General features: G+C 34.6%; 4 protein-coding genes and 1 long non-coding RNA gene across 37 annotated transcripts; 3 read left to right on the top strand and 2 right to left on the bottom strand.

Annotated features, from left to right (window-relative positions):
• The first annotated feature begins 14,755 nt into the window (after positions 1–14,755).
• On the top strand, positions 14,756–21,352 carry LOC112284778 (phosphatidylinositol 4-phosphate 5-kinase 9). 3 transcript variants are annotated; one of them, XM_024525002.3, is made up of 9 exons: positions 14,756–15,454; positions 15,982–17,485; positions 17,824–17,991; positions 18,166–18,331; positions 18,505–18,615; positions 19,051–19,238; positions 19,579–19,751; positions 20,151–20,313; positions 20,444–21,352. In XM_024525002.3, the coding sequence occupies exons 1-9, from the start codon at positions 15,445–15,447 to the stop codon at positions 20,733–20,735; spliced, it is 2,775 nt and encodes a 924-aa protein (XP_024380770.1). In that variant the 5' UTR covers positions 14,756–15,444; the 3' UTR covers positions 20,736–21,352. The 3 variants fall into 3 exon arrangements, with proteins under 3 accessions (XP_024380770.1, XP_024380771.1, XP_090107863.1); XM_024525003.3 differs by having other exon boundaries at positions 20,447–21,352; XM_090251737.1 differs by lacking the exon at positions 14,756–15,454 and adding an exon at positions 15,649–15,879.
• Positions 21,353–22,370: 1,018 nt separating this feature from the next.
• Positions 22,371–26,910, top strand: LOC112284780 (DEAD-box ATP-dependent RNA helicase 15). Of its 2 annotated transcripts, XM_024525006.3 has the most exons (11): positions 22,371–22,691; positions 23,157–23,257; positions 23,706–23,878; positions 23,987–24,218; positions 24,440–24,558; positions 25,322–25,378; positions 25,474–25,658; positions 25,810–25,954; positions 26,118–26,201; positions 26,310–26,373; positions 26,492–26,910. In XM_024525006.3, the coding sequence occupies exons 1-11, from the start codon at positions 22,585–22,587 to the stop codon at positions 26,500–26,502; spliced, it is 1,278 nt and encodes a 425-aa protein (XP_024380774.1). In that variant the 5' UTR covers positions 22,371–22,584; the 3' UTR covers positions 26,503–26,910. The 2 variants fall into 2 exon arrangements, with proteins under 2 accessions (XP_024380774.1, XP_024380775.1); XM_024525007.3 differs by lacking the exon at positions 22,371–22,691 and having other exon boundaries at positions 23,582–23,878.
• A 3,762-nt stretch (positions 26,911–30,672) lies between these two features.
• On the bottom strand, positions 30,673–35,463 carry LOC112284839 (putative protein phosphatase 2C 58). 16 transcript variants are annotated; one of them, XM_073535254.2, is made up of 8 exons: positions 34,984–35,463; positions 33,782–33,845; positions 33,484–33,595; positions 33,031–33,066; positions 32,019–32,234; positions 31,576–31,858; positions 31,280–31,434; positions 30,673–31,045 (listed from the first exon to the last, which is right to left on the bottom strand). In XM_073535254.2, exons 3-8 carry the CDS (start codon positions 33,529–33,531, stop codon positions 30,908–30,910), a joined length of 876 nt encoding a protein of 291 aa, XP_073391355.1. In that variant the 5' UTR covers positions 33,532–33,595; positions 33,782–33,845; positions 34,984–35,463; the 3' UTR covers positions 30,673–30,907. The 16 variants fall into 16 exon arrangements, with proteins under 16 accessions (XP_073391355.1, XP_090107866.1, XP_024380907.1 ...); XM_090251740.1 differs by having other exon boundaries at positions 33,016–33,066; XM_024525139.3 differs by lacking the exon at positions 33,782–33,845.
• A 1,475-nt stretch (positions 35,464–36,938) lies between these two features.
• On the top strand, positions 36,939–40,503 carry LOC141045597 (uncharacterized). Of its 7 annotated transcripts, none has more exons than XR_016504101.1 (3): positions 36,939–37,041; positions 37,476–38,835; positions 39,104–40,503. It is a non-coding gene; the product is annotated as an uncharacterized LOC141045597 (long non-coding RNA). The 7 variants fall into 7 exon arrangements; XR_016504100.1 differs by lacking the exon at positions 36,939–37,041 and adding an exon at positions 37,070–37,285; XR_016504102.1 differs by lacking the exon at positions 36,939–37,041 and having other exon boundaries at positions 37,071–37,620; positions 37,890–38,835.
• LOC112285137 (histone-lysine N-methyltransferase ATXR3) lies at positions 40,411–55,972 on the bottom strand. Of its 9 annotated transcripts, none has more exons than XM_090251746.1 (25): positions 55,711–55,972; positions 55,481–55,618; positions 55,012–55,175; positions 52,256–54,355; positions 51,715–51,774; positions 49,822–51,300; positions 49,160–49,653; positions 48,081–48,803; positions 47,548–47,708; positions 46,889–47,353; positions 46,451–46,679; positions 45,857–46,096; positions 45,244–45,441; positions 45,038–45,109; positions 44,603–44,713; positions 44,385–44,485; positions 44,040–44,139; positions 43,786–43,881; positions 43,340–43,507; positions 42,933–43,040; positions 42,719–42,772; positions 42,121–42,368; positions 41,908–42,016; positions 41,462–41,755; positions 40,411–41,224 (listed from the first exon to the last, which is right to left on the bottom strand). In XM_090251746.1, the coding sequence occupies exons 3-25, from the start codon at positions 55,043–55,045 to the stop codon at positions 41,036–41,038; spliced, it is 7,833 nt and encodes a 2,610-aa protein (XP_090107872.1). In that variant the 5' UTR covers positions 55,046–55,175; positions 55,481–55,618; positions 55,711–55,972; the 3' UTR covers positions 40,411–41,035. The 9 variants fall into 9 exon arrangements, with proteins under 9 accessions (XP_090107872.1, XP_090107875.1, XP_024381472.1 ...); XM_090251749.1 differs by having other exon boundaries at positions 52,256–54,359; XM_024525704.3 differs by having other exon boundaries at positions 52,256–54,408.
• Positions 55,973–72,089: the final 16,117 nt, after the last annotated feature.

The raw sequence follows: 72,089 nt of genomic DNA on the forward strand, positions 1-72,089 counted from the left end.
AGCTTAAGGTGGAGGTGAGGGCAAAAATTGGCAGACAAACTGCATGTGTGATCTCCATCAACTGCACCTTTAAGACTCTAAATACTCTTCTAGACCACAGGAATCAAATGACTAAGCCGAGGCGAGCTGAATTTTGATTGGTCTTCGTTGCCGTTACGTCAAATTGCCAGGTGTTCCTAGCAGTCTCAGTTGCAACCTCGTGTGGTTAAGTCTGTTCCAACTTCAGGCCAAGCCGTTGTTTAAAGCAGTCATTTCAAGAACCCATTTTCCTGCACGTTTTGGCATTTTGGGCTGTCCTCGACTAGGTATGAAAGAGGATCGATGTAGCACATTTCTTTTAGCTCATTTAATTGCGTCTCACACCACAAATTTGCATTCATCGATTGTGTCTTCTTCACATGTTTGTGTCGGCTTCCGCTTTCCACAGCTCTGCCGACGTCATTCGTCCGGGGTGCAGCCTTCTTGTAGGTTGCAGTTAGTAGGAATCCCCACAGGATAGAACTTGTTTTTCCCTTCCGCGACCAGCTTCGTGGCATTCTTGTGCAATCTCAGACTTGCATTTGTATTGAGGCTGATTATCAAGCAATTCCAAAGTGAAACTGGGAGGTTGCAGGCTTCATTGACAAGAAATCGCACTGTTGGTCCTGTGTCACTGCTGCTAATAATGTGAAACACTTCAATCATCTTGTACTTTCAAAGCAGTGTTCAGTATGCAAGATTGGGCGTATGATCTCCTCCAAGATCTTCCGTTGCTTGAAAAATACTCTGAAAACTGTGGATTACTTGAAAGTGAAGCATTTCCCTATTACAGATTACCATATCAATGTTTTGGACTTTGTGAGTAAAAACTCATTGTGGAAGAGCGGACAAAACTACGCCTGTGACAATGCGAACGACACGTTAAATTTTCAGATTGTGCCGCGAATGACGCAGTCGTTAAAACGTGTGTCGCGGACGACTTCAATTTGTCTCTCCATGTGGAATGGCATTTCCGAGGGATTTCCCAAACAAGCACCACTTTTTTGTCTGACAGGCAGAACAGCTAAGAAACGTGATCGGCTCGGGATGGAAAAGTAGCTTGTGAAGCAACCACGCCACGGTCAACCTGGCGAAAAGGAAATTCCTGAGTAAGGCTCATCGAGACAAGCAAATCCCAAGACCGAGGCTACTGTTCTTATCGCACAGCCTAAGAACTTTGGAGAATCTGTGAAACTTTCGGTCCACAGCAACAGTGATGTGCGTCAAATCAGCAGGGGATGGTTGCATGCCTGGTCCACCCTGCCCCTTATCCATGTCTCACCCCTGTTCCGAGACGACGATGTGCCGGAACCTAGCACCAGACCACTGGCAGTGTGGAAACGGCTCTAAAACGGCAACAATTGTTTTTACTGAAGTGACGTAGCCATCGCTGCTCCTTCCCAAAACAAAGACTCTCAAGAGCATCATTAGTCGCTCAGACCGACAGATTCAACGGTAGTTTTGCTTCGTGTGGGACCACCGAAACAAATTGGCTTCCAAACAACTCATAATCGTGTGGACCCTTGATGGCATCGGCCGGAGCAGGCAATGGAACTATACTTCTCCTTACGGTGGAGATTTAGTCTTCATCCGACTGCTTCACGTCGCTGCTCCACACAAACTTCGTATGCACTTCTGCTGACATGGATTTCTGCGCTGGGAACATTAGGCTTCTCCTTCGGTCGTGGATTAAGCGGCTTCCGTGCGCGCGAGATCATCGGTGGCACAATCTTCGAGAAGGTGGTGGGTGCGAATCTCCTGGTTGGAAAGGAATGCGTGATTTGTGTGCAGAAATCCCACCCCATCGTCATGCTTTCATCTTCGGGTGTTGCGACGAAGCTGCACGGGCTTCGATAACCAAACTCTCTTCGAACCTTGTGCCTCGGTGACCTAACCATCTAGGAATCATGTAGTTCGGTGACCGACCCCGTGTTTCGTGTCCGGGCCACGTGGTGCTTCATCTCCCTGCCACCGAGAGTACATGAATATCGCTTTCTACTTTGTCATGTTCTATGATCCAAACTTTTATATGTGTGTATGTGTGTATCTTTATTTATTTATTGTGTGTATAAATATATATATATATATATTTTGATGGTCAAATATGAAAGATGATTTTGTACTAAGTAGAAATAATATTGTAAATATTGTGTGGGACTTGTGAAAAGTTTTTTTTTTTTTTTTTTTTTTTTTTTTTTTACTACTCTCGATTTTATTAATAGGTTTTTATTTTATTTTAATTTCTCTCTCTAATTATTATATAATATAGCTTGGATATAAGATAAAGAGACAGAGAAGCATTTTAATTAGTCATGAAGAGAGAAATTTAAGGAATTTGAAGAATATAAAGTAGTTGGGACCTTAAGTACTTCTAAGAATCAAGTTGTTGGGACCTTAAGTACTTCTAAGAATCAAGTTGTTGGGACTTTGAAGATATCCAATAATTACTTCTTTGCTTATTAGACAAATTATGGTTCACAAACTATAGTGTTGTGCTCACATCTTTTTGCATCAATCATTCACTCTTTTCAACTCAACATTGAGTTGTAAAGCATACATATAAATTGTTGTAAAATACTTTTGATTGGACTCTAGAAGAAAAAATGGTTCACTTAGTCAAAGGTTGGATAGCTAAGTGTGACCTAATCATTGATGTAATTTCAAAAAGTTGTTTGATGGTATTACTTTGAGAGAGGTTTTGAAGAGGTGTGTAATAAAATAATGCCAACTAGATAATAGGATGAAGTGACATGTTTTTGTATCAAATTAATTGTTTTGATATATTGATTGTTTATGTTCTTCAAAATAAAAGCTAAATAGAGATGCATTAGCAATAGTTTAGGAATTTATGAAGCCATACATAAATATATATAGTTTGTAGAAAATATTATTATTGTTAATTTTTCAAGTTAGATTGAGTGAGATGGATCTCTATGATTTATGGAAAAACATGCAAGTTTTGGTATTTCTTCTAAGTAGTTAGCAAATGAAAAAGCATTAAGAATTACACCTATATAAAAAATATGATAAAAAGATGATACAATGATGGTTTCACAAACATAAATATTTATCTTAATTTTTACTTATATAATTAAGTAGAAATAAATAAAAATAAATTTATTTCATAATATTTTTTTGAAAAAACTTTCTACAAGCTTTATAGACACTACTTTGACTTTACATGTGTTTGTACTTGATTGGTAGGTTAGAAACTTAATCAACAAGCTAACCATGTGTTGATAGATTACAGAACAAGCTAACTATGTGGTATACATATAGAAAACTTGCCTTGCAAGTTAAAATATGTGTCTTACAAAGTCAACATGTTTTGGAGGTCTTACAAGACATTGCCACATAGCTCCTAGTTAAGAGTATATATGGAGGCAAGAATGAAGCCTTCTTCATTCTTATCGATGTTCTTTTAGTTCTTAGTCTTGTTTCAAGTCTTCCTTGTTTTCTTATTTTTGGCAATATCCATTCTAGTTCAATACTATATTATCTTTGAGTAATATTGGATATTTCTTTGTTTGAGATTCATGTCCTTCATAATTTGACAAGAGTACTAATTTACTATTTCTAGCTTATTTTACAAGTGAGTGGATTATTCCACTTCTATTGTTGTAATTTAAAGGTTGCAGACTATCTATCTATAAACAAACAATCTTGTTTTATAACATTGATTTTTTTCTTAAAGAAGGTAGATTATTCTTCTTAATAGAAACTTTCATTTGATATTTGAGGTTGTGGATTACTCACTTCTAATTTAACTTTTTGAATTTATTTGAATTATTTATAGAAGGTCTTTGAATGTCTATGAAAGTCTTTGAATGAAAAACTATGTTTTAAATGAAATATGTGCATTTTAAATATAATGTCATGCCTTTTGACCTCAATAATGAACCAACTACTTTTCAACATATAATAAATGATGTCTTTTTGAGTTTCTTGATGATTTTATTATTTTTTATTTGAACGATATCTTAATCTATTTTAAGAATATAGAAGAGTATGAAGTTCATGTTTGTCATGTGTTACACAAACTTAGAGATACATGATGATATGCTAAGTTAGAAAAGTGTGTATTTTATACTATTCAAGTTGACTTCCTAGGATACATCAATTCCAACGAAGAACTAATGATGGATCTGAAAAAGGTCCATATTATCATAGATTGGAAGATTTCAAGAACAATAAGAGATGTGCAATGCTTTTTGGACTTTGCCAATTATTATCAAATCATCATTAAGAATTGTTTTCAAGTTGCAACTCTACTTATACATTTGACTTCTAATAACAAACTTGACTGGAATTAAGAAATAGAAGCATTCTTGATATTTTAAAAAAGGAGTTTATTTTTGCATTAATTTTATATAATGTTGACTATTCTAAGGCCTATTTTATGGAAATAGGTACATCAAACTTTGCCTTTTATGTAATATTATTATAAATAGGAGCACATGACAAACTCCATCCAGTAGCTTTCTATTCCAAAAAAACTTCAACAACAGAGATTAATTATGAGAATCACAATAAAAAGTTCTTTCCAATTATAGATTCATTTCAAGAATGGCGTCAATATCTATAAGATGCCTTAAGTTCAGTTACTATGTATATAAATCATAAGAACCACAAGTACTTGTTACCACATATTTTGAATTATCGTCAAACTTGTTTGAGTATGTCTTTATCATGATTTGATTTCAAGATCATTTATTGATTTAAAAAACAACAAGATTTGTTGGTCGCCCTTTTTAGATGTTCTTATCTTATACCAAAAGAAGAGATGCAACTTTTGAATAAGTAAGAACAATTCTCTTGAAGTCAAAATATTTTTATCTTTGAGTAATAAAATCAATACTGATTATGAATTCAATTTTTTCAAGCAAATTCAATCAAATATATCTTTTGATCCACTTGTCCATCATATCAAGAATAATTCTTTTAAGTCTTATGATACTTTCAAGTACAAGTTCAAGAACAACCTATTCTATTTTGAAGGACAATTATACATTCCAAAAGGTATCAAGGACACAAACTGGAAGAAGATACATAAACTCGTGGAATCTATGTCAAAAGAAAAGTGTCAAAATTGAAGAAAGTATGTATACCCAAAGAAAAACTGGAATGGCTATTGTCAAAGACTGAAAAACATAAGATTCTTCAAATTAGGCTAAAAACAAGAAAAGAATTGACAAGAAAAAAGAAGGCCTCACTCTTATCTCTATATATACTACTTAACTAAAAACTATGTGGCGACATGCTAAAAAACCTCTAATACATGTCCAACTTACACGACACATGTTTAATTTGTAAGGCAAGTTTCTTAGGTGTATGCCATATGTTCAACTTATACTACCAGTAGTCAACATATCAACAAGTGGCCTTTTTATTGGCTAAGATTTCAACCTACCAATCACTTATAGACATATATAAAGACAAAGTAGCATCTATGAAGCTTATAGGCAGCATTTCACAAGATATTATCATATTTATCTACTTTGACTTACTTCTAAGTATACTTATTATCTAGAAAATTATTAGGATAAATATGTATGTCTATGACAGAAGATGGGACTCGATTACATATTCTTCAAACTCATCATGACTTTTTTGTAGCTAGACATTTTGGATACAATAAGACTTTGGAGTTAGTATGTAGAGATTTTTGATGGCCTCAAATATAGAAGGTAGTCAAAGATTTTTTATAATCATATTATATTTATCAAGATTCAAAATTCCTTGCAATCAACCTTATGGACTTCTTCAACTATTACTTATTCCATAACAACCATGGTCTTCTATTTCTATAGATTTTATGATAGATCTTTCAATCTCAAGTTTGTATCATTCTATATTTGTATTAGTAGATTTTTTTGCCAAGTTGGCACATTTTGTACTATGTACAAAATCTATCACATGTGAAGAAATGATTAAATTTTTTCTTAATATCTATTGATATGACGGATTGCTTAAATATATTATACCAAATAAAACAACTCAATTTATATTTAAATTTTAGAAAATCCTTCTCAAGATATAAAAGATAGATATAAAGCTCTCTTCAACTTTTTATCTTCAAATTAATGGGCAAATAGAATGGATGAATCAAGTTATAGAGTAATACTTGAGGTGTACTATCGACTATCATCAAGATGATTAAAAAACTCTTTTACCATTAGCAAAGTTTATATATAATATTTCAATATATTTTTTTACTCAACAAACATCTTTTTTTGCGAATTATGGTTATCAACTATGACTTGATACTTTTGACTTTTTAAAAGTTCATAATCTTATAACAAAAGATTTGGCAAATCATATATTAGAGCTACATGTAATAACAAAGGCACAATTAAAAGGATCTCATGAATGACAAAAGATTAATGCAGATGTGTATCACAAGAAATAACCACAATTCAATGTAGGTGATAAGTTATGATTACTTTGTTGTAATATCAAGACTACTCATCTTTGTAACAAGTTAAACTATTGTAGGCTTGGACTTTTTCATATTACTGAACAAGTCAATATTGTTGCTTATAGATTATATCTATCAGAGACTATGAAGATCCACTTTATATTTCATATGTCTCTTTTTGACTATATAAGACAATGAATATCTCGAGAAGAAGACAAATATTATCTCTTTTTATAGAAATAAATAATAATTAAGATTTTGAGATAGAAGAAGTCTTATATTCAAAGGGGTACCAAAATAGGTTAGAATATCTTATTTATTGGTGGAAATATAATATTAAAGAATTTATATGGGAGCCAACAAAGAATCTTGCAAATGCAATAAAGAGAATTGAAGCTTTTCATTGATGACATCCATCAAAACTAAGATGAATAATAGACAATTCTTTATTATAAAAGAAACAAGATCTATTGAAGATAGCATTTTACTTCCTACTCTTGTTTGAAACATTTGTGTATTTGTAATGCTAAGGAGATGAAGAATTAGTAATGAGTAGATTCAACTAAAGAGCTTTTGCTTATTGACTTACTAGATGAAACATTGCAATTATTACAACCTTCAAGATGACATTATTGAGATGAAGAACCTTAAGAATGACATGTCTTTCTTCAAATGAATGGCAAGATACAACATGTTTGATATCATGACTTTAGAATAGACTGCCAATATTTGTTGATTTTATTAGTGGTAAGAATGACTCTTGACAATGTTTCAAATATTTTATTTGAAGAAAGTTATAAAGGCCTCAACAATGACCAAATAACAAAGTAATCTTTTTGCCTTAGTATGAGTACAATTGATGGCTGAAAAGACCTATCAACTATCTTCAAAAAAAAATAAAGATGTGAATATGTGGCAAACACAATTTGTCGCATCCTCGATTTTTTCAATATATGATAACTACTCTTCATGGAATTTGTTCTTAAAAGAAAGGATAATATCATAGATATACATATTTATTCTAATTATTACCTATATGATTAAATAGAAGTACATAAAAATAAATTTATTTCATAATATTTTTTAGAGAAGCTTCCTATAAGCTTCATAGATACTACTTTGACTTTATATGTGTTTGTAGTTGATTGGTAAGTTAGAAACTTGATCAACAAGCTAAACATGTGTTGATAGCTTACAAAGTATGCTAACTATGTGGCATATATATAGAAAACTTGTCTAGTAAGTTAAAATATGTATTTTGCAAAGTCAACATGTTTTGAAGGTCTTATAAGACATCTTCACATAATTCCTAGTTAAGAGTATATATGGAGGCAAGAATGAAATCTTCTTCACTGTAATCAATTTCTTTCTATTTCTTAATTTTATTTTAAAACTTTTTATTCTTCTTATTTTTGGCAATAGCCATTTTAATTCAAATTATATCATCTTTGAATAATATTAAGGATTTTTTTTTTTAAGATTCATGTCCTTGACAGATGGTTGCTATGGCATATATGCTATTACTTATGAAAATGATAATGTTCATGCACCATTTTTTCATATATGAATTTACTACTTTAAAATCATAGATGAAAAAAATATTGAACAAGTTTTAGTAGAAGTTCAAGTATTATCAATCTTACTTCATCAAATTGAATATCAAAAGACACATCAACCATCTCTATTGTATTGTGAAGATGCACTTACAAATAAGACAAATCATTAAAGGCCTAAGGTTTTGTACCTCTGACAAGGAGAGAATGCTACAAAAATCATATATATATATACTTATTAGTGAGGTTGTAATGACTTCTTTTTAAAAAGAGCTCTTCAAATTTTAAATAACTTATACAAAAATCTTTGATATAGATTGAAATATATAAAAATGATTTCTTAAATTAATACAAAGAAATCAAACTATAATAGATGTTTATTTTTAAAAAATAAAAATAAAAAAAATAAAAATACAAAATTACATTTTGAAGATGTTGAAAATGGACAAGGCCTTTAAAATTACAACTTATAAGGATTATATTACAAAATATGCTCAAGAATACACACATCAAATATTCAAGTTGTAGTTCTACAACTGCAACAATAATCAAAGAAGTTGCACATATTCAAGATCTTTAATACTTTAGCCATAAATTTGAATTACAAACAATAACTTATAGTGGATTTCAAAAAAATCATGAGATGAGAAGTCTACTTCAAAAAGTCTACATACTTATGGAAGAAAAGATACTTATTCTATGGCCGTTCATTTACTTAGATTGTAGTTGTATCAAAGATATGAATCATAAAAAACCAAATTATCAATTAAATTAGAATGGCTATTACTAAAGATAAGAAAATTAGAGACTTCTTAAAACAAGACTAAAGATTAAAAGACGTTGACCAAAGTGAAGAAAGCGTCACTCTTATCTCTACATAAATTATCTTGTTATAAGTTATGTGGTGATTTTCTTAAAAACCTTTGGCATATGTCTAACTTGTAACATTCATGTCAAACTTGTAAAAACAATTTCCTACATATGAATAATATGACCAACTTGTATTAAATGCCAACATATACTAAACGTTTCCAACATGTGTGATATGTAGCCAATTTATTGGAAAAATTTTTAACCTACCAATCACCAACAAACTCACATGAAGTCAAATCTGCATTCATGAAGCTTCTTCATAATATATAATAAAGTCTATTTATATTAACCTTCTACCTAATACTTCTTATCTAAGTAATTATAGATATTTTTGATAGGTAGTTGCAAATAAATTGAATTACAAAATATATTATTTTTTTTAATTATTACATATAATGTATGTATTTTATATATTTTTTATTTATTAAAAAATATATTATAAGTAATACAATCTTAAATAATGTCTTATATTGTGACCTCAATTTATTGAATGAATTCAACAATATTTGCACATTAAGGATTTAAATGCCTGTCTTATCTAACTTCCAAAATTTATGTAATTTCATTTCAAAGATTTTAAATTTATAATTTCACAAAAAGATGTATATTAAAGATAAAAAATGTGTATTTTTTTATTCTTTTATTGTTATGGATTTTGTTACATACAAATAACTTGACAATGAGCCACATATATTAAGCTTGAAGAAAATTAAAAAAAAAAAAAAAAAAAAAACTCAATGGAAGATTTTATTATTTTAAACTTTGTTAGATATTATTTGAATTTATGTCTTTTATTTTATTTTTTAAATCCAACTCAATGCTAATGGACTTCAATTTTTTTTTTATATATGAGCCATATATCACTTATTTTTATTTTATTTTTTTAATTATAATAAAATTCAATTATTTACTATATATATATAATAATAATAATAATAATAAGGATTATAAGTTGTCAAAGATGCTTGTCTATTGAAATAATAATCCATCGCAATCCATGGCAACATCAAGTCCTAATCACGATGGTTGCTATGAAATAATCCAAACTTTTGTAAATCTCGTTTAATAGTTTGAACAATCGACTTAATTAGGCCATCTGCTTCATGATGATTTCTAAATGTAGTATAATGATTTATCAAAGCTCTATTATATAATGCTTTAAAACTTCTAGAAAAATTTCTATCTTAATTTATTAAAATTTTAATAGATGCTCCAAAACGTGTGAGTATTCAATCAAGAAAAACCATAGTTGCTAATTTTGAAGAATTTTGTAGTAAAACCACAAATTCAATCCACTTCTTAAAATATTCTACTATCACCAATATATATATTTAGCTCCACATGAGGTAACAATAAGTCGTTCAATAAAGTCCAAAGACTAACAATAACAAAAATCCATGATATGTAACAACTTTAATTGAGGCAATAAGGTGCTAAAGCTTGATTTAACTAAAATATACACTTTACACTAAGAAACATATGTGATCACTTGTTGATATACACCACTCTACTAATATTTATTATACAACATAGAATGTGTCTTATATATCTTAAAATGTCTAAGTTCTTTATATACTTGTTATATCAAGGAGGCTCTTTGATCTAACCTTAGAACTATGTGTCTGATTCTATCAAGCCACATATAAAATAACAAATTTTTCTCTCAATAAAATCTTATTATTTGATGACTAATCCTATGTCTTTCTGTGTTAGAAATAGTTCGATGAAATGTTCTTTATTGAAGCTTGTGCAAGATTGTAAGATCTTTGTATATATTGCTAATTTCTTAATTCTTGTCCAATTTCTCATTTGAATTGTGGTCAAGAACAATAGTTGTAAAATTTAATCTTAAAGTCAAGTATGTGGCTACATGCCATCCAAAGAATGCCTCTTGATTACAATTTCTATACCATCAAGTTTCAATTAAGTTTTCTTTTGAATATCATAAATTACGAGAAAGTCCATTAGGATCCAAACTAGTAATACATGCCTGATGCATAATCTCAAAGTTGTATTCTTAAAGCAACAAAGTCTATCTTGCAAGCTTAACACTAATCTTCTCTAATTCCATAAGCCACTTTAAAGATTGATGGTCAATTATCAATATAAAATATTAACTATACAATTAAGATCAAAAGTTAGCAATGATTAAAATTATTGTCAAAGCTTCTCCTTCATAAAATGAGTAATTTGAATTTTTATTATTATTATTATTTCTAAAAGAAAATGTAATAACATATTCTCATCTTATATCATCTTTTTGTGTGAAGATTGCTTCTAATTCTACTACACTCCAATCTATATATAATTGGAAAGATCTGTTGGCATTTGAACATCAAAGCAATAGATTTGACGTCAACTTTTATTTCAATGTCTCAAATGCATGTTGTTGCTCATGACTTCAAGTCCATGGTTAATCTTTATCCATAAGAATAGTTAAAAGCTTGGAAATAATGCTAAAGTTTTTAACGAATGCTTGGTAGTAATTTGTTAGCTCTAAAAAAATCCAAAGTCATAAAACATCACTTGGTGTTGGAATTTTTTGTGAAGCATCTATCTTTGCTTGTTGTATGCTAAGACCTTCTGAGATAATCTTGTGATCCAAATATGGTAATCATTTGTAGAAGAATTTATACTTTCTATAATACAAAAAAAAATTCTATTATTGTAATTACTCAAACACTACTTAAAAATATTTTATATGATCTTATGAGGTGTTATTAAAAATAATAATATCATCAATGTAATATCTAGCAAACGACAAGCCAGATAAAACTTGATGTGAATTGATATAAATCCTCTTAGATGGGATGGTTTAAATTTCTCTTATAAATTAATTAAATTAAAAAAATTAAATTGAATGATAAATAACTATGTTTTTTTTTTTTTTTTTTTCTTTTTTAAGTCTAAACATCTAATTGATTTGTTTCTAAAATGATAAAATAACATTAAAAGTTAAAATTTAATAATTAAGATAAGAATAAAATTTAAAGTTTAAATTAAATATGTAGTCACATAAGGATTAAAAGTTGAAGGTAAAAAATAAAATTGAAGTTAAAAGTTAAATTAAAATGAAATAACATAAAGATTAAAAGTTGAAGATAAAAATAAAATATAAGTAAAAAATTAAGTTAAAAATGAAATAATATAAAGGTTAAAAATTTAAAATAAAAAAAAATACATTTAAAGTTAAAAGTAAAGTAAAAATTGAAATAACATAAGATTAAAAATTGAGGGTAGAAAGGTAATTGAAAGTTAAAATTTAAAAAATAATTATTAAGACAAGATAAAAGGTTCAATTAATGTAGTAATAAGATGAGTGACGAATTAATCCAATAATCCATGAACTAAAAAATGCAATTAGGAGGTGATTAGGAAAGAAAAACTTATCTTCATCATGAATTGAGGTAACAACCCCTTACAAATTAAGAATCCATTAAAATCTTCTTTAGTTCCTACTTGTGTGAGTTTTTTTTTTTTTTTTTTTTTTTTTTTTGTGTGCTAAACCTTCACTTGGATGAGCTCCTATCTCCCAGTTTTTGCAATATTCCAGTATACAATGGTTAAGATGTGGCTTTTCAATGTTGGACTCTCAACTGTGCATCTTCTTATACAGTTAGGACAGTTGATCTCCTTATACTTAAAAATATTCATAAAAACTTTAAAAATTCTAATTTAAAATTTTCTTAGAACTAAACTTCAAGACACCTTTGTTGTAATAATTTTCACTAAAATATCTTTAACAAGCACTACACTATGAAATTCTAAGCTAATTCTATTGTACTGCCCTTATACTATCTTATAGTAGATCCCTTCTTACTCAAAAATTCACTAAAAATTCATAAAAGCTTCAAAAATTCTAATTTAAATTTTCATAGAAACTAGACTTTAAATTACAATAAAAAAATTAAAAAAAAAAAAAAAAAAAAAAAAATTGGGAAGCAAGATAGAGATCACCAAGCAATAATTTTTTTGAAGTTAGCAATTTCTCATGGCTAAGGCACTGCACCTTTCTTCATTTTAAAATTTGCCAAAAATTCATTAGAGCTCCAAATAATATGTGCTTGGTATTCTTAGAAAGCTAATAACTAGAGGAAGGTGGTTAGAAAATATTTCAAAAGATATAAAAATAAAATAATTGAACCAACTAAAAGGTGGAAATCCAAGCAATTATATAACGGAAGGAGTTTTCATTGAATTAGAAGCAAGGTGGAGAGAAAAAAAATTGGCATAGCTTTGCCCTGTAAGGAAAAAAGAAAGATGGAGAGTAGCTGCCCAATGCCCCTTTAACCTAGTGATAGGAGGCTCTTGAGTGGCAACCACATTTCTACCATCCAAATCCAAAATCCCTAACCAATGTCAAGAGTCTATAATAACTCTAAGCATGAACCCAATTTCAAGGCTAGGAATGCCTATGATTCAAAAACTTTTTATGTTATTGTAAATGAAAAAATTCAAGAAAAATAGTAATTGGAGGTAATGGTTATCTACATTTTTCATATAAAAATTTATATTTGTAAAATTTTAGTTTAAATTATTTAATTTAGAATAATATATAAGAATAAAATTTTCCTAAAATTTTCAATATATTGGAAAAATAAAATTAATTCATGAATAATTTCAACACATTCATCTTTTAGAACTTCATGAACACATTTAAAAAGAAAAAGAAATGAAATTAATCATTTAAAACACTCATAATAATGATTAATTTTTTGATAATATTCTTGCTTAATAATATTTAATTATTTGCATGCAATTACAATAATGTAATTATAGAACATGCTTTTGTTATTTGACTAGAATGTTAAATGCTTGTACTTTATATTTACAAAAACATCAATCTACATGTAGTAGAAGCAATGTTTACGTTGGCATATTATTTACTTTTACATCAAAATAAAAATTGTGGATGGTTAAATTATCATGCACATGTTTAAGGTTTCATTGTGTGGATATAACATGTTGTTAATATTGTAAAAGATAAATTTCATTTGAAAACAAGAATTAGCCATAAATATTTTCATCCAATTTCATGATATTTACAAGTAATATATATATATATATATATATATATATATCTATAAATACGTATATAACAAAGGAAGCCGGAAATGAACCAACCCACTTGAATTTTGGAACATATGAACAAAATCAATATTTAGAACATGTGCGGTCATATTGTAAACAAAAATTAAGTTGATCAGAAGCATGTATGTATCCAACTTAATACCTTATTTTAAAATCTATATCTAGAAGAAATCCCTTGCATTTGTTTTAACACTGTTCATGATTTTTTTTTAAAGATGATGAAAAATGAAAGAAGCTGGGCAGAGAACAAGGTAAAGATGGTGAATTTAAAATGCTAAATTTGATAATAACATACCAACTTGGGAATATGACTTGATTCAAAATTGAACATAACTTATTGTTATGGTTAGAAATATTTTTTACATTGACTTACAAATTGGAGAAGATACCTGGTAGCCCATTTATGCATATTCGTAAATATAAGCAACGAATCAAATATAAGTTTACATACTCATGTATTTAAACATATCCCGCGAATGCACACAACAATGAAAACGGTCAAACTTTGGATACTCTATTAATATGGGGACACCATAAATGGGACACTCGCTTGCTTGCTTGGCGCTGACGAAGAAGAGATTAAGCCAACGCTAGAAAGAGGGAAAGATAAAAGAAAACTGAGGAAAGAAAAAAGTAAAATGCGAAAAAAGAGGAACAGTAAAAACGTATCAACATGAGGGGAAAAGTGAAAGCGAACATTGGGGGGGGGGGGAGGAGAGGGAGCTCACCACAAGTGTGGATCCTACTGCTACGACTGGCTACAAGCAGGCTGGTGCTGCGACTGAGACTAGTCTATTGGTGCACCTACTCCGCGGGGCACTTGCCTGCGTGGTTCTGGTGCCCTGCGTTGTTGCCGTCCTGGTGGTGGTGCTGATGCCGGTGGAGGTCGAGGTCGCGTTCCTGGTTCCCCTCGCTCCGTCGTCGTCCCTGCTGCTCGCATTGCTGGTGCCACTTTTCCACTGCTCGGCCTAGGGTTTCCTTTTTCTTCTCCTCAGAGAACTGCGGATCAGTGGCGGGCTTTGACACTTGCCTTCCTCATTTCATTTCCCGTCCGCGTCGCTCTTTCAGACCGATTTCCCTCTATCTCGTCTCTGCTCTGTCGTCATCCCCTCTCTCCTCCGTAGTCCACCCCCCCGAAATGATTTCCCCCTTCTGCCCCTCGTCCTAGCATTCTGGAGTCCTCTGGGTCCTCACTTATGGATCGCCTTTCTGTAGTTTTTCTCGGCTGCAGATGCCGCGTCATTTGTGATGCTGGGACGAGTGGTCGTGCTCATCTGGTCTTCTAAAGTGTCGGAAGCGTATTCGCAGCGTTACTGCTCTGCGTCGATTGCGCCGTTAGGTTGTGGTTTTTTTTGATCGAGGAATTAGCTGCGTGGTGGTGTTCATGCCGCGCTGGCTTTTTCTTAGGAAGATCGAACAGGTTTCACGCGTCGACACCACATGGACTTGGAGTAGAAATCTAGGAAAGGCATCTGTATTTGACGAGGACCAATGTCTGAAGGCAAGTGAATCTTCCTTATTCTTTCTCTCAATCACGACGTTCGGCGTGCAGCCGAGTGTCTGGTTTAGTCTGCTGTGTTGCCGTGTCTTGTCGTGTTTTCGGAATACCCTTTTCCATTGTTTGGAAACGCTGCTATTCGTGCCAGTGTGGTTACAAGAGTTAACCGCAGGGCTGCAAGGAATAAGATGAAGCAGGTCGAACACATCTAGGGTCGAACACTAGATGGTTGTTGCTATTCGAGGTATCAGTTTGCGCTATTTTGTGCATTCTGATGATTTCTCGATAGCATGTGCGTCGGTTGTGTTTTAAATTGAGAATGTCGGAAATATCATCGTGAGTTACCAGAGATACTACAAGGTTATTCAGAAATTATGCTGTTCACTCGCCCGATTTAAGAGCCTAGTCCTTCAGCTTGTGTTTTTCCGGTGAGAAATTCGCCTCAATTCTCGGCAACAGGTGTGAGTGTGAAGTGTGGAATTGCATCGCTGGGGCACAGCACTGATACAGAGCGTGTGTTGTCTCTTCAGGGCTTTATGAGATTCATAGGACGAAAGATGTTAACTCGCGTAGTCTTTCTTCTAGAAGAGCTGACAGTGGTGCGGCCGCGACATTGGTAACAACATGTAGTTTAGGTCGTGCAGAGGAGTGCAATGTGGCCAACCAGTCAGGACAAGGGATACGAAATTTAATTTTTAGTTTTCAGAGGCGGTCGCGAAAACGGGCTGTTGCTCCTGAGAAAGCTGTTACAACTGGTCTCACCTGTATGTCTGGCCCGTTTCCTCATGCGGATACGGACAACGACGTCGATCTGTCAAAACAGATAAGAGGAAAACATTATTCCCCTCGCAGTTGTGAACTGACTTCAACTAAACTCCTGACCTCCGACGATGCTGGTGAGGCGAAGTGCGTGTCATCAATCGATGGGTCGGGAGATGCGGGGTCGGTTCCAGTTACTGGAGAGAAGGAGCTCTCAAATGGCGACTTCTACGTCGGTACGTGGCAGGGCAGTTTGCCGGAGGGGACGGGCAAGTATTTGTGGGCAGATGGCTGCATGTATGAAGGTGAATGGGGGAGAGGCAAAAAGTCAGGAAAGGGCAAGATCTCATGGCCATCTGGGGCCACTTACGAAGGTGAATTTATTGGAGGATACATGCATGGGGTTGGCACGTATATGGGAACCGGTGGCACAACCTATAAAGGTCAATGGAGCATGAACGTCAAGCACGGGCAAGGTCGGAAGAGGTATGCAAATGGGGACGTTTACGAAGGGACTTGGAAACAAGGAGTCCAAGAAGGCGTTGGTAAGTACACTTGGGCAAGCGGAAACGAGTACAATGGGGAATGGAGAGGAGGCACAATGTGTGGTAATGGCGTGTTAACGTGGACAAGCGGTGATAAATTTGATGGGCAGTGGCTGGATGGGTTGGAGCATGGACGAGGAGTATATGTGTGGGCAGACGGGAGTTCTTACAATGGAACTTGGAGCAGGGGTCTTAAAGATGGAAAAGGTGTATTTTATCCTGCTGGTACCCGAGACTTACAAGCAGTTCGGAACAATGACGGAGGTGTTGCAAGTCATGTTTATCACAGTGGGGAGCTTCGTCCTCTGCGGTGGTCTAGAAGTAGATCCATATCATCTGAAAGGATCCCTTATGGTGGAGAGTTGTCCAAGGGCGGGGACTTTTCAAACAGTATTCAGAGACGTCGGAGCATGGATGGCCCATTAGAGAGGGGGTTTGGATTGGAGGGTAACGGTAGTGTTCGAACCACAGATACTATCTTGGAAGGTGTGGAGCGGGGAGTGGAAAGACCTCTGTTGGAGACCCCTGGAGCCCTTCCTCCTACCGTAGTTGTGAGGGAGTATGTCCAGGGCGTGCTGATGAGTGAGCTGGTGAAAGACAGTGCTGATGCTGTGGGTCACAAAAAGAGGAGACCTCGCAGATCTGCTAAGGATATCAAAAGACCTGGAGAAACCATATTCAAGGGTCATCGGAGTTATGACCTTATGCTAAATTTGCAGCTTGGCATAAGGTACGTTCTATACATGGTAGTATGAAGAGATTGATTTATTCTACAGGTTTTCATGTTCATTGCATAATCCATGTTCGATTTGTAAACACTGCTACACGTTAATAATATTCCAACTGATTAAATCCCTGGGAATCCTCTGGGTTCTTTATATTTAGTTTCTTGCGATTATAGAAGCTTGCTGTACGGCGTTTTGGAGCCTTGGGTCTATTGCACCCCTCGCCTGATGCATATGTACGTTGTAACTGGGTCGGGGAGTGCGGTGGTTATTTATCTTCCCTATTTCCCGCATTTTCTGAAATATGACTTCAGCATTCTTGTTCATTGTCTTCTTACTACAGATATACTGTTGGCAAGATCACCCCAGAGCCCAGACATGAGATTGGTCCAAATGATTTCGGACCTCGTGCCAGCATACACATGAATTTTCCAAAATCTGGGACGCCACTGACTCCTACTCACAATTCATCAGATTTTAAGTGGAAAGACTACTGTCCCATGGTTTTCAGGTCACACACTACTCTTTTTATGGGGTGAATTTTTTCACGGATCAAATACTTGTTTTCATTTCAATTTTTCAGCGTTATGATCTTCATTTCTTTTTCTTTCTTTTCCTTAAAAAAGGGAGTATTGGAGAATGTTAATGAACAACCCTGAATGTTGTTAAATAAATGTTCTGGCAGACATTTGCGGGAAATGTTCAAGATTGATGCAGCAGATTACATGTTATCTTTATGTGGAGATGATGCGTTGAGGGAGCTTGTTTCACCTGGAAAGAGTGGCAGCGTATTTTATCTCTCGCATGATGACCGATTCATAATCAAAACAATGAAAAAAGCGGAAGTAAAGGTGATCTAGAATATGTCCAGCTTTTTTTTTACTTCAGCTTCATATATTTGCTGCTGCAATAATGCGTGCGGCAACTAGATCTCTGAGGCCGCATTATCAGTAATTTTGGTATGATTATTGTGCTACTCTAGTGCTCTTATTTATTTTCCTTTGGTTTGAGTTTGTTTTTGTAGGTTCTTTTGAATATGCTCGCAGCATACCATCTCCATGTGAAAACTTACGATAATACACTCATCACAAAGTTTTTTGGTCTTCATCGCATTAAGCCATACGGAGGTCAAAAGGTGATTTCCTTTTTTGACGCATGCACTACTTTACACATTCAATTTTAGATTCTTTCTTGTCTATTTAAATTGTCAACTTGCTTTTGTATGATTATATTAGGATTTTGGACCTTTCTTTAAATTGCTTTAGCCAAAAGTGTGCCAGCTAATTAGATTGTTACTCAGCTACTTTGAAATATTACGTTCACTGAAGAAATGTGAGCTGACATGTTCAGTTAGTTTAGCAATGTTTTTGGACTCAGACATCGTGCAAAAGAGTACCAGAAATCACTGAAAGATGATTTTTCTCCTCAATGCGGCTTGTATGTGAGCATTGGAACTACTTGGTATATGTCGTTTTTAAAGTATCGCAAACCTGAGCCAACCTGATGAGGTGCCTTTTAGCATAATCCTTGTTTCCTTCTCAGAGCTAACCAAGAGTTGAACATATTGCAGGTGCGGTTCGTAGTGATGGGCAACATGTTCTGTACTGAGCTCCGTATACATCGGCGATTCGACCTGAAAGGATCGTCGCAAGGGCGCTCTGCGGATAAGGTGGAGATTGATGAAACAACTACGTTAAAAGACCTGGATCTTGACTACGAGTTTCGACTTGACCCCTCTTGGCGTGATTCACTGCTCCGGTATTATTTTCTCTGACATTATGAACAAAAATGCTTGTGAATGGAGCGTATCATATACGCGTCAAAGTATTGCGTCTTTCTCCTTTTTCGTCCATTCAATAAGAATTTTATAAAAAGAAGATTTTGTTAAGCTGGGTTTAGTACAGGTTTACAGTTACCTACTATGCAGTAACTTGAATTAGATGAGATTGTAACAGATCTTATTATCGCTACTAGGTGGTGTCAGTGGCAAAGTTCAGAAGTTTTTTTAAAACACTATTTCACCAATTGTTTCGTTACTGGAGAGTAATAAGTGTAACGTTTTGTAAGAGACATTTGGGATGGCTGTGCACATTGGCAGGCAACTTGAGTATGACTGCAAGTTTCTAGAAGCTCGTGGTATTATGGATTACAGTATGTTGCTAGGCCTTCATTTTAGGGCTCCACAATACAGAGCACCTTTGTCTCCAGGTCCTTCCTCTACACCAGATGTTCCTCCAAGTGAATCATTCACAAGCACCGCTCTAGACGAAGGTATTTGCTCTGGAAAAAATCGACTCTTTGGCCGTTGCATTCGTCTTCCATTTCTCTAAAGTTTTGTTAGCTGCAAGTTATTCACATTTGTATTATGGAAAGTCTATTGCATCATGTTAGTCATTTATGTTTGATCAATTCCTGATTTTCAACTGTCAGAATGTAAACCTTATATTTATGTTTCGCCTGTTTACCGCGAGGGATGGATTGTGCTACTTTTTTTATGGGCTTTTACAGGTCAAGCGCTAAGCAGTAAAAAACAATTGGATGGATATTTTGTTGCGTGACCAAAAGAATTAAGTAACCAAGTTCATCTCACTAGAACTAAAGTTGTGCTAGTTTTATCTACACAGGAAGTGCTTAATATTGTTGTAACTGCTTTATTTTGTGAACCTGTAGGAGGTGATGAAGAATGGGCGAGTAATAGAGGTATTGTGCTGGTAGCACGAGATGCTGCCCATGGCAGTAGCGGAACCCCTGGAATTCATATTCGGGGAAGTCCTTTACGAGCATCTGTGGCCGGAGATCCTGAAGTTGATTTGCTTCTTCCAGGCACAGCTCGGTGAGGGCTTTTTGACACTTGTGAATCGTATCCCCACTTGAATGAAATTGAATCCTTTTGTCTGCAGCCAAGACTCTCCGTGACTCTAAGATTTTGACTTACGCATATGATTTTATGTTTTCCATGTTAGCAGGTTGAGGATACAGCTAGGAGTAAACATGCCCGCAAGAGCTGAACGTGTACATAAAAAGGATGATGAATCGAAGACCTCTGAGGGTCAATTCTTTGGAGAGTCGCATGATGTGGTGCTATATTTTGGCATCATTGACATTCTGCAAAATTACAGTCTCAGCAAACGCATAGAGCACGCATACAAGGCCTGCCAGTTTGATTCGATTTCCATATCTGCGGTGGAACCTAAATTATATTCCAAACGCTTTCAAGAGTTCATTCGGCAGATTTTTCCTCCTACCCAGCTATGACCGTCATCCTAGCGAGGTTGCCTAGTGAGTATTTAGTATTGGTCAGCAACTGCTTAGAAGACGGAGAACCCCAGCGCTGATTGAGGGCTGTAACGACCAGTGCTCAGGTCGTAGGGAAGGTTCGCTGTTCCATCGTGACTGCTATGAAGTATGTAAGCCCTCCAAATGCAGGTTTGGTGGCTGTCGTACAGGGGTTGTTGCTATATATGATGCAGTGCAAATCAGTCAAGTAGTTTCTCCACGCGGTGGAGTACAGTAGCTGTCTTTGTCTCCAAGAGTTGTTTGCAACCGACAGCTGGTGTCCAGGTATCATCCATTGTGTTGCGGATATGAAAAACCTGCTTTCTTATTGTTTTGTTTCAGTGTCAAGGGTGTCTTTCGGTAGATGGCATGATGAGACAGTGAGTCTCTCTTAGTGTCGTGGAGTGTATTCTTTAACAGTGTATAGGTGGAGATGTGCATTAGCGAGTATGTCCAATTTAGACTGCTATTCATTCCTTAGTATTTTGGTTTCGATGGAGGTAATTCTGCTACCCACCGGCAGTTTCCTGTCAACCTCTAACGAAGCATGTGGTTGGGTTGACCTTTTCATAAAACCAGTGCTCGGTTATCTTTTCCGTGTGTGAATGCACAAGCAGTGTGTAAAGCACTTGACTGTCAGCTTTCTATACTCTTATTTTTGGAGGTTGCAATGTTATAGGCCACGTTTGATCTGCATGCAATTTGAATCATTACAAGCTAGTTTATTTTCTTGCCCTGAACATTTTGAGTTATCCATCTAAAGGTGTATGAGTTCATTTGAAACTCTGCAGTCGGACTAGGTTGTGACTATGATGGGTAACTAACGAAAACATTCTTTTCAAATTTGTCTTGAAATGCAGTCATTGATCATTCTTAAAATACATGTGAAACGAAAATAAATCATAAAAGTGTATCATATCAGGTAATACTAATATGTCGAAGGAAAGGAAAAAATAAATCATAATTTTCTAAATGAAGATCAGCAATTCATCTTACAAAAAACTGGTCTAACTATGTAACATTTTATAGGATTCATCACTCCATACTAAACTAAACACAAACACATTCACGCAAGTAACATACTGGGCATGTTTACACTGCATGGTTTCAGTACCAAACCCAGATTTCTGAGGACAATTTAATCGTCACTTCTTTTAAAGTAGAATGATTGTAAAGATAGTTATGTTGTTATGATAAGTTATTTGTTATATGATAATAAGTAACCACATTTGCTGAGAATCTTTGAAAAAATATTCCATTAGCAGGGTGGGATTCTGGCGGCGATGGTTGTCCTCCCTGGGTCCCTTCCGAACCGTAATGACCGGTTTCCTCGGACTTTCTCAACGAAAACAGCAACGAAGTATGCCATTTCGTCGACGAGAACCGCGATGCCCGCCCAATCCGTTGTATTCCAGCCGTCGATACACGTCTGCTGACTATAGCCGTCGATTGTAATCGACGGAAGCTAGCCATATACGGGGATCCAACGACCCCAGGAATGCTACACTTGGTTGGACAGGGAAATTAGGGTTCGATTCATTTTTCGTTGGGGATCCAACGCCTCGGTGGTTTTGAGTCTCCCGCGCTCGTCCTCGTTTTCTCTCTCTCGCTCGCACGCTCGCTCGCTCTCTCTCGCCGGTTGCGTAAGAGGGTTAGTTAACCACTTTGACGTTGTGTTCCTTTTTGCTCTTCTCAGTGGACTACTGCTACTCTGTCGTGTGTTTTGTCTGGAGCCTTGGTTTAGCGGGGTTAAGGCTCGAGCGATATCTGCTTGTCTGCGGAGAGCAGCGTAGCTTTTGTTGTTGCGGAGGTTCGTGCTCGCAGCAGGATGGGCGAGCCATACCCCGAAACCGAGGAGTTGCTCGACTATGAGGAGGAGGAAGAGGCGGCGCCCGACGCCGTTGCGGCGAAAACCAACGGCGAGACTGTCAAGAAGTACGTTCTCTCTTGGGGAGCCTCTCGTGCTTTGGTGTTATTGGGGTTTCTATGTTAGGTGTGTGATAATAAGTCTACCCTTACTGTCCGGGATGTACTTCGGTTTGCGTCATAGTGAGAACGAGTTTTGAACACGATGCGTTCTTATCCTGTCTGCATATGACAGTGCTGTATGTTTATTTGGAAACACTTGCGGGTGTTAAAATGGTCACCATGGTAGCAACAGTGTATCCGAGAATGCGTAATTTACGGCCACTAAAGAGAGTGATATTTATTAATTTTAGCATTCCAGATTTCCTATTCAGTATTACTCAACATTAAATTATCGTTGTTTTTTTGCTTTTTTTTTTTTTTTTTTTTGGCTCTACTCCAGGAAGGCTTTGGCTGCTATATGTTATGGTTTTTCGGGATAGTTATCAAGATTCTCTAAACATTTTTTTTCCTTTTTATCCAATGTGCTTGCAGGGGTTACGTTGGGATTCATAGCTCCGGATTTAGGGACTTTCTTTTGAAACCTGAGCTTCTCCGGGCCATCGTTGATTGTGGGTTTGAGCATCCGTCTGAAGGTTAGACCACCCCTGCACGTGAAGTAACTGTTTGTGGAGCTGTACAAGCCTGCTAATGTGTTGTACTAACACTAATTTGTTGTATCCTCGTATGACCTTTCTGGCCAGTAAAGTCGTATCAAGAAATTTTAATTTTATAATTAAAACATCTGTTCATATTTGTTTTCATTCGGTGTCCAGCGTAAGCTCCGGTATCTTCAAGTTTAAATACGCATCCTTACTCGTTCTCGATGTCTAAACTGGCTTTGACATGGGTCGGTAGGACTCTCTTTTGACTGGGCTGCCGGAATAATTATTAATCTATTTCTTGCCCGACCTTTGCAGGTAATAATTTACACCAGTTCTTCGTCTGCCCGTTTGGAGCCGTTTAATCTGAGCTGCTTTAACATTTAGACATTTTATGAATGCCATCTTAACACGGGCAGTTCCATTATGGGTGGTGAACCAGTTCAACATGAGTGCATACCACAGGCCATTCTCGGGATGGATGTGATATGTCAAGCCAAGTCAGGAATGGGGAAAACCGCTGTCTTTGTGCTTTCGACTCTACAGCAGATTGAGCCCGTTGCGGGTCAGGTCGCTGCACTAGTACTGTGTCACACTCGTGAACTGGCCTATCAGGTTGGTTCCCTTTCTTCTCACACATTCTAGCAAGAATTCAATTTTGTCAATCTTGTTTTTGTCAATCTTGTTAAAATTCCGGTGGTGACCAGTTTCTCCCTTTCACAGATCTGCCATGAGTTCGAAAGGTTTAGCACTTATCTCCCCGATATTAAGGTGGCGGTTTTCTACGGTGGTGTTAACATCAAAACGCACAAAGATCTTCTAAAAAACGAATGCCCTCACATTGTCGTTGGTACACCCGGTCGAATTCTGGGTTTGGCCCGAGATAAGGATTTAAGCCTGAAAAGCGTGAGGCACTTCATTCTTGACGAGTGTGACAAAATGCTGGAGTCGCTTGGTATGGTTTTACTTCTTCAAAGAAAATTATCAACATTCACCTTTGTAACTATGTCTCGAATATTATGGAACACGTAGAATCTTCCTCAGTTAGCAGATAGACTCAGCCTTTGCACGAGACTTCCTACAACATACATGGGCCTTGATGCTGCATTCGAGCCTCGCACGGGTTATCTTAAGATGGAACAGATTCTTACACCACTGACTGAAAGTGTTTTGTAGATATGCGAAGGGACGTACAGGAAATTTTTAAGTTAACCCCTCACGACAAGCAAGTAATGATGTTTTCTGCCACATTGAGCAAAGAGATTCGACCAGTCTGCAAGCGATTCATGCAAGATGTAATGTCTCGTGTTCAATTACACCCTTCGCAGTTTCCAGGCACTATCCTTTGTTCTTGGTGATGGCAGTCTGCTGGCAGAGTGTCTCTCCGCCATGGCTGTTTCTTTGTGTAGGGGGAGTCGATCCAATCACTTTTTGGCCATTCATTCATTTTGCCTGGAGTGGGCTGGTCACATCTTACTCAACACGAACATGGGATGTATGGTGTAGGTTGGGATTGTGAACTACAGCAGATGAATCTAGGTGGATGGAGCGGATAGTTTAGTTGGTTTCGTAATTTACCTTCGTAAGATTGAAAACGATATATATGGGAAGTATCTGTTAGTACATTGTTTGCGAATGAGGAGACCTCGTACAGACTACTGGTTTAATTGTCTCTTCCACAGTACCGCGGTGATAAGGGGATGCTTCGGAGAAAACGTGTGAGTTCTCCACGGTTGTGCTCTAGCGCATTCTGGGGTGAGAGCCAGATTTTCTAATTGGAATGCAACAAAGACGCTATATTCTCACGAAGACGTCCCCCTTATGATCCACATACGGTAGCTGCAGTCATGTGAATGGGGGTCTGGTGTTCCTGGAGGCTACTAAGGGGGAAAGCAAACAACCTGGAAAGAAATGAGCTCCTTAATGTTTGATTGTGGCAGCTTTGGGAACTCAAATTTGTCATGAGGCGCTACCGATTGGTTATCAGAGACAGCCAGAGAATCCTTACCTGTCTGTGTGTGTGTGTGCTCCTATGTTCTGCTGGCGTTTTATCTGCAGCCCATGGAGATTTATGTGGACGATGAAGCAAAACTCACCCTTCACGGACTCGTCCAGGTATCTAGAGTCATGCCCTGGTTCATTCTAAAGTTTGCCCAACATGCGGGACAGAAATTGATTTTGTCTAAAAATATTGTGGGTGTTTTATGCAGCATTATATCAAGTTAAGCGAGGTGGAGAAGAATCGCAAACTCAACGACTTGCTGGACGCTTTGGATTTCAACCAGGTGGTGATTTTCGTCAAGAGTGTCAGCCGTGCTGCTGAGTTAAATAAGCTGTTGGTGGAGTGCAACTTTCCTTCCATTTGTATCCACTCGGGGATGTCTCAAGAGGAGCGGTGAGTTCTCTGCCATAACACCCTCACCTACTCTCTGCTTCTCATTTCCTCGCCTCTGTGCATCGAGTAAACAGTGTCCGTTGTCTTTGACCGAAAGGTAATCTAAGTTTCTTTTAAGCTGAACTTACAATCCCTCTTTCTTTATTGACAGATTGACACGGTACAAAGGTTTCAAGGAAGGGCATAAGCGTATACTAGTTGCTACTGATCTTGTTGGCCGAGGCATTGATATCGAGCGTGTCAATATTGTTATCAACTATGACATGCCAGACTCTGCGGACACCTACTTGCACAGGGTAAGTGATTAGTGGGTGCAGTCTTTTAACGCCATTTGCATCGTCTGCAGTGTCTATCCGTCGAATTTTTATTCAATTAGAAGCTTTTTTCTCTCTACTTGAACGCAGTTACTATTCTATCTCAGTTCTTTCACTTGCTCATAATTGTTGCGATATTCTGCAGGTTGGTAGAGCTGGTAGATTCGGAACGAAGGGTCTAGCCATTACTTTTGTGGCCTCGGCTCCTGATTCAAATGTCCTAAATCAGGTACACTATTCTTGTTACTAAAGAAGGTACAAGCATCCTCATTTAAGTGCATATTAGATATGTACGTTATATCCTTGCTCACTGATGTCGATTTCTCTCGGTTCACAGGTTCAAGAGCGATTTGAAGTGGACATCAAGGAGCTCCCTGAGCAAATCGATACAACCACTTACAGTAAGATAATAAATCTAAATATTTGCATTTGAATTTTCTTTTCTCGACGGTTTTCGCATTTAGTGGATCTACGGTTTTCGCATGCAGTATTATCTGACGCTATATTGAACGTTTGCAGTGCCATCATGATTTGGAGCTCATCCCGGCTCTGACGAGTAGAAAAACTGGCTGTTTGAGGTTCTTAATCAACAATCACAGATATGGGATGGCGATCTTTAGTCCTTTGAAATTTAGTCGTAGTGGTTTGTGCAGATGTTAACTCCTGCATTCACTTGTTTATTCAGATTGGATATACTCCACATTTTGAGTTGGCAGAAGTTGTTTCAAGCACTTCGCCTTCTGTATGTCTCAATGAAACTCTAGAGATGCTATCAAGAGTAATGGTTATCTCTCCAAAAAAAACTCTTATCCTCTTTGCAATTGCATCCCTCAGAGTTTCTTTCTACTCCACAATGCCTTGTTCAGTATCTTTGTTCCGTTCTTACAGGTCAGTGGTAACTAGTACTGCACTTTTTATCTGAACATCACAAATATGACTACAGTGGAGTTGGGCTTCCTTTTTTCACACACTAGGCAATTTATATAGGCGAATGAAGTGACAGTGCTGGGATCGTCAATTTAGACTGCGCTATTTTATATATTATTCTGTATCAGTTTGTATTACGCTGAACTCTAACCTCACACATGATATCGGAAGTTATATAGCTATCTTATAAATGTCACATACTAATTACATCTAACCAAATAAGTATAAATTGTTAGATTACCTTACTAAATGTTTTTTTACTTAGTATGTCTGTCTCTTCTGCAAATTAAATGTACCTATAGAAGGTCAAGTGATTAGAAATTGCACATAGAATATACTTTAATAATTATAATTATTTATTGTAATCTATATTATTTATAAATTTATAAATGTTTTGAAACAATGTGGATTAGGAATATATTATTTAAGTCAATTCTAGCAAGGAGATTTAAGTGTTCAAAAACAACAAACTTGAAATGTTATAGACAATATCTCTATCAAAATGATAACAATATTTTGGCTATAATATAATGCACCTTTGTTATCAATTAGGCCACATGCTATACCTTGGTAATGTCAAGAGCTAGTCTATGCCACTTCATGGTCTTGTGCTTGTTAGGTTGTTTGCATTGCACTACAAGTTGATGTCTTGCATATCATTAGTCATAAGTTGTATAAAAAACCCTTCTTTGGGTTGTTTAACTTTTATGACTAAGAACCCTGAAAGTAGACGTTGTTGGATCAATCTTGGTCTCTAATTCTTTCTTAACTTATCATTAGCTTCTCTCCATGCTTGGCTTAAGTATCACTAATCTAGATGTTCATAAATAAATCTATTGGTTGAACCTTGTCACTTGCATAAAGCAAGAATAAGAGGCAATTTTTTCTTATATATGCTTAGGCTTCACAAAACTAAACAAAGTTGTGTCTCCCACAATTGTCCAAAAAGATTGTCTTTTGCCTTTTGTGTTGATTAGGTTTGTAGATGCATGGCTCCATGAATCGTAAAATAAATACCTTCTTCTTATTCCATCCTTTTGGTCCTATGGAGTAACTGGCTTTGTTAACTTTGTTTGATACTCTTTGAATTAGATAATTCTAAACCTTAATGCTAAAGCTCATCATTGGCACTTCAACATAAGTTGGTGCATCTATTATAATCCAAAGAATCATCGTCATCCCTTTTCTATCTGATATATCATTGTCAAGGACAAAAATTCAAAGAAGATACAAAAACAAGTGATATATATATCAAAGAGAGATGAAAAAATAGAAATAAGAAAGCATATATATTTAAGAAAAAATTGGAAAGGCTATTGTCAAAAGACAAGAAAATTAGAGACCCTTGAAACTAGAGTAAAAACAAGATAAAAGTTGATGAGAATGAAGAAGGCCTCATTCTTGCCTTAGTATGTACTATCTTATTATGAGGTACATGGCAATGCTCTATAGGACCTCCAACATGTGTCCAACTCTCATGACACATGTCTAACTTGCAAGAGAAATTTCCTATATGTACACCACATGGTTAGCTTGTATTACAAGCTACCAATATGTGTGATACATGACTATCTTGTTGGCCAAATTTTCAACCTATCAATCACATATAGACATATATAAAAGTAAAGTCAGGTCTATAGAGCTTCTAAGAAGCTTCTTTATAAGATATTAATAAATATATGTACTTTAATTTACTTCTACATACTCATATTATCTAGATAATTGTTGGAGTAAATAGGTATGTTTGTGACAATCATCTCCATACTTAATATCATTATCACCTCTAATATTTAGAGCTCAATTGTTATCTAGCTTGACAAGAAAATTAATTTTATCCATGTTCTTAATAAGATTTTCATTGAGCTCTTGTAACATAAATTTGTGGTGAAATTCTTCTATGTAATATATAATATATCTAATAATGAGCTCTTTCTTCTATGGATTGCAATCAAACTCATGAGTTTGTAATCAAACAATGACATGCTTGTCTATGAAGATTTGAAACTAAGAGGTGGTTATTTGGAGCATGAATAAACTGCCATCTATCTCTTTGTAATGAGTTCTATATTCACTTGTTGATTCAGTGATCAAATGCCATACTAGTGGTCCCAACAGAGTAGAGAACTTCAAGATAGTCTTACACAAGGTAAGAAATTTAACTAATAACTCATTGTGCACATGAAAAACTCAAAGGTTGGTATTAAGGCTATGATCCACCTACCTCTTCATGTTGCATCTTGTACACTTGAAGTACTGATTTGTTTGGTGATTCAACCTCCATGGTTTTTATGAATTTGGAAAACAACTTCTACATATAAACTACCTTTTGAAGGTTGGCTTCACACATTTCTTGAAACAAATGCAAGAATTGAGATATATTGTTGGTATAGAGGTGTTTTTGGCCGTTTGCAACAACCTTACTATCTATCCACCTCAATACTTTTATGTGCTTCCTTAAAAATATGACTTATTGAAGTCTTTTTTTGCAAGGCACACCTCCTCTAATATCTTTATATTTCACAATTGGTTCTTCTTGCTTATCCATCTTCTCCTCCACTTCCTCCTCTCACACTAATTTAACCTTATTCTACATATTGTTAGCATAACAAAAAGTTCATGCAAATGCCATCATAATGGACAATATTAAGAAATGATTGCACATCCTTTCACTTGGACAAATTGTTGAATAATTTATTGTTCGAAAACATCAAAGAGCCTAATATTTTACATATTTTTTATTTTTACTTTTAATTATCATTTTAAAAATAATTTACCTCCAATACTACCTCAACTTTCTTCCAATGTAAAATAGTCTTAATGCTACTTGTTTCAATTTTACAATTGATGTCTGTCACAAATTCCTTGCTCTTCTTTTGAGCACCTCCATTCCAACCTTTCCTAGAAGTTTTATTTTCTACCTCTTTTATAGAATTAACATATTACTACCTGCAAAATTAAAGGATTGATAAGAAGGTCCTAGATATTGAAAAAATAGAACAAAATGGAATCTAGTGCATTTATTGAAGATTTAAGTGGATCAATTTAATATTCCTTTTATTTATGTGATGCAAAATTAAATTTATAACTTTACTCTGAGTTATTTTTGGCAAAATATTTTGAATTTTTTTTTGATACATAAGTGACTAAAATTTATAACTTATATGTTTTTAATATATAAAAATTAAAAATAAAATACCAAATTACCTTTAATTATAAATTATAATTAAAATATGTAATATATATATATAATATTATTTCTTGTAAGGAATAAATATTTAATTTGTATATCAAACTAAAAGTCTTTGAAAACATTAAATACTACAATATCTAAGTTTGAATGCTACATTTATATAGTTGAGATTTTTAAATTGAAGAAAAGTTTATTATTTAAAATTACTTAATAGTATTCTCACTTTAAACTCATATAGAAGGTCTGCAAGTTTACGTAATCCATCTTTTACAAACGACTAAGACAACCACAATTTGGACGCTTTTGGTGTCTTATTGTTATATTTTTTAATGAGATTGGTATTGTGTTAAGTCTTACACTATTTCGTTCAAAACCCAAAATTATTATCTTTTCCTTGATTTGGTAAGTATTTCTTGAATGTTTCTATTTGATCATGTTATTTTATTTTATTAATTTTAAGGTTGGTATGGCTTGACTTGAAGGTTCAACGTAAAACCACTTTAGGGAGCATATTTACTGTATACATTGTTGAACGACCCTACAACCCTGGAGCACAAAATAACAGCCCTAGACGTCTGGGGAGTAGAAAATGGTGGGAGATGTCATCCAAACAAGAAATTACATAAAATGTGAGGAGTTTGTTCAGCATAGTCTAAGGTGTGAAATAGACATCCTTCTCCAGAAAAACCAACTTGCAAATGAGTACCACCGAAGAAATGGAAAGTGATGATTTAGGAAGTGATAATGTAAGAAGCTGGGAAAATCCTTGCAGAGCAATAAACGATCGGAATATACACGAGGGGGCCAAGACGACTAAATCATTTGAACCGGACCACGATGCATGAAATGTCGTCCTTGCTCTTGCGGCTCACTGCCTCGTTGGCAAGCTGCTTCGCTGCGGCAGTTGGGTCCTTGATTCTCCTCACTAGGTTCACTGCCTCCTGGTTATCCATTACCTGATGACAAACATGGGGACACAAAAAGCATTAAAAGTTCTGCTCTGGAAAAAACATGCAAACTTAAGCATTGTGCTTTTTGTGTGCTTGTGGATTTCAACTAACATGGCAACAAAAATCTTGAGAGATGTACATAGCTCTGTACGTTACAGGAAAATGTACCCACGAGACTAAATATCATGCTTGATGTGTACATGAATCGAAGGAATCATTGAACACAACTTGAGATCTTACCTTCCAAAGGCCATCACTAGCAAGAATGAGCAGCTCAGTTTCGGCAGTAATCCGCACTTCTTTGATGTCGGGTTCAACACTCAAGTGATCCTTCAAACTTTTATCACCAAAAGCCCGGGCAACTGCAAGTTGACCATCAACTCTAGGAACATCTCCTGCACGCCAAACAAATAATAACATTCAACAAAGCTATTAGCAATGAATACAGGCTTGAACTGAACTTGCAACTTGAATACACTGAAATGCCGGTATTTAGGGTTCAAAAGGTGAGAGTAGTGCATAAGTCCATAAGGTACCTGGCATGTTTGAAACAAAACCACCTTTACTTTCTATACTACTTTTTTCAGCAGTAGCTCCAGGTTCGTGATCAACAGAAAGCTGTTGAACAATTCCTGACTGGAGTATGACGGCCCTAGAATCCCCAACATTGGCAACTAACAAGCGATCGTTATCAATAAGAATTGCTGTAACTGCTGTTGAGCCGCCTGGACCCAAATCAGGTGCACGGTCAAGAATGAGAACATTTGTTTTCTTATAAGCGTTTTCAATGGCTGCCTTCGGATCACTCCAGAAACCACTCTGCCATAACAGCCAATTAAGAACCATTAGAAATTTGCATAACATGACATTTGCGTCTGCAGTTTCCAGCCGGAAGCCTGCCTAAACTGAGCGAAGGCATGTACGCTGTGCTGCATGCTGCCCGCAAAATTTGCAGCAAAGAGATGTACCACGAAATTACCTCGTTCAATATGTTTGTGAAGAGGTTTTGCTGCAGATAATCAGCTACATTGTGTCCCAGATGGCCATCGTATATTGCGAATAACCCAAGCTCATGTTCATGCTCATTCACCTTCACCTTCTGAATCTCGGCAACGTGGTAATCTTCCATAGCATGTCTTGATTTACCTTTCACCAAGTAGTGACCAAAGGAAATAGATTCTTCGCCTGAAGCCATCTGTGACATCAAAGGACGTTGTTGTTATAATTCAAGTGATGAGAATTGTGATTGAAAATTGTCAGTATCAGACATTACAATTCGTGTCTGGAAGCAAAAAAAAACCCAGGTAAAACAGAAAAAAATTAATGAGGGATCAATCGAAGACTTTGCCTGTACTTGTCCACTACCAAGCCCAACACCTTCAATAAAACCAAACGCAAGAATGCAACTGTGATCAGACTAAAATTGCATACAAAAAGTTGCTCTACTCTTACAGAATGTATAACGTTTCAACAAGTACGAAGTCCAAAGTATACGAAAGAGTAGAGAGAATGAAGCCCACAGGCTGAAACAGGCAATATTTGAACTTGTCATAATAATCCTTGAGATTATCATAACAAGTCAAAAAAAAAAAAAAAGTAAAAAAAAAGAAAAAAAAAAAAAATTCCAAAACAGCTCACAGTATGCCATTAAATATCGTAACATTAACTGGGAAACGATGAACGTTAAGTGTAGCAATGAGTTACTGGTTTCTCTCACGAGAAGATCGGTTAAGCTTTGAGTTTAATTCGTACATCAACCACAGTTGGACGAGAATATAGTGGTAGTAAAGGGTTACCAAACATAGTAGATGCTACGCATTCTGGTCATCCTCTCTTAGGAAGAAACGTACTCTATTACTGGTGGCGCATGCAAATAATTTAACAAAGTGCGTCATAGTTAAAGTTTCACTGACCAGGAATCCAGGCATATGTGAAACAGGGAAAACATGTTCTCGAAGACTAACTTATTGAAGTACCATGTCAGTGCACACCTGAGGATTAAAGAAACTAGACCACATTTTGGCTAGCTGCACATGACAGCGTACAAGTATCATGTCAGCAAAAATACACCATGAGGTCACATTTCTCAGCAGAATGGCTGATGGCCATCAAACTCAGACATTTGAAAACAGTGAAGTCGTTCATTCAGTTCGCACTGCACACCAGTCTCAAACACACAGATAGAGAGGAAGTTGATGATTGCTACACAGATTCCCATATAAACGGCATTGCACAGAAAGCTGACAATAATCGACATCTAACTTCAAGACCCATGATACCATCTGCAGTAAACGGATAGGCAGTACAAACTTCTCAGACTCTCTCCCTTAACAAGCAATACCGTAGATACATAAGCCAACACTCACTCCCAGTTAAATCATAGCAATGTGCTGAAGACAAAGAAATGTAAAGAGGCAAGATGTAAGTGCTGAAGGCTCACTCACAGCACCGAGGCAGTCTCTAAGTGGGAAAATGTGATCTCTGAAAGGCATTGTTGCTGGCAGAAGTAAGGTCGTAGTATTGTTTGATTGTTAAGCCGCGGACTAGCAAAACTCACTGCGGGGAAGCGTACAAGTCTTGTAAACAACCTTCTCTTCCCTGGAATGACCAATTTCAATCTATATCTCACACTGATTAGCCATCGCACAAGTTGGCAAAAGGGTATCAAGAAATTCCTATTTCAATTCAGACTAAGCTAATATGGTCATGAAAGCTAAGTTCGTCATCAAAGGAGTCATATACTGTTTCACCCCGTGAAGATTCCCCAGTGACCCCGAGAAATGCTCTGATAGTACAGCTGCTACACCTAAAACGTAGTAAAGACATTGCATTTAGTTTCAGAGATCAGTACAGCAGAAGCTGGAACGTTTGCCATTCTCAGGTTAAACTAATGAAAGAAAGCAAGCACGTAAGCCGTTAACTCTAGAATAGGTAAAGCACTCAGATGCGCACTTCAAACAATAACTGGGGCGGGGGGTCCAACGGTGACCAGAAAGTGTTCGACATATAGTCTCAACCTCTAGAACCTCGAACTACAGCAAGCATGGGGTTCCATGTCTTCCTAGACGGAGACAATTTCAACATCGTCATGCCAAAACCGTTCTGCATACGAGCTTGAAGAAGCATATAATATCTCCAATGACCGTACCGAAGGTTAAGAAATTCTTGTACGGATCAACGGCATAGGAACGTTAACACCACTTGTCTGTGCTAACATCTCAGTTGCTTGGTCATTGCCTCTTAATTGTTAATGCAAAATGGGTGCACTAATCCGGGCAGATCCAAAATTGAAACCCATCACTTAAAAAATAAATTAGGGCCATGGTTCCTGATACCGACAAAATTACCATCGTTTGTTTTCTCATCTCTCTATTTTTCTTCTGACATAATATGATATTACCCTAGTCCTCCGTTTCGTTGCAAACCTCAGGGAGTTCAACAAACACCAAACCGACAAAAACTAAAGAGTTGACTCTCACACAGACAAACAGCCATGGCCTAAAGAGACATTCACCGTCCACAAATTCTAACGACGAACATAGTTATGCAGACAGCGCTTCCAAGTTAAGCAACCACTACCAGAAAAGGATGGGCACCCCGCACACATATCCCTCAAACCCTTCAACTTTCCTCTTCATTTCGCCGGATCGATCACACAAACCAAACGCCCCCTCACATACCCCACAAGAATCATCAACCCAAGCATACTACAAAGTTCGCAACAAGCCATCGAAACCGCAGCTAACCCTCGAAGATACCCATCTTCAATTTCCATTCACTCCAAAACAACAAACAAAAAAAAACAAAAAAACAGAAAAACAGAAAAACCAGAAAAAACAGAAGAAAAGCTCCAAACGGGAAACGAAACTTTAAGTGACGTAACGTAACCCCAAACACACATCCACACACACACACACAAACACGCATACAAGTAGCTCGCTCACCTTGCCCGTACTACAAGCACGACACAAGCGACTCCACCACGCTCCAGCACAGCCAGCCAGCTTCTTCTTCTTCTGCTGCTACCGAACAAAAAAAAATCACTCCTCGAGGCGCACTGCCGGTCCACCAAACCAGTCCCCTTCACCTTCTCCCTAAGTATCTATCTATCCCTCCCTTCCAGGTCTCCCTAGGTCTCTTTCCTCCCCACCCTAAGCTCACTGCTCTCCACAAAGAGAGAGAGAGAGTCAGCAAACTCCACCTCCACCTCCAAACCCCAACCACGTGAGGAGGGAGCAGCACTGTACCACAGAAGAAAAAACGAAGAAAGAAAGATGCAGCAGACGAAGACGACGCCGACGACGCCGACGACGAGGCAGACGAAAACGAGAAAACAGAAGCAGCAGCCGAAGAAGCAGAAGAAACAACAATTTGTGCACCACCCTCCAGATACCCAACTCTCTCCCTCTCCCGACCAAACACACACACAAAAAAAAGGAAAAAGAGAACTAATAACATGTTATAATAAGAATAGCAAGGAAGGGAGAGGATTACGACTCCTTCCTTCCCTCCCTCACGGGATCCGAAAATCCAGATGAACTACAACCACTGCCCCTCTCCCCCTCCTCCACGAACAACAAGCCCCACCACCACCATCACCACGAACGACGGTGCTCGTGACGACGCCGGCGGCGGCGACCAGGACGACTACCCTTCGTTCTGGATTCCTTTAGCTTTATCGTTGCGTTTTATCGTTATATGGTTCTTCTGTAGGTTCGGTCCCGACACAACCTCTCTCTTTCTTTCTATCTTAGGTCCCGTTCCTACGTGGCTCTAAAAAGTCATGTTCCCCACAAAACGGATCCCGTCGTGCCCCCCTCCCTTCCAACCCGTGGCGCCAGGGGGGTTCCAGCTGGTAGGTGGGTCGCAAAGTGGACCAGAGGCCGAGTGGAGTCGGTCGGTTGTTCGGTCGGTCCACCAGTCATTCAGTCAGAAGTCAGTGCGTGAGTGAGTGAGTGACCCCCTCTTCCTCCCCCACTTCAATCTCTCGTTTCCTCCCTTTTTCTTAAGGAATCTGTTGCTGCTCCTTCTCCTCATACTCCTCCTCCTTGGCGCCTTTGACCTTAACCCCTCGATGCCTTTTTATTCCCCTTTTGTATTATTGATGTGTTGTAGATTGTTCCTCTTTCTTCTCTCCCTTCTAGTTGTTCTTAAATGATTGCGAGTGAGTGTCTGTTTCTCTCTTTCCCTTCCTCCCTTCCTGCAGCTCTGCGCCGCATCCTTCGTCTTCGTCGTCTTCTTCGTCTTCTGCTGGTGCGGCTCCTACTTCCGATCTCGACCAGGAACGGGTCGCCGGCGGAAAATCGGGCCATCGAACGGCTGCCTTTTCTACAGGAAACGTCAAAAGGGGAAGGGAAGGGGGGAAAAGGGAAAAAGATATGTCGCCGACCATTCTCCCCCATCTTTCTGTCTTTCTGTTGGCGATTCTTTCCAGGTCGGAAAGACGGAGGAAGAATCGCAGGCGGTAGAAAAACCAAAACATTCTCTCGTCGGGCACGACGAATAATTCCGACGTAGAGGTAGATTCCGTCCCCTTCGTCGTGGACGAGAATCGGTGGCAGTGCGATAGTGGTGTAGTGGTGCAATCAGTCCATTTCATTTTATAAAGTGAGAAATAAAAAATACGAAACAAAAACGAAGGAGGAGGAAAATTCGAGCATCGCTGCATGCTTTTCTTGTTATATAATTTTTTTTATCAGCTTAACATTCAAGGGGGTTATTGAGGGAAAATTAGGGTCTTGCTTTTTAATTCGTTATCAATTAAAAAAGCAGAACTCTAATTGCATGTGAAAAATAACAATAAACCAATTAGAACTTTTGTGTATAAATGGGTATACGTATAGATAGTGGTACGTGTGAAAAGGTAATCTCATTTATAGATTAAATTAGAAACTACAAGTTTGAAACGTGTCTGTGATTGGAATGAGATTTTGAAAACAAATCAAGTGCAAGTTGTATGAATGGATTTCCAACAGAAATCTCAATGGTAAAGTTTAGTCAATGTAAGTCAATTGGAAACATGTGCAATTATACACTAACAACAGCATTGGCATTGTGGTTTGCCTGGTCACCATTCATTTTTTATGTTTTGAAAGTTTATCTTACTAACTATTTTAGGACAGTCAATCATTACAATACATTATTTATATGTAGATTCACATTTTTGGCATAATATTTGAAATAATTGCAACCATTAGTTTGTGGGTGTTTTGCACATAAGAACTGCTAACAGTGCCCATGATAGAGGTCTCAACATACTATGAAGTTTGTTGATTTGATTCAATCATAACTTCAATTTTTTTAATATATATATAAGTAAAGCTACATATATAATTAGGTGAACTGATTTACAAATAATTTAATGGTATTTAATGGTAAATCATAGGATTTAAGTTTATCTACTAAAGTTGTACAATTTGTACAATCTTTGCATCAGATCCTAGTTTGATATGAGAAAAAATTGCCAAATATTTCTCAAATGCATTATAATGATACAAATAGTTACAAAACAAAGACAAATAACTAGTTATAGAATATATATACATATATATAAACAACATATTAAAAGAAATGACAATAAAGTATGTCAATGAATGTGTTTAGTTATCAATTTTTTTAAGAATCATGCATCTTGTTGATATGATTGAGAAATTTGTTACATATCCAATATTCTTTCAACATCCAACATAGATCATGTAACATCAAGAGAAGTAGTTGATAATGATGAGGCATTTTTTTAATGTGAAAGCTAAAAATATAATATGAATGTTATATTTATATATATATATATATATATATGTATAACATAGCACAGCATGTATTACACATCTTGATAAATTTCATGCTACAGCCATGAAAAAAATTCTAGAAAACATTAAAAAATATATAAACATTATCATGTTTGGCAACACTCAAAATCTTGGTCAAAATGATGAATATTTTCAAGATCTTTTACCAACCAATTATAAACAAATATTTGCAACATATGAACTAGCAGAATATTATGAATTATTTAAGGTAAGTTATGTCTTCAACATGGTGTTATGAAAGAGCTTAAATTATTTTGGTATGATTTTTGATAGGAACATAAAATTTGTATTTTGAAATGTGTGATTATCATTTCATTAAAATTCCAAGTCATCAATATGATAATTGTAAGGAGATGCATCACTTAATTACTTGAATTGCAGATGTGTTTTTATCTACCTACTAAAACAGTATTATTTTATTTTATTTTATTTTAATGAAACCTTTTATATCAAAAAATATTTGCACATATCAAAAAATAGAATAAGTGTACTAAGAATTACATCATTTTTTACCTAATTCCTGAATACCAGATTATTGTGTAGTTTGAAGTAATAAAAGTAAGACAATGCTTCAGACAGATTTAGCTTGATAGAATTCAATAGTTCAATTATTAATAATATGAAAATCTTAAAATGGTTTATATTTTCAATACATTTTAAATCATAAAAATTAATGAATATAAGTATATATATATACACACACATGAATTGTGATTGATTCAAATACAACCAATTAAACAAAGGCTTTGTGCAAAAGAAATTTATTTTATATTGAAATTGAGGATTTTGTTCAAATTGAACAAATGAGAGTAAATCCATTTGCTGCCAGAATATGTTTATTGTTTAGTGAAGATGGTTCCGGAAGACTAACATTCCAGAAGTTTTTAAATGTAATAATGGTTTTTTCAAAACACACCTCATCTGAAATAAAAACTGTTTGGATTTTCGCTTTGTGGGATTTCGATGGTGATGATATTATTAACATGGGTAAAATATCATGGTTCTTTTGAATGCATTTAGTAAATTTGTATTAAAAAATTAAAAATAATTCATTCAATTACATCTACATGCAGAATGATGTAAGTCCATAATATTCCAAACAAATTATCAATAGTTACCAATAGAAGTTATATAAAATAACAATTCAACTTATACCATATAATTACAATATTATGTGATTCAAATTATCTATACATATTCACCCACACATATCCACATACTTTTACATACTTAATGCAATGTGTACGAATTGTAGATGATATAATGCATGGAATTGAACTATTAACATCATCGGGAGTTGTGGCACATCCTTACCAAGCAATGTTACCTCATGTTCCATCCTCGGAAGGACTTGAAGAATACGAACTCAATGATTTGGCACAAAAGGTGACACTAGAAATAGACCCGGGCAATGAAGGTTTCTCTTTCATGGATTTCCGCGGTCTTTTAACACGGATGCCCGATTTAGTATCAACTTTTAATATTTTCCTTGTTTGAGATTATCATTGAATTATTACTCACCTTCAACATTTTGGGTTCTAATTGTAATCAAGCTTTCTATCTTCTTGCCTAGTGATTATATTGTGGTTGAAATTCAATAAACAAAAAAAATTATGCTTGGAGTTTTGATTTTGTTATGTGAATTATTATTATTATTATTATCATTATCATTTACAGAAAAATTGGTTCTGTGAATTACAAAGTGCCTTGAATAATTGTGGTTATGTTTTATTGGATGGTAATGGTGACAGTCTAATTTCATATTTATTTTAAAATTTAAATTTATCAAATAATAAAACCTAAGTTAATAAAACCAAATGATGTATATATATTTTTGGGAAACTTGAATTCTTTTACTTTTTGAAAACCATTTTAAAGTGCTATTTACAGAATATGAAAAGTGAAAATAAATGATAAAAAAATGTATTAATCATGTTGTTTTTTTTTATTATTATTATTATTCAACATTATAATTGTTTTGATTGTTAGAATTGCAAATACTAATATGTGTGTTACCAACAATATTTGTTATTTTATGCTAAATAATTGTATACATTCTTATTACACCTTCTCAATATAACGAAAGATTGTACCCATTTTTATATACTAAATATTATCAATTATGATCATATTTTTTTTGATATGGCTACTTTCCTTCCTTTTTCCTCTCTTATTCATATTCTTCTTTTATGATTGATTTTGTCAACAATTATCAACTCATGAAATGGCAGTAAAGTAATACAATCTCTATGGTACACATCTTGAGCAAATTATAACAGTTTTAATTGTATTCCAAATAAAACAAGACAACTATCTATTTTTTCCACATGCAAAGTTGAATGTTTCAACAAACCATTCAAATTCAATACAATTCATCATCAAGGCAGTTTATAAAAATCGTTTTCCTAAGATTTAATTAGTGTATCTGGGATGGATACAACGAAATATAGAAAGCAATTAGAGTTGTCATCAGATAGGTTGAATCAGATAGAAACATGCTTTCGCCTTAAACTTCAATACGAACTTTGTTATGGGGCCAGAATCATGTCTAGGGAATATCACTTGTTTGAAGACCAAATCTTGATACTTAAAATAGTGAATTCACTGAATGTTTTACCCAAATCTACAAGAAACCAACAAGATCACTTGTTCAAAGGAGGATTATAACATGCCAAGTATGTGGCACGATCCCCAGCCACTATTTTAATCTAGAATGTCCCACTCGCTCTACAGCTCCCAGTTCCACCACCTTGGTCTATACTATCTTGCCCAAAAGTCTACCGATGCAGGTGCCCAAATAAATATGTTCATTCAAAAGGTATGAGAATCAACAGCATGTTACCATCCCGCATCCTGACGTAAGTTCCTTAAGAGACCAAAAACTGAAATTGAACCCATTGGGGCAATTCGCTACTCACTAAAATGGTACAGAAAACCAATTTGGGACCTTAAATCATACAAGGCTGATTAACAGCAATAATTCCGATAACTAGCCACTATTGGAAAAATCAGCTGTACAAGATGTAACGAATTGGATCAGTAGACTGCAATGCTTTCCTGACGAGTCACCAAACAACTTGTGACTAGACCAGAGCCCAACTGAATCATGGCCTGTTGTCGGAAGATGTCACTCAAACGAGAAATTCTCCAACTCTGCTATAACCGCAGAGACAAGGTATGCACAATACTAATCCTCATCCCAAGGACCATGAAAAACAGTATCTCGAGTCTTCAGCCACTGCATGCACTCTTTATTTAGCTTGGTTTTAGCAACAGCCGCATCCAACATCGGACTGCCAAACAACCCTCTGTCACTCTTGAAGTTCCATAATTCTGGAGTAAGTTTCCGGGTCCACTTCTTCTGCGGATAGGTCTCCTGCATACGCACAGTGACTACTCTTAGTACAGAAATGATGCTGAAAATTTTCATGATTTTGCAAAATGTGACTAGTACAGCTGAATATTAATAAGAAAGAAGAACAAGTAGAATTCAACGCAGCAAAGGGAACATATAATAAGTACTTATTATATAATAACAAGTACTTGCTAATAAGTACTTGCTAAAAACTTGCTTAACCTAAAGACGATGAAATGACAAAAATCTCGATTTTACCATGTGCATAATCATCTTTTTGCGGTCTTTGTCACTGTATCCACAACGAAAGTCGTGTTGGATGGTTCTTGCGTAGCAGGACGAAATATCTGGAAGCATGAGGCACCCCCGGCGGTCCTGAACCAAGCTCGCTCCAGGATCCACTGAAGTTTGTCGAAACCATGAAATCAACTGGCCCCATACATAGTTCTTGCTGTAACTTTTGCGCCACATGTACGGTCCAGCTCCCGAATGTTTAGGACCCAAATCACATGCATATATTAATATAGGTGGGGAATCGACCAACCCATAGTCCTGTTGAGCAGTAAACAACATATCAGTAATTATTTACTAAATCTTATATATCTAATGCTACCTCAATTTACATCCTTGAGAATCGTATCACCGCTCAAAATTCTGTATTTTATCAAGAATGTTCTGTAAGCGCTGTGAAGAAAGAAACTCACGTTGTTCGTGAAGAAGTGTTTAGTATATGCGTAGAGATGTATCAAGTCAGCAGCTGCATCATGACGACCCATACAAGTTGCTGGAACTTTGCGAAGCGTGTCCCTCAACCTGGTTTCATGAACAGGTCTTAAGTCAAACAATTCATGCACTATACTTTTTGTTCAATAAGAATAAAAACACACAGTGAAGTTAAACAGAGGTGGGTTTGCTACCAGAGTAAGGATCTCCGAAGATTTTCCTCTATGTCGCCTCCTGGAGGTGGGTTGTGATCTTGAATTTGTCTAGTCAAATCTGCCAAACCTTCCGGAGAGTGGACAGCCATGCATTGAAGAAGTTCTCCAACGACTGAATCCTTCCCCGTCCATATGTAATCCACCAACTCATGGGGTTCAAGCATTCGTAAAGGCGGAGATGCTTTGCTGGCCTCCTCACCATACAGCTTAGTCAAGACATGACGAACCTGAAGAAAGAGAGGACTCAAAATTTCAGCAACTCCTACAATACCCGTACATAAGGATATTGTAGGAGGTGGCATCACCTAGAATAGAATAAACATAAAATCAAGCGTGTTTTCTTCTTTAGTAACCACTGTCATATCCAACTAATCACTCTCAACTGAAGAACAGAGATCTCAATTCAAGGTAACAAATGGCCATTGGACACGTCGAAATAATCACATTGCTTGTACAAAAGGAGCAAGATCCAACCCTACAATATACAGAAGTGTTCAATGTAAACATGAACATGTACTTCCAACCATTTGTCAACTGATAGTAAATCCAGAAGCGAAACCTTTAGGTAAAAGCTAACCTTATCCAAGGTGATGGCAAGATTCTGAAGGCGCTGGTTATAAACTCCCTCAGTCTTCAAGAAACCACAGACCACATAAACACAAAAATTAAGCGATTAAGATAACAACGCATGGAACCATCCAAGTCTCTAAGGGAATTCCCTCAGACAACAAAGCTGCATGTGCCTGCAATAGAATACTACAAAGAACCAAAGATACTGATTAGTAAATAACCTGAACTTCTACGTCCTGTCTATCGAGGTCGATTCCAGTATGTTTCAGCATCTCAGCTTTCATGAGTTCATCGGGAAGTCGTTGCCGTTCAAAATTTAGATACGAAACCTGCAAAATAGCATTCGAGACATAAATTCCACTTATCCTAAAAATAGAACAGTCCATTCACAAGCTGAAAAAATCTCAAGCGAGATCCACAATTACAGTAATCTAATTAAAATTATTTTCACGAACCAGGATCTGGTGGTAAGGATCTGGTGGGAAGTAACGTTTTTACTTGTGAATTGTTGATTGTAAATTTGGATTGTCTTGAGCCAACTGGCTAGGTTAAAATAAAATATCATCTTATCTCCATAGATATAAATGACTTAAAAGGTGATTAAAAGAAGGATCACAAAGTCACATACAATTCCAGCAGCATATTTGATGACCCATTGTGGTAGTCCATCCAGCAAACATGGTCCCAGACCAGCCTGCTTTAGATCTTCTTGCTCTCTGAAAGTCACTGCCCCACTTGTGCAGGCTTGCAGCAAAAGATTGTGACGGTCGAGGATGCCATGGCACTCCTTCAGGACCTACACATTGAAATATGTCAAATGATTGAAGTAAATACCCATAAGCTACTCCGCACTTAAATACTTCCACATTAGGTGTACACATTTGAAAATAACAATTAAACAAGATAAAACAAACAAGTTCACAGTCATTTCAAATCAAATAAAAGCAAGAGAATCAAAAGAAACAAAATAGAAAGATGACAAAATGGTATAGTAGCACTGAAATGGATGCAAATTGCTATTGCGTCCAACTCAAGGTATCATTTATTTCAATATATCTTCTTTGTGGGACTAACCTCATCATAGGCTCCAGGTCCTGTATAGCATAAGTAGCTGCCCTTGCAACCTTGACTTCCACAGAGGCAGACAGAAGAATCATGCTCCTCCTTGCTCTACACAATGCAAAAATTATATATCAGCACAGATAGGAAGACAAAACATTAGCAGGTGCATTCTGCATGCTACCTTTTAGTCACAGGTGAAGCATAAGGCTGATAAATACTACAAACGATACGCCTGAAACGAACCACATCTCATGCAAGACACATACCTCAGTGACACAACAATAATCGAAGGTAAGCTCCTCTCCAAACTCAATCTTGCGGAGTGTATAAACACCTATCATATACTTGCCATTTACAGCTGTGACCCTGCCCCAGAAGACACCAGGATGTGAAGTTATTTCTAGCCAATGCAAAAAGCTGATGAGCAGCATTGTTCCATTTGCAGTTTGGAAAATCTTGCAAGAAATACCCAGGTATAATGAACACTCATGCAAGAAAGCAACCTCAATTACAATAAAGACACATGCACAGCATGTCAGATGCGTCAGGTTAAAAGATAATCAATTTAAAGAAAAAGATAAAATCGTTGGAACCAATTATTTAGTACTCACTTAGCCTCACAATTGGGTCGACACGAGTGACATAGTCGACTTGCGAAATTGGCTTTATGCATTGCATCAACCACCAATACGTCATAACCCCATGAATCACCCTGCATTAACAGCTAGCACGTCAGACCAAGTCTCAAACAATAGGGCAGCTCATATGAAACGGTACAAGAGTTCACTAATTACATAATTGACATAAAACATGCATATTCACAGCATACCTTAGGTCGCTCAAACACTATATTATAAAATTCTGGTGCTGGCTCCTTCTCTTTCTTTTGTAAAGCTCTGATTCCATCTTGCTTCTCATACCATCTCCAAGGTGGATACACCTTCACACGTTACCACATCATTAACATACACTTGCGTACATTTCATAGCAAATAGTGTCCAATATTGACTAAAGACTCTATTAATAAGTACATAAATGCTTTCAGGAATAACCAACTAGAATAGGCAATTAAGAAAAGGATGTTTGAGACATCAAGCATTTCATGAAATCTCTGAGCTTAGACTCTGGGCTATCGATAAAATTGCAACCGTATCTTAGTAGTCATTTAGGAAAAAGCAATCAACTGTCGACACTCATTTCAATAAATTTGATAGAATCCATTCGAAAAACCAAGCATACACAAAGTACGTCCAGTTACAAATACCTCTCCAAAGAACTCTACCACAAAGTCGCCGTCGTCAAACCCTTCTGGTTTATTACACACAACACCAAGGCCCTGTTCACCACAAAGAAATCGTCAGATAATCAGCCGCTATAGAATGATTAAAAAACCTCAGCTGAAGATCTACGACCATGAGCACAAAGACGAGCAAAACCATGAACAAATAGCCGGATAGTCAAATAGTGTACCTTTCTGTAAGCTACATACTTGTCATTGAGATGGCGTTGCATGTTCTTCAACAAACTTCTGCAAAATACTTGCAGAGGCTGATCTGCATGCGCATCACCACAAATGTGTGCGATGACTTTTTCGAGAGAATACTCCATTGGAGCTTTCCCACTCCCTGTAAAAGAACTCACTTCTCGATTTAAAGCCCGTAACAACTTCTGCAACATTTCAAGTAAACATTAAAGATTAGTATGTGCAGTGAAACTGAGCATTCGAGGCATGATTCAATGGATCGCAGTACATACTAAAAATACGACAAACTGCCTTTCACCCAAAAGTTTGCGTGTACGGTTGGGAGACGACATATCCGCAACCTGTTACATTGTCCAAAGGCAAAAACTCTGGTAGGAAAGAGAAAGAAAGCCCACGACGTGACGTTTGTGACTTTAAATAAGCCATAAACTTCTTTTACAAGGTAAAGGGTCCCTGTGGCCAACCGTAATGATAAAAAAAATCACCTGAGCAATCTGTGGGATGAACCATATTTACGTGGGGTATGCTTGAATTGAACATAATCATCCTTTTATGGAAACAAGTGAAAGTAGCAGAGGATGTCAGAAACAGATTACTAACCTCTTCGATGAAAAGCTGTTTTTGTTTTTCAGTGAATAATTCTGTGTCAGCTGGCATGGTATTGAGCAACAAATTGTACGTGTAAGGATCGATCCCATAAACCTCTTGTTCCAAAACTTCTTTACCCAACCGCTTTCGAGGCCTACACTCTTTCAGTTCCGGAACATCTAAGTGGGCATACCGATCTCCAACCTTTTTAGCCGCCCATAACTTCTCTTCATAGTCATCTGGCAGTATCACCTTCCGCCAAAAATTCACACTTGTCACTTCACAGTGCCTCTGCTTGATTACAAATAACTTGAACGGGAATGTACAATTATATTCACTAGAAAGTCATGTGCCGTCAAGCAAAGTTACTACGAGCACCAAGAAGAAACCAGACAGAAGTTCGGAGGTTGATAGAATTTTCAAGGCGAACACAAATTGTTGCAGTTCTTGAAGCTATTTTTAGTTTCGCAATAATATACTCTACCTTATAATTAGTGTCCTCAGTAGAAAGAAAACATCTAAATTCATGCAAAATAATCAGAGAGAAAAAACCAGACATAGCATAAAAGTGTATGACGAAGTTTGAAAAATATCTTGAAATACTACCTTCATCTTAGAAGCCACCCTCTCAAAATCGTCAACAATCCGATACTCCTCAATCACTTCATACTTCCGTGTTAAAGGAGGCACCATCGCTGCTTTGGTCATTCTAGCCCCCCACCAATCTCGACTGCTTCCTTCACCAAAACCGGAATATATATTATCACTATCTGAGGCATCTCTGTAGTCGTATACGAGCTCATCTGCTATTCCGGATTTGCTGGCAACATCCGATCTATAACATTCCAACATTTCAAAATAAATAAAAAGCCATAAAGTTAAACAGATTACTCCAATAATTGAGTAGCGATTCTAGAAGTTAATAAGACAAAAAGAGACACAACATCAAATAACTGGAACATCAAAAAGTGATAATACTACTCATAAGCGCTTCAAAAAACTCTAATAAAAATGATAAGACACAAATGATCTTCAGGTATGCACCCTGATGTCTCCGTGTCCTCATCATATAAAGCTTCATCCATGTCCTCTTCGTCAGAACTTCCAGCTTCTGATTCAGCCCACTGACTTCTTCTCATTCGATCTCTGCGTGATTCTCTTTCATCTCTGTCGATTGAACCTTGTAAATCAGAGTCCCTACTGAGCACGTCTCCATCGGATCTGCTATTCATATAGTTAAGTACCTTTCTCTTGACAGAGCGGGCCCCTGTTTCTGAATCCCAAGATCGCTTAGGACCACGCTGTTTCTCAGTGGCAAGATCCTTCGACTCTTTAGATTTTAAAAGAGTTCGAGCCGAAGTTACACAACTACTAAGAGCCTTACTTTGACCGTCAGCAAGTTCTCTGATTTGAGGTTTTGAGAGTAAGTTAAACAGATGCTGTCCCACTTGGTGGGCAACCTTGAACAGTCTTCCTGCTGTCTTGTAAATCACAGAGTCGTGTTCCAATCTACACAAACGTTAAAACAATGCATAAATTATAACCCTATAGATTAAGTACCAATAAATCACCATGCTATCTTCACCCTACCGAAGTCAGCAATTGAAATATAATTTTGTAACAAATCCACACGACAAATTAGCTTGGATAAACAAATGCTGTAACACGCAATTAAATTTCAGGGCGTCAGAAAGTTGTAAAACCTGAAGGCATTACGAAGAGGTTGGAGAAGATCTTCCTTAAATAATTTTACTCCATCTCTTCCCCCATAATGACCCAACTTCAGCTTTTTCTGTACAGTACAAAAGTCCACTTGCCCTGACTTGGTAGGGGCTCCTCTCCCTTCCGACACTTGCTCGTTTGCCTAAAAATCAAAATAATTGTCAATTGTACACAAAGCAGGAAACACCTTGAAATCATTCCAAGACTATTTGAAAATTTAGACATTCAGGAGGTTTTACACTTAACAAATATGCAAGTATAATTACAGACATCCATAGCATCCGGTCTATGCACAGACTTTCTCAGAAGCTTACAGCGGTTCAATACAATCAAGTTACTCCCAAAATAGGTCACTACGATTTCCACGTTGACTTAAGAATACATGCCCTGTAAACCACGTACACAGGACCTTTGCAGAGCAGCCTATCATCTATGTCGATACAAAAAGCATCCAACATGATATTGCCAAAAATATAGAAAGCTACAGGAAATAAAAGCACGAAATTTGAATTACCATGCGATGAAAAAGGTGTTCTGAGTCAGCTTCCATGACAACTCTAAGAGCCCTAGCCATTGCCTTCTCAGGATTTTTCTCCGCATCCTTGACATTCCATGACACTTCCTTCGCAACGTTGTCGGCTTTTTCACTAGAAACTGGGGTGCCCTTCAAAGAACCGCGAACACTGGATTGCGATTTGATAGTTGATTTGCTGTTCAGCTTCCGCTTGCTTATACCGTGTTTGCCTGCACTAGTACAAAAGCCATTGCGTGTTCCACTCATAGAATTTTCTTTAAGTCGCTTGAAATCTCTACAAGGATATCCCATTTGCGATGCATGTACATCCTTACCCAGCGGATCAAGAGAGTTCACGACCCTGCGAATTGTTCCAGGACTTTCGCTTTTCTCTGTACTTTTATCGCGATACCTAGTTTCATCTAGGGAACCGCCACTGTTGACATCATCTCCATATTCACGCTTACCACCACTGCTCTTTGAACTCAACTTATTATACCTCAAACCGTGCCGTTGAGTATCGATACCATGAGCAACTGCAAATGGATTTCCAACCCATCTTACTTGGGGATAAAGTTCAACCAACTCAATCAGACGCGCACAACCGCAAATTCCAACCTCACGAATTGAAGGATAAGACTTCAGCAAACGCTCAAGTCCTTTAGAGCTCACATTCAAGCAATGGTCCAATGTTATATGCTTTAATTGTCCACCACCAAAACCCTGTCACAAAAACGTGCCTTGGTCACTAATTGCTACCATTAATTGCCTGCAAGTGAAACAACCCATTCCCACTCATAACTCACAAATACCCTTCTCAAAAGAATAAGGAATGCATATGGTGACACAAATAAGAACACCACATATGATGCAAGCAAATGTTGAGTATCTTGTCCAAGTTAACACCAGAAGCCACACAATTTTATTATTGCGATGTCCATGTACTTCACAAACTAATATGAACAAGATGGAAATGGCAAGATGCGCAAGTGATATTAATTACTTTCGATCACAGTTTTAAATGAATTAGCAACAAATATAGCACTAAAACTCAAAAAATTCTTCGATAAAGGACGTACCAACAATCCACCAAGAACTGCATCAGTACAACGCAATCCTAGACCGGACAGGTCAACATGCTTGGTTGACACTTTGATGTCTTGCGCACAATCCTTCCATGACTGACAAGTGCCCATAGCTGCAACGAGAGACTTGGGATCGCCTCGCAGCAACCGCAAAACTTTTGTCAGTATTCTAGTCGGTAACCATGCCCATCCAATTTGTGATGAGCTTCCTCCTGCATCCAAGTTTGAAAGATTTTCATGCACTGCACCCGTTTCAGATGTTTCTTGATCGGAAGAAACTTCCCGTGCATTCTTTCCTGTAGATGTTGCTATTGTTACATGAACACCCACTTGTGACGCTGTGCTGCTGTTGCTTCCATCCAACTCAACCACAGAGGTATGGAGTAAACTTCTCCTGTAGAGTAGTAAATCTTCGACAGAACGTCCACCTTCACTCCAGGAGTTCTGTTCCACAAATAGGCTGCCATCCACATTCGACGAGATCGTTTCTGTGAGAAAACAAGAGCAGCTGTAAGATACTCAACGCGGTCCTTTATATCTAATCAACACTCCAAAAAAGAATGAAGCTGTTAAGAACAACTGAATTGTTACTTCTAAATAACATACAAAGTCTGTCTTTCAGCCAATCCATGAAGAAGTCCTTTATTAGCACATACCTGAGCACAAAGGTTCTTCTTCCGAAGCTATACCAAGCGAGGGGACGTCCGACAGTGCAACAGAACGTTTTGAACTGGACCATACATCTAAGGCATCATTAAAGAAACCTGCGAAACTGCCTCTGAAAGATTTCATGACATATTCATGTAATTTCCCATTTGTGTACCCAAGAAACTGTGGAAGCTCATTATGAAACGTCGAGGAACTAACACTATGAACATCTAACCCCTTCAGAGCAAGATTAGCAGGATGTGCAGGGTCCTGAACGGTGGACGCTACAGTGGAAGCGGCAGACCTCACCAGATTTGCGCTCCTCTCAAGATAATCAGGCTGTAGTTTTGACAAAAAAGCTGGAGAATGTGCATCATAATATTGCACAAGATGAGAGACCGGAACCCATAGATTATCTCTTTTTCTTAAAACACTTGCTCCGGCAGGCAGCCCTCCCTCTGCAACAATACCCTTTAAAGCAGACAAGGTAAATGGGCCCCTCTCATGGCCTGCCGCATCCAAGTAATGCCATACTCCACTTTCCAGCTGCAACTCGTGCCTTCTAAAGGCTACAGAAACAAGATTCTTGCTGCATTTAGATAAAACAGCAGGACCTTTGCCACTGAACGAGCATATATCCTGAAGATCACCAGCAGGCTGTTGATCCGGCTGTTGATCCGGCTGTGCAAAAGAATATGTTAATCCCACAGGATTATAACCATTATTTTGGGGGTTGAAATCAGATGCTCCGTTGAGTGAGGCTGTAGATCCCGCAAGGACAACTTGAGCTGTGACACTGGCAGTATTATGATTTGTCGTTTCGTATTTCCTTCGTGAAACACGGGTATGCCCAGACTTACGCGAAGCATTTGTACCATGACCAAGCTCTTTTCCACGAGTTGCGGACGACTCATTTTTTATTTTTACTCCAGCACTTGAATTTTTTGAGGATTTAAGAGTAGCTGAGATGACTTTGGTAGAAATGCCTTCGCAGGGGCTATCTACATGAGGTAGAAACCCATTCTTAATGGTTGTTGCTTCAGTCAGGCGAGGATAATGCAAGGACTGACTATCAACGGAATTCTCTACCTTGAAAGCAGCAGCACAGGCCCAAGCAGGAACCTCCAATTTTCTGTGCTGCGAAACCATGACTCTATGTGTCAGACTCCGAGGATCCAATACTTCACAGTTACCAAGTTCGCAAATGCTAACACCCATATTTATGACCTCCTTTCTAAGACTTACACCTTTGCCTCCTGAGAATCCTACAATTGCAGCCTTCTCTATCTGAGTAAGTCTCCAATCCCCCCCTGCTGTCGGAAACTTCCAGCAAATCGTGTTGCTTGCATGTAAGGGCAGCTTGGCTTTCCCAGGGGACTTGGTATTAGGATGCACAGTAATTTTAGCAGCCAGACTCTCTGCAGGTATATTGGTTCGAATAGCCACGTTTCGAGTCCCCGAGATTAAAACTGGAACAGTCGAAAGTCCTGCAAATGTATTTGAAACGCCTTCTGTCATATTCTTCATTATAATAAGCCCACAATGTAGAATATATGGTTATACTATAATAGTGCAGAGAAAACAAGACTAGTTGGGAAATCTCGATTGCGAGAAGAAGAGTCGATTCCTAAATTGCACATCCCGTATTGCTTTGCATAAACATCAAATTCGGTTCTTAAAAGTACGTAAAAGCATTCAAAATGCATGACTTTGAGCCTACAGGTTAAACACTTATTCAATCTGAGAACCGATCCATACCATAAAATAAGATAAATCGAGCAAATGACAAGTACAATTCACACTAATTTCCCTCTAAAACGTGTGATACCAGCCCAAGATGAGCTGGCTGAAAGAAACGCGGCCAGTTCACCGTTACACCCAACAACTTCGACTCTACCTACCTTCACTCCCGCACTCGTAGTCATCCTCAGTAATTCGCTGTGATGCAGCCATCAGAGCATCTGCGACAACAATCGACCTCTGATTTATAGATACTCCGAATAACCTTAGCTGGGGTATTTGAACGTAAGAAAACAGGGTTGAGACCATAGGAATAGCTTACTGCTTAGAAAAAGCTAAGATGACGATCAAAGCAGTCAGATAAAAGGCTTCATTGTCTTGAAGGAAAGAAAGAAATAAAAAATAAAAATAAAAATCCACCTCAAAATACTACAAAGTTTTACCCGAAAAAAGCAGTACTTAAAACAAGGAATCCGATCAATTAGATTGATAAAGAATCGGTAGCGCTCTAATTAGAATCTCTTCCCGATTTCCCTAGTGAGCCAAAATTTTGGCCACCAATAATATAAGCTGCCTAAGACAGTTTATTCCTTCGTTGAACTCAAGGGACCTGACAGAGACAACACCCCTAATGCCTTCATCGTTTAGTGGACAAACTCCAAAACATGGAAAAACTTGTCCACCACTGTTTTAAAGCCATACCTGCAACGCTTTCTTGTTCTCTTCCTTGAACTAGAGGAAAATTCAGCATCAGCTTCTCCACTCTTGCATCGATGTTATACTGTTCCACACATACGCCTGTTTCTAAATTTATTCCTGTCACTGCTTTCAAAGTGCCTTTATCACCAGTAGGAGTCAAATCCCCTTTCATGCATACATCTACCTTGCCGGCATTATTTGAGTTAAATCTTTCACTTTCATTTATCAACGTTATGCCAACCTCAGCTTGACATGCCGTACACTGTTGCTGAGACCGTGCTCTTGGTACGAGTTTCATGTGCACACACACCTTTTGTTCTGCTGGTGAATACTCCTTCATATCACCGTTCTCCATCGTTTGCACAGAAGGGAATTGCCGTTCTGTTAATTCAGGCAACACTGAACGTCTTGGAAACAAACTGGTGTTGGCATTACGTGGCAATCCTGCGAATCCACCTGAATCATACTTTCCAGTGTCTACGCATTCATTTGAATTGTGCGAATTATTCCAGTAATTTGAGTGATGTCCAGTCCACCCGGAGCTCATATTCAGGTCACGACCGGACCCAGAAGAATCATCTCCATTAGAGGGACGCTGCAACTCCCTATCCATGCAGGCAGACAAAGTTGAGCCGAAATCATTGCAATGGACGTTCAGATTTGTGTCGCTAGACTTGAATTCCACTTCCGATACGTTACAGTCACTGCGCCTCTTGAAAATATCACTCGAGGCAGAAGGATCCACACTAAAATCATTGCAATAATCTACCTCACCATCCAGATTTCTGACCTTGATACTATCCACAATACCTGCAGGGCTACTGTTACTCTGCGAGACACCGTGGCATACTCCTCCATGTCTAGACTGATGCATACTCTTTCGAGCTGGTAAGAACTCAGCACCGTCTCTACCATTTCCGTTAGATCTCCTTTTCAAGGAATCAATTGCCTCTAATTCTTTCATAGCAGTATCGATCCTCAAACTGGGAGGATTGCCTGGGCATGACCGTACATCTCGGTCATTATCAACTCCAGATTTCACCATGACACTTTCCAGGTCAGAATAGTGCATAACCTTTATTGCAGCATTTTTTTCATGACTTCCACGACTACTAAGCTCCGCAAAAGATTGCTGGAAGACTGGATCATCATCATCACCCACAGATACAAATTCTCCATTCTCTAAATCAGAATCAATCTTCTCTGTGTTCGAAAATGACGACTGTCCTGCATTGGATCCGTGGGTTAAAGAATCCCTTCCTTGACTTCTAGGTTCGGCTTCGTTGTCGTACGAAGCTCTCATCACATCAAGGTCACTGCATGCTGAAACAACAACCTGTAATTCTGGATGTTCTGAAGCAAATTCAGAGCCATTATCTCTTTCCATCTGAGGTTTGATGCCAGAGAATTCAACTTTTCCTCCATGAGAATTGGTGGCTTCTGCTTCCGTTGAGAAGCCTCTTTTGATCTCTTCGCAAGCACGAGAGTTGGCATTATCAAGAGTCCGAAAGCACAGATCATTCTCCTCCGAATCCTTTCTTGCTGCAGCAATTCGTCTAAGAGGACTAATCCGTGCTTTCGCAGTAGTGCGCCTAGACGTGAACTTTCTGTGACTCTCATCGGAACCCCGTGAATACAGAGGTGGATTTGAAGGAGCAACGAAATCCACCCACCCTGTACGTCTATCTCTGGGTCTGTCGCCCATCCTATTGGGCAGAAAGGGAATATTCTGATTACCAGAATCCCGACCGACATATCCGAGTGTGCGAGAATCCGAAAAGTCAACTGTAATCTGTTGCTGCCATCCCTGTGGCCCATCGTCTCTGCTCAACAAGAATGCAGCTTCCCTGGGGTGCAAAGCTACAGGCCTGATTCCAGCATACGGCCAAGCCCGCTGTTGGACATCCCTTCCAAAGTAATCGACGTGCAACCCAACACCTCTAAAACCTCTCCCTTGGCACTCCCTAGCTAAATGTCCCGGCTGCCCACAATTGAAGCAATTGCGGACAAAATCAGGCCGCGAAAACACCTGAGCTGGTCCATCAAACTGGTGGCCACCAAAGCCTCGACTTCTATCCATGCAGTTGAAATGGTAAGCGGCTGCTGCCTTCCCGCAATCCCACATCAAAGCACCAACATTCGGCAAACTTCAGAGCCTGGTTATAACGTTGTACGGCACACAAAAATCAAAAAAGGTAGGGTCCAGAGACACAAAAACAGTAAAACCGAGAATGGAGATAAACTATCGCTGAGCTTAGAAATTTGAAGGCAGTGAACAAATCGACAGACTGGAGGGATACTACATGATTCTTGACAGCATGACATTAAACGAACCTAAAAATTCGACTGAACGACAAAACTATGGATAACCTTGGAATCTACACCTACAAGGTCATGTAAGAGACACACACTCAGCTGCTTTTAGGGGCATATTTGATAACCTTATAATAGAGCACAAGGCTTCCTTTCAGTAGTCTACGAATTCATCTCATTAAAGCGAGTGCAAATCAACTTCTACGACCCCGGACCCATATCAACTAATGCAAATACTCCAGACGAAGAAGCGAATCTTCACAGAGGTAGCTCTGAAGTCGTTCCATGACATACGCATTTGAGTAATCTAGAAGGAGCCCAGGAATGCAAAAACCCTACAAAGAAGCACGATAATGACATTTTAATCACCACGCATCCATTCTCCTCGTATGAACCAAAACAGTACATGTCTCATGTAACAAAATATGAAGCAGTCTTCGACATACCACCACTGTGGAGCTGCCAATCACCTCCACGCATGCCGGAAGGTCAGACTCTCCCACATTAAAGACAGGTCATCCAACATTACCCCTGCCTCCATGCACTTCCGTGGAACAGACGTGTGATTGATAAAATTCAATGAGGCGGCCCTGCACTAATTCCACGCTTCCTACATTACAGTTCCAAAAAACCGGATTCGTAAGATTGACGTTACTACACCATATTACCGAACAGCACCAAAAAAAATCCCCCTCTTCTGCCAAGAAAATATCACAGCCGTGACGCAAAAACAAATGAGACGAAACCTTGATCATCGCGTGGGCAGACCAGAGTCATAACATCCATATATAACAACCAGTACAGGTCACTACAACGATACAACCGGCAGAAGCTCGTGATCGAACAAAAGAAGAACAAATCTCTTGCAAAGCAGACCAGCATCGCCACTACAGAGACTTAAGAAAGAGCCCTTGCCAGAGAAAACCCTAAGAAGTGAACTCGAACCCGAGCGCGCTGCAATTACTTCGCAGCCCCTTCTGACAAGCAGAGAGCAAGAAGTAGCATCATCAACCGCAGTTCCGACCCAGCGCAAATCTAGGCAGCTAATGCGACCTGAACCAAAGATCATAACACCACATGATGTGAGGGCCCCAACCGAGGTGAAAAGCACCAACGGGTGTATTAAGACAAAGGAGAGACGGTACCATGGGCTCCCTGGCTCTTTTCCGCTCCTCCTCAGAAGAACGAAATCGAACACGAGAGAGCGACAAGGAGTTGGGCAACTGAAAAGGGAGGGAGGGGGGATGGGGATGGGGATCCGCAAACAGACAGACAGACAGGGGGGGTGTGTGTGTGACGTGGAATGGACTACAGCGAGTGACGGAGGAGGTCGGCGAGGAAGCGAAACGGAGAAGACAAAGAAAAAGTAGCAGAAGAAGATCGCCGAAGTGTGTGCCCATCTGCCTGACATTCTTCCTTCTCCTCTGCGTTCCCGCCCTCCCTTGTTTGCTCAGCCCTAAATTTGCCTTCGGGCCTTTCCCCAGTTCAGTTCGTTCTCGTTCCATTTTCCCGGGCCGGGTTCAGACCCCTGCGGCGTTCACCCGGTCCATCGTGCACCCGCGGTTCTCGTCCGACCCGCCCGGTGATTCCAAATGAAAAACAAAATGCAATATAAAACCCATGTAAATATATATATATATATGGAATTATTATAAATTTATAAATTTATAAATTTCGATTGCTCATATATAAATAAGTGCTTACTATGTTAGAAAATAGATGAATAACACAAGGCTCATGAAAAAAAATTGCAATTTGCAATTATGTTTGTATCTATTTAAAGAACATTTTATTTCTTCATGTGTCCATTTATTTACGAGTTTATCCAAAATTGTCAACCGATTCCCATCTCATCTAAGTGTCTCAATAAATGATGAAAGTGAGTAGAGACTTAACATCCAAGATTAATACTAAGAGCCACATCACATGGCTTTAACAATATTGGATGTTATTGTGCAACAAAGACTTGGCATTGTTATGTTTCAACTTTGTTTTTGTTATGCTGTTTTAAAGAAGATTTTCCAATAAAAAATAATTTTTACGTCTTTTGAGAGAATTTATGACCCCATTGCTTTTACATGTTACTTCCAAAGCAAAGCAAGGGATTCCAATGCCAATTTTAATTGTTTGATTAATATAACAATACTGTCTAATATATTTTTATTAAATAGACTTTATTCCAATTAAAAATTTGACATCTCTATCAAAACATGATGCATAAAATGTCTGTTTTTAATCATATATTAAATTATAAATTAATTAGAAAAGAATGGAATTACAAAAAATTACAACAACTAAATTAAGATAGTTTAATGCTCTAGCACTACTACTATTGTGATTAACTTTGGTAAGTTCTTGTAATGAAAAAAAATACACGTTTTTTTTTGAATAAATTTTTTTATTAATTTTTTTTTTAATTTTATTTATTTACTTTATATTTATATATTAAAGACTCTATAAGAAATTAAAATGAGATAATCTATCTTGAAACTGAAGTAATAAAGTTTCACCATTAGAAAAAATATCATGCTTAGACTTTTTGAAGAAATTCTTTTGTTGTATTCTAATTTTGTATGTTTATTTTTTTGAAATATTATATTATAAGTCTAAAATATGTCTAAAACATGATAATTTATGCCATATCTAGCATCTAAAATATGAAATTTTAAATATTTTTAATATTGTGGTATTGTATTTTATATATATATGTATTATTAAAGTATTAATTTTAGATATAATATGGAGTTAAAAATATAAAATTTGATGGTTTGAAAATTTAAGTTTATTATCTATTACATATAAATGAATAAATAAATAATATGTGACTTAAATAATTGCTTATAAATTATTTGAAATATCTAAATGACTACTTGAATACATAGTAAATAAGATAAGAACTACATCTAAAATGTATAAAATAATTTTATCTGTTAGTTAATATTATCCATTAATTAATAATGAATGTTGTTGATGAAAAATCTCAATTTTTTTTATTACATTTGTAAGATTTTTTGTTGGCTCTCATGTGCATTCACTACTATAATATCCACGCCAATGAACAAGATATTCTAACCTATTTTGGCACTCCTTGAATCTAAAACTTCTTACACCTCAAATTCTTCATTATTATCTACTTCTATAGTAAGAAGTGGCATTTGTCTTCTTTTCAAAATATTCATTGTTTTATATGGCTTAAGAAAAGATACATAGAATATGAGATGGATTTTCACAGACTTTGATAGATTTAATTGATAAGCAACATGATTGATTTGTTCACAAATAGGAAAAGGACCAAGCTTACAATAGTTCAACTTGTCACAAGGATGAATAGTCTTGATATTGCAATAAAATAGCCATACTTTATCACTTACATTGAATTGTGGTTGTTCCTTATAATAGGCATCCAAAGTGATCTTTTATTATTCTTGAGCTTCTTTTAACTATGTTTTTATTGTTGTATATAGTTTTGACAAACAATTTGCTAAATCTTCTTTCATATGAATATGACATTTTGAAAAGTTAAAAGTATCAAGTTGTAGATGATAACCATATTTGACAAAGAAAGGTATTTAATGAGTAGAAGAATGTATTGAATTATTATATACAAATTTTTCCAATGAAAAAAAAGTTATCCAATTATCTTGATGATAATTAATAGTACACCTCAAATACTACTCTAGAACTTGATTCACTTGTTTTATTTATCCATTAATTTTAAGATAAAAAGCCAAAGAAAGCTTTATATCTACCTTTAATATCTTAAAAAAAGGATTTTCCAAAATCTTGATACAAATTGAGCCCTCTTATTTAATATAATATCTTTAGGAAATCCATGATAGTAATAAATATTATTAAGGTAATGCTTAGTGATTTTTTTACTTATGATAGATTTTGTACATGATACAAAATATACCATCTTGATAAAACAATCTACTATCACAAATATAGAATCATACAAACATGAGATTGGAAGATCTAGGATAAAATCCATAAAAATAAAAGACCATGGTTGTTTCAAAATAAGTAATAGTTGAAGTTTATAAGGTCAATGATGACGATTTTTGGATCTTGATCAAATATCATATGATTGTGCAAAGTTTTTGACTGCCTTTTACAATTGACGCCATCAAATTTTTTTAGATACTAGCTCCAAAATCTTGTTGTATCCAAAAAAAATTAATTACTAAAAAATCATAATGAGCTTGAAGAATATGTAATTTTACTTTGGCTTCTAGAATATATAATTATCCATTGAAATAGAATAGATTATTCTTAAATTTGAACTTAAAAGTATTATAAGACTTAAAAAAATTATTCTTGGTATTATGAATAAAAGGATTAAAAGATATACTTAATTAAATTTGCTTGAAAAAGTTTGAATCAATAGTCAATGGTGATTTTATTGTTCAAAGATGGAAATGCTTTGGGTTCAAGAAAATAAGAATGTCTAGAAAGGACATTTGATATATCTTATTTTTTTTGGATTTGTAGATGATCTTAAAATCAAATCTTAATAAAAATATACTCAAAAAATTTTAGCAATGATTCAAAAGACATATCAACATAAAGTACTCAAGATTCTTGTAATTCATATATATATATATATATATATATATATAATAACTAGATAAGAAGCACTTCTAGATAATGATTTCATTTTTAAAAAGAATCTAGAATTCTAAGAAGCTCTTTCTTGTAGATCTAATAGTTAATTTTAATTACTAAAAAAATTCTAGAATGAAAAGCAACTAGATGGAACTTATCATATGCTTCCATTTATAATAAAATAATATCTATAGCAAAGTCCAATGCTTTTGTTTCTATGAAAAATGTCTTCAAAAAATAAACACTATACAAAATTGGTATATAAATTAATGTTTTCTTCAAGGCTTCAAAAGATGTTTTTGCTTCTTTGTTATACTTAAGTTTGTCTTTACATGTTAGACATCTAAGAAGAGTCATAACTTGAAAAAAATTCTTGATAAATATTTCATAATAATTGAAAAATATCAAAAAATATTGTATATCGTTGACTATTTCAGAGACCTTGTAATCTATGATAATCTAGACGTGCTTAAGATCTACTACTTATTCTTTGTTAGAAATGATATACCCTAGAAAATCAACCTAAGTAGTGTAGAATATATATTTTTTTAATTTGACATATAATCTTGCATCTCAACGTTTTTGTAACACATGACAAATAAAAAGTTCATGTTCTTCTATATTCTTAGAATAGATTGAAATGCCGTCTAAATAACAAACAAGAAAATCATCAAAAAACTTTAAAAAGATATCATTCATGAGATGTTGTTATATATATATATATATATATATATATATATATATCTATTATAATTTTTATTTAGATAATATAAATAAGTAGAAGTAGATAAAAACAGATTAATTTTATAATATCTTCTAATTAGATGCTATTTTGACTTTCCATGTATTTGTAATTGATTGATAGGTAAGAAACTTGGTCAACAAGCTAACTATGTACCACATATTTTAATAGCTTGCAGAACAAGTTAATTATATGGGATCCATATAAAAAATCTATCTTATAAATTAAAATATATGTTATGCAAATTTAATATATTTTTGGAGGTCTTATAAAATGTCGCCATGTAAATCATAGATAAATAGTATATATAGAGGCAAAAGTGAAGCCTTCTTCATTCTTATCGATTCTTTTTTTGTTTCTAATTTAGTTTTTAGAGTGTGTAATTTCTTCATCTTTTACTAATAGCCATTTTGATTTTTATTTGATTTATTTTTTTATTTTTAATATATATATACTTTTTTATTTTTATTTTATCATATTTCTTTGAGAAAGTCTTACTTGTTTATTTGCTTTCATTGAGTTCTTATTCTTAAAAAATTGACAAAAATATACTTACAAGATTGAAGCTTTATCTTTTTTTCATTAAGAGTGAATTATTTATTTTTCTTAATAAAACTTATGCATACAAAGAATTATGGATTATACTCTTCTAAACTGATATTTTTCTTAGTATTTTTTCTTTATTTTCAAGTCTTATCTTCTATTTGTATTAAGTGATATTAAACATCTTCTATTCTTTAAGTATTATTATGGCACAACTTCTTAAAATAAAGAGTGCAATGACACAAATACAAGAGGAACTGAGGGAATTAATCCTTGCAATGCATCAACTCAATTTACTACTATAGAAAGCAAAGTTATAAAGATGATTGAAGCTACTTCAACATCCGCACTAAATCAAATCTCTTTTATTATGGTGGAACACCCTTTCAAAGTTAGGAAATCAAAGATTACATTATCCAAGAAATTTGATGGTATAAGATCCAAGTTTTGAAGATTTATCAATTAAATATAACTTGTGATTGAACTTCAACTCCAAAGCTATCCAATTTTAGGATCACAAGTGAAATATATTAGTACATTTTTTTTAGATTTAGTATTATCATGATTTTCATCTTTTTTTGAACAATAAGATTTAATATTGGATAATCTAGAAGCTTTTTTGGCAAAATTTTGATCCATGTATAGAGAACATGATATAATTAAACCAATAAGATCTATATTTTGTGATAATGTAATCAATCAGTAATATTATATGTTTCATAATTTTAACAACTTGTAACTGATATCAAGTGAAATGATGCAACACTTATTATTTAATTTCTCTATGGATTACAATACAAGATAAAAAAAATTGATGTTCAACTTATCTCATCCACAAACATTGAGTCAAAAAATTGATTTTATTGTGAGCTATGACAATCGACTTTTTAAATTTTGATATGAAAATTGCATAAGTATACCTTAACATTACTATAATTTAATGATAATGCTAATATCTTCTCAATATACACATTTAGTAGTAGATGATATACAAATTGATGTGGTATGTTTCAAACCTCTTATTAAGCAAGAAAAGACTCATTATTATCAGAAAGGATTGTACTTGCATTATAGAAAATCTAAGCATACTATTTAATATTATCTAAAGAATTGCTGCAACAACAAAATAAAGAATACAACCATTAAAGAAGATAATATATCAAAAAATGAGTCTGCCAACTATAATAGAGATTGTGTGGTTGAAACCTTGTACAACACCTAATGAAGGTCCTATTTTTTCTCAAAATCCTCTCTTTATTTTACAATAAATGTTATTTTAGAACCTTAACATCACAAAGCCTTTGCCTTATTAGATTCAAGAGCCGTAGTGTCATTTTTAGATGAAGAATTTCCTAAAAGACATAGCATACTTTTAGTGAAGAAAACTAAACCTATTCACATAGAAGTCATAGATGGTCGTCTTTAAAAAATATTACTCATAAAATCCTTCCTATAAAAGTAAAAACTAATGGTCATAATAGCTTTATAAAATTTAATATTATTAGATCTCTTTCTAATCTTATGGTTTTATATTTATCATGGCTAAAAAAATATTATTCAAAAATAGATTATATTTCTTATAGTCTTAATTTTTTTAAAAGTATAATTAAGAGTGTAGTTGATTAAATAGAAAGATATAAATCTAGTACAATTAAACCTGTATTTATAGATACAAGAAGTTTCTTGCATATTATAAAAAAAAGATTATCTTCTATCATTTATATTACACCTATTTTTAATAGTAGAAAGACTTCAAGTGACATTCCAAACTAATATCAAGATTTTAAAAATGTATTTGAGAAGAAGAATGTAGATATTCTATCAAAACATTGTTCCTATGATTGCTTAATTGACCTTCAAGAAGGAGCTCAACCATACTTTGAATCAACTTATAGTTTATCACAAAATGAGTTTTTTAAACTCAAATAGTATATTGAAGAAAATCTCGACAAGAACTTCATATATCATTCCAAATCTCTAGTAAAAGCTCTAATTTTATTTGTAAAGAAAAATGATGGATCATTGCAGATGTATATTGATTATTAAAGACTCAACAAAATAACTATTAAGAATAGGTTCCTACTACCTTTGATATTTAGATTTTTTGATTAGTTGAATGAAACTAAGATCTATACAAAAATAGATCTATGAAGAGCATATAATTTGGTATGTATTAAAAAAGAAGATGAATAGAAGACTGCATTTTAAATAAGATATAGATATTTTAAATATAATGTCATCTCATTTGATCTTAAAAATGTATTTGTAGCTTTTCAATATCTAATAAATGCTATTTTTGAAGAGTTTTTAAATGAATTTATTGTCTATTTTTTAGATAACATTCTAATCTATTCTAAGAACATAAAAAAATATAAACTTCATGTTTGTTGTATGTTACAAAAACTAAAAGATGAAAATCTTTATGCGAAGATAGAAAAGTGTGTATTTCACACTACTCACATTGATTCCTCAAGATATATTATTTCAAATGATGGACTTATGATGGATCTTAAGAAAGTTGAAATTCTTATGATTTCAAAGATCCCAAAAACAACAAGAGATATCCAATGCTTTTTGAAATTTATCAACTACTATTAGATCTTCATTAAGAACTTTTCTATAATTGTAGCTCTACTTATACATTTGACTTGTAAAGACAAACTTCAATGGAATCAAGAAGCAAAAGCAACATTTGAAGTTTTAAAATTTTCATTTAATTTTTCACCAATTTTGTATTGCTTCAACTTTTCTTACCCATTTTTTATAAAAATAGATGCATCAAAATTTACCTTAGGTGTCATACTATTACAAATAGGAATTAATGATAAAATTCACTCAATAACTTTTTATTCAAAAAAAACTTTTAGTAGTCGAGATCAATTACAAGATTCAAAACAAAGAACTTCTTACAATTATAGATTCATTTTAAGAATGGCTCTATTATCAAGAAGACGATTTTAATTCAATCATTGTTTATATTAACCATAAGAATCTTAAATACTTTAAGTCAACAAGTATTTTAAATTATTTCTAAGCCCGTTGGAGCATATTTTTGTCAAGATTTGATTTTAAGATTACTTATTGATCCAAAAAACAATATGGTTTATTAAATGCCCTTTTTAGATATTTTTATCTTATATCCTAAAAAATATATATCTTTTAATCAACCAAGAACGATTCTTTTGAAGCTAAAGTATTTTCACCTTGAAACAATAAAATCAACATTGATTGTTGATTCAATCCTTATCAAAAAAATTCAATCAAATATGTCTTCTAATTTTATTATTCATGATATTAAGAACCCTTTTTTTAAGTCTCATGATGCTTCAAAGTTCAAGTTCAAAAACAACCTACTGTATTTCAAAGGACGCTTATATATTCCAAAAAGAAAAGCATATTTATGTTGTTATAATATAACAAGACTAATAGATAAAAGAATGTAGAAATTATTATATTATAGAAGATCTTAGTTCAAAATATTATAGCAAATTATCTTAAAAATATAGATAATAGTCAAAAAGGTGGTAAAACTAAAAAGTATTAATATTGTTTTTTACAAAATAGGCTTCTATTTAATTTTGTAAGGCCATAAATAAAACAAAACAAAAAAAATTAAAAAATTAAATGATATAAACATATGTAGGAAGAAATTAAGAGTAGATTTTAGTAAAATTTACCTCAAGAAGCCAAGAATTGATACTTAGAGAGGATTGATTGTTAACATGGATTGAAATCAAACCTCGAGGCACAAAACTATACACCTATGGCGACTTTGGGATTCTTTTGGAGATCAAAGAGTTGGATTTGAGAGCAAACTTGATAGGATTTTTACAAGCATTGATTTTTTATGATTTGAATTTATAATGACTTTGTAAGAGCCTTATAAAGTCAAGATTTTTTTGAATGACTTGGATTTTTGTGAAATAAAAGAGGATTTATATTTTGATTAGTTTTAAGAGTTTTGTAGCAAATCTAAAAATAAAAATTTGTAGGTCAATGGTTATAGTTGTATTTACTATATATTAAAATTTTAACTTGATTTAACAATTGAATTGAGGATTATTGAGGTTTAAATGGATCAAGGTCTTGAAAAATAAAATTTTAGGTCTAATAAGGATTTTTTAGATTTTTTTAATCTATTAATTAGATTAAAATAAAAGTTATAGATTTGGATAGTAGTCTTATTTTTTTACATATATGAGAAATTTGAGATCAATTTAATAGTATAAAAGGAAGATATTAGCATTGGAAGATTAGCATCAAGATTGGAGAAGAAGATTGACGAATATCCAAATAAGTTTTAGGATTTTTTTCTATTTGATAAGTGCAATTGTCTTCAAATTTATTGCACTTGTTTGTAACTAAGAAATTGAAAGGTGTATAAAATTTGAAATAAGATCAATAGTTAAATAAAAAGATATTAAGGTTCTAAACTACCTTAGGATTTGGTTTAGGATTTTGTTAGAGTTTGGCTAGGATTTGATTTAGGATTTAAGATTTGATTAGGATTTTGTTAGGATTTGTCTAAGATTTGGTTTAATATTTGATTTAGGATTTAGAATTTGCCTAGGATTTGATTGAAGTCTATTAGGATTTTAATTAACATAAAATTAGAACTTAATTGAGATTTATTTAAGATATATTGTAATTATTTTAATATTTTCTTAGGGCTTCTTAAGGATTCTTTTAAGGTTCATTCTGGATTATCTTTCAATTCTTTTAAGATTTCTTATTGTTTCTTTTGTAATTTCTTATAGTTTCCTTTTGAATTTGATTAAAGTTTGTTTAGCATTATTAGTATTTAATTAGAATTCATTTAGTATTCCGTTAGAATCAAGATTTTGTTATTGTAATTTTTATTCTACCTTCTACACCTAGGTGCTCAGTGTACTTTTAAGCAACACTTCATGTATTATGACAACATGTTCTTCAAGCATGTTATGACTTTCCAACGACTAAATATTTTGGATACAACAAGATTTTAAAATTTACATCCAAATTTTTTTGGTGGCTATAAATTTGAAAGGTAGTGAAAGACTTTGTCCAATCATGTGACATTTATTCAAGGTCAAAAACTCCTTATCATTGATTCCATAGACTTTTCCAACCATTGCTTATTCCAAAATAACCATGGTCTTTTGTTTCTATGGATTTTATCATGGAACTCTTAGTTTTAGGTTCTTATGATTTTATATTCATAATATAGATTTTTTCACCAAGATGACACATTTTATACCATTATAAGCTAAAATAAATTTCTATTAGTTAGAAGTTTATTCTAGTTCAAAATGAATGAATTAATTTTATAAATTTTAGAAGTAATAACTATTAATTTAAGTCTAATCAAACCAATTTTTATTCTTTTTAAATAATCCAAGCAATCAAGCTAAAATTCTACAACTAATTCATCTTCACAGTAATAAATCACTCAACTAGTTATTATCATAAAAATTTATTTATTATTAGTTTTTTTATTATTTTTTAATTTAATTTATATATTTAATTTAATTTTAAATTTTAAATTTATTTTACTATTATTTTATTTTATTTTAATCATAATTCATCCATTAATAAAAACTTATCAAATCTAAATCATATTTGAATCCTTGCAAATCCAACAAAGCTTCTTTGGTGTCAAAATTGAGTTGACAGATTAAGCTACTATAGTTGAAGAATTCCATTGAACATAGCAACTTATTCAAAACAATAATTCATGATGTGCAAGAATAATTCCTTGAAGCCATAGTAATCCAAAATTATTTCTTTTATCATAGCTTTTGCCTTAAGTAGCACTCAGGATTCATCTTCTATTGCATATAAAACTCCTTATATAACCTTTAAAATTGAAATGTATTTTAGCTCTTAAATTTGACACATAATATTGATGTCATATAGCCTTGTAGAATAAAATTGCATTCTTTCTCGAAATTTGATATCAATAACTTTAGTCTATGACCTACTTCATATAAAAATTTGATAAAAAAATACACTCTATCTTGAATCAATATCTAAATAGTACTAAATTCACTTATTATTGAGTCTATTTTGGACTCGTGCACCAATCTCATTATCTAACTACATAGTAGGAGCTAAAAGAAGGAATTCATGACTTAATTGAAGGAGCAGCTGACAATGGATCAAGAAGTGGCCAAGTATGGAATTAACAACTAGAACCGGGAGGTTGACTGCTATAGTACCACTCCACTGCAAATCTTAGAACCTACGGCTGCTCTTATGCCGACACAATTGTTAATTTTAAATCAACAATATAAAAACAATACTTTCTATAATTATGTATAATATTAGAAATTTTAGAGCTCCAACATCCATTGCAATTGAATTCACAAGTGATGCTTAGCAAAATAAAGGAAAAAACAGAGCAGAATTGAGCCTTTATTGTAACACAGACTAACAATTTTGCTTAATAGTAAAGAAAGAAAGAAAAAAAAAACATCAATACACACATATCAAAGAAAAAAAAATCTAAGAAAAAAAATGTCTCAATCCAAACTAGCTACTATACTAAAAAAAAAAAAAAAAAAAAAAAAAAAAAAATTGTAAGAAAGAAGAATCTAAGTAATTAGATGCCTTTCAATAAAGAAGCTACTACCATTCAAGAGTACCTCTCACTTTTGCTAATTATCTTTCTATATATATATATATATATATATATATATATATTTTCTTCTCTTTTTTTATCTTCTATTTTCTATTTTTTTCTATTCTTTTGATTTTGTAAAAAAAAAAAAACTTATTTTATTAATAGTTCTTAAAAGTTATATATATATATATATTAATTTTTTAATAATATATATATAAAAAAATAAAATAGAAGATATTATGTCACATAAGAGAACTTTGTTTGTATCAAGATATCAAAAAATACTTTTTAAGTTTCTAAAAATAAATATAAAATTATATTCAATTTTTTATTCTCAAACTAATAGAGAAATAAAGCATGTGAATTAAGTTTTAAAGTAGTATTTGAGGTGTATTATCAACTATCAATAAGATAATTTGACAATTTTTTGGCTATTAATAGAGTTTTTTTATAATAGCATGATACATTCTTCTCTTCAACAAACACCTTTCTTTGATAACTACAATTATCATCTATGACTTGATGCTTTTGACTTTTCAAAAGTTGATAATCTTGCGATAGAAGATTTGACAAATCATTTATGTGAGCTACATACAACAATGAAGGCACGACTAAAAGAGGCTCAAGAACAACAAAAGAGCAACCCGGATGATTATCATAATGAACAATCTCATTTTTACATTGTTGATAAGGTATAATTACTTCATCATAATATTAAAACTATTTTTTCTTGTGACAAGTTGGATTATTGTAGACTTATATCATTTCCTATTTGTAAAAAAGTTAAATCAATCACTTATTGATTACATCTACAAGAGTCTATAAAAATCCATCTCATGTTTTATGTGTCTCTCTAAGAGCCATATAAGACAATAAATATCTCGAGAAGAAGACAAATACCATCGCTTCTTATAGAAGTGGGTAATAATCAAGAATTTGAGGTGAAAGAAGCCTTAGATTCAAGGCAATGCCGATATAGGTTGGAATATCTTATTCATTGGTATGGATATGATATTAGCAAATATACATAGAAGCAAGCAAAAAATCTTAAAAATACAACAAAGAAGGTCAAAGTTTTTTTATCAAAAAAATCTATCAAAACCAAGATGAAGGATAGTATATCTTTGCTATAAATAAAACATAATTTAAAAAATATTACATTCTACTTTCTATCCTTGTTTGTAGTTTGTGTATAATTATGGCATTAAAGAAGTAGAGAACTAATATCCAACAGATTCAATTCAAAAATAATTATTTGTTGACTTATCGGACAAAATATTTCAATTAACAAAGCCTTCAAGACAACATAATAAGGATGAAGACCTTCAAAAATAACATATTCTTCCTCAAATAGGTGGCAAGATACAATGCATTTGATATTACAATTTGAAAAGAAACTTTCAATATTTGATAATTTTATTAGAAATAAGAACAATTCCTTATGATGTTATAAATGTTTTATTTGAAGGAAGTTACAAAGGTTTCAATAATGATCAAATAACAAGGTGGCCTTTTTGCCTTAGAATAAGACATAATCAATGTGTGAGAAGATATATCAACCACCTTCAAAGAAAACAAAGATCACAGTACACGGCAAATAAAATTTGCCACATCTTAGACTTCCTCAACATATAATTATTATTCTTTATGGAACTTGTGCCTAAAAGGGAGGATAATATCATGGATATAAATATATATATATATATATATATATTATTTAGATAATATGAATAAATAGAAATAAATAAAAATAGATTAATTTCATAATATCTTCTAGTTGGATGCTATTTTGACTTTACATGTGTTTGTAATTGATTGGTAGGTATGAAACTTAGTCAACAAGCTAACCATGTGCCACATATCTTAATAGCTTGCTAAACAAGCTAACTATGTGGCATCTATATAAAAAACTGGTCTAATAAGTTAATATACATGTCATGCAAAGTCAACACGTTTTTAGAGGTCCTATAGAATGTTGCTATATAAATCATAGGTAGATAGTATATATAGAAGCAAAAGTAAAGCCTTTTTCACTCTTGTCAATTCTTTTCTTGTTTCTAGTCTAGTTTCTAAAGTCTTTAGTTTCTTCATCTTTTAGCAATAGCTATTATGATTTTTTTTAAAATATATATACTTTTCTATTTCTATTTTGTCAGATTTCTTAGAGAGAGTCTTACTTGTTTATTTGCTTTCATTGAATTCTTATCCTTGATAGATGTTGAAAAGTAGTTTGTAAATTCATGACTCTAAAAAGCATGAAATTATATTCAAAATATCCATATCTAGTTTGGAAAGCAATCTTCTACTCATCTTTTTTTTATTTATTTTATTGTAGATCAAGTTGTATGCTCATTGTAGATCTATTTTTGTGTAGATCTTTGCTTTATTGAGTTGGTCGAGAAGTTTTGAAATCAAAGATAGGAGATATCTATTTTTGATAGTAATCTTGTTAAATCTTAGATAATTTATGTATATCCATAAAGATTCATCTTTTTTCTTCATAAATAAAATAAAAGCTTTTGTTGAAGATTTTGAGTGGCGTATAAAGTTCTTAGCCAAATTCTTGTCAATGTACTCTTTTAGTGCATTCAACTCATTTTGCAATAAGCTATAGATTGGTCCGAATGGTGGTTGAGCTCTTTCTTTTATATCAATTGAATAATCATAAGATCAATGCTCTAAAAAAATATCTATATTTTTTAAAAAGAAATCATCTTAAAAATCTTGATATTGGCTAGGAATATCACTTAATATCTTTTTACCATTAGAAATGGATGTAGCATATATAGTAAAAGATGGCCCTTTTTGTTGTATGTATAAAAGCTCTTGTACCTACTAATAAAAGTTTGGATATACTAACCTTATCTATTTTTACTTCATTATCAAAATTTTGGATTAAACTACAAAAAAAGTTAAGATTATAAAAAATATAATCTATTGGAAGATTATATATTTTTTAATCAAGATAATCCTAAAATAATTAGATAAGAGGAGATCTTATGACATTAAATATTACTAAACTATTGTGATCTTTAATTGCTACATCTAAAAGAATAGTCTCATGAATAATATCTTTAGAAGATAACAAATAACTATCTATGACTTCTATATGTATGAATTTAGTTTTCTTCACTAAATATATTTCTTGTTTCTTGACAAAGTCTTCATTTATAAAACAGATTGAGGTTTTTGAATCTAATAATATAAAGACTTTGTAATTTTTAGGTCCTTAACACATATCTATTGTAAAACAAGGTGATGGATTTGAAGAGAGAATAAGATCTTTATTAGGTATTACACATGATTTTAGCTGCTTATTATTGTATTATAATTATTTATAGTATGTAAAAAATAACTAAAATAGATAATATATTTATAAGTATTGATATACTTTAAAGTGGTTATTAGGTTAATTTAAAAAGAATTGATTTAAGAAAATTTATTTTGAAGTTTTTTTATATTGATTATAGTGTTTAAATTATATAAAATTTAAATATTTAATATAAAATTTGAAGAAAAGATTGGAGCTCAAAGATAAAAATTTAAACCTCTACAAAACTTATTTGGAGGGATGAAAGCAATGTATGGATGGATGAAGGTAAAATATAAAGATCTTCATCTCTATTGGTCAAAGACCATGCCTTATAGATATTCATTAGGCTGTTTGCAACCATAACAAGGATTTTGGCGACTTTAGAAGAAACATTCTAGAATCAGAAGCAAGGATTGTTAGGTTTAGGATTTGGACTACAATTTATGCAAAAAGTTTAAAGGATTTGGAATAAAAATAATAAAGTTATAGCCATTTGAAATAAAGGTATCTTTTTAAGACATATTGTTACTATTTTGAGGATACAAGAAGTTTTATGATAGATTTTGGAGATCAAGAGGTGCAATTATTAGGGTGATTTTAAGATTTATATCTTTTGTGATTTTTTTTTTATATTTTGAATTTTTTTGAAGAAATTATAGAGCAATGAAGAAAGTACATGTAATTCAAAGGCAATAAATGAATTCTTTTGTTGATAGTAATGATTAGAGCATATCTTGAGTTTTTGAATAAATTTTTGGCTCAAAAATTTTAAAATTATGTATAATTAGGTTAAAAAGCTATATATTAAAATTTTATGGTCCTTGAATACTTATTTTGTGAGATATGAAGAAATTTGTACACATGTATATGTAAAAAAGGATTTGAAGCCACTATTAGTTTTTTGGCAATATCTCAAGATCTATAATGACTTGAAATTGAAATTTTTTATAATAGTTGTTAAAAGTACATCAATACTCCATATAAAATTTGGATTTTTTTGGATAGTCCAATCATAAAATATGAACTATTGAAATTTGGAAAAAAATCACCTTGAGGATATATAAGGTTTAGTAATATTTTTAGCATATTTTTGATGATCTTTGGTACTTAAGGCTTATGTATTGATATAATTATCCCTATAGGGACATTTTTATATACAAACTTGGTATTTTTTTTTTTATCATGAGGCTTGGTTGAGCAATTAGTGATAGCCAAAAGCGTAGCACTTTTTTAAGGCAAATTCTTTCTATTCAACAACATTTTCTTTTGAAGCTTGAGAAATGTGTTTTCCAACTCATTGTCTTCTTGTGCAATCATGCTTCTCATTTTTTATTGTATTACTTCTTTGAACGATGTTGAGTAGTGTGTTTAGTTTCTTTAGAATATAAGCACATATCTTCTTAACAATGTCAAATCTTTTTTTACTTAATAAGAGACTTAAAACATATCGTATCAATTTGCATTGATTTTGGCCTTGATAAATAAGTTTTTAAAAACTTAAGAGCTGCCATCATTGTTTGGCTTGTTCTCTTCAATCAAGTCTATTTTTGATGTCTTTTAAATAATTGTTTGCTACACGTAATAACTTAAGTAATAAGTTGTTTCAAAGATTCTACTTTTGGCATTGTCAATAAAAAAATCTTTGACATTATCCTTCAATCCATATTAAAATTGATAAATGATGGCTTTGTCATTTTAATCCACATCGCAAGTGAGGTTT

This window comes from Physcomitrium patens, chromosome 7 (assembly GCF_059467195.1).
Source record: "Physcomitrium patens ecotype Gransden chromosome 7, ASM5946719v1, whole genome shotgun sequence".
In the NCBI taxonomy this organism is placed as follows: Eukaryota; Viridiplantae; Streptophyta; class Bryopsida; order Funariales; family Funariaceae; genus Physcomitrium; species Physcomitrium patens.

Excerpts from the sequence above, each read along its gene's own strand:
- LOC112284778 (XM_024525002.3), top strand. Across the intron at positions 18,616-19,050 it reads AGCCATACGGAGGTCAAAAG|GTGCGGTTCGTAGTGATGGG; the intron begins GTGATTTCCTTT and ends AACATATTGCAG. Across the intron at positions 19,752-20,150 it reads AAGCACCGCTCTAGACGAAG|GAGGTGATGAAGAATGGGCG; the intron begins GTATTTGCTCTG and ends GTGAACCTGTAG.
- LOC112284780 (XM_024525006.3), top strand. The coding sequence starts at position 22,585 with ATGGGCGAGCCATACCCCGAAACCGAGGAGTTGCTCGACTATGAGGAG. Across the intron at positions 24,219-24,439 it reads CAAAATGCTGGAGTCGCTTG|ATATGCGAAGGGACGTACAG; the intron begins GTATGGTTTTAC and ends AGTGTTTTGTAG. Across the intron at positions 24,559-25,321 it reads GCAAGCGATTCATGCAAGAT|CCCATGGAGATTTATGTGGA; the intron begins GTAATGTCTCGT and ends TTTTATCTGCAG.
- LOC112284839 (XM_090251739.1), bottom strand. The coding sequence starts at position 33,531 with ATGCCTTTCAGAGATCACATTTTCCCACTTAGAGACTGCCTCGGTGCT. Across the intron at positions 32,235-33,015 it reads CTCAGGTGTGCACTGACATG|ATGGCTTCAGGCGAAGAATC; the intron begins GTACTTCAATAA and ends TTGATGTCACAG. Across the intron at positions 31,435-31,575 it reads TTTTGTTTCAAACATGCCAG|GAGATGTTCCTAGAGTTGAT; the intron begins GTACCTTATGGA and ends TTTGGCGTGCAG.
- LOC112285137 (XM_090251747.1), bottom strand. The coding sequence starts at position 55,045 with ATGCGTGGAGGTGATTGGCAGCTCCACAGTGGTG. Across the intron at positions 43,882-44,039 it reads ATTATTGTTGTGTCACTGAG|AGCAAGGAGGAGCATGATTC; the intron begins GTATGTGTCTTG and ends TGCATTGTGTAG. Across the intron at positions 43,041-43,339 it reads TCAAATATGCTGCTGGAATT|GTTTCGTATCTAAATTTTGA; the intron begins GTATGTGACTTT and ends GCTATTTTGCAG.